This window comes from Amblyomma mixtum, chromosome 1 (assembly GCF_055824585.1).
Source record: "Amblyomma mixtum isolate Tamu chromosome 1, ASM5582458v1, whole genome shotgun sequence".
NCBI lineage: Eukaryota > Metazoa > Arthropoda > Arachnida > Ixodida > Ixodidae > Amblyomma > Amblyomma mixtum.
The window spans coordinates 193,098,403-193,166,460 of NC_143012.1; the positions used below are offsets into that span (position 1 = coordinate 193,098,403).

The 68,058-nt window shown below is 50.1% G+C and overlaps 1 protein-coding gene and 3 pseudogenes across 3 annotated transcripts in view; 1 reads left to right on the plus strand and 3 right to left on the minus strand.

The window, feature by feature from the left end:
• The first annotated feature begins 23,696 nt into the window (after positions 1–23,696).
• LOC149370370 (MIF4G domain-containing protein A-like) lies at positions 23,697–28,379 on the plus strand. The gene is made up of 2 exons (XM_089583185.1): positions 23,697–23,831; positions 27,973–28,379. Exons 1-2 carry the CDS (start codon positions 23,742–23,744, stop codon positions 28,147–28,149), a joined length of 267 nt encoding a protein of 88 aa, XP_089439311.1. The 5' UTR covers positions 23,697–23,741; the 3' UTR covers positions 28,150–28,379.
• Positions 28,380–36,295: 7,916 nt separating this feature from the next.
• LOC149370371 (MIF4G domain-containing protein A-like) lies at positions 36,296–39,625 on the minus strand (annotated as a pseudogene).
• A 13,784-nt stretch (positions 39,626–53,409) lies between these two features.
• LOC149370372 (MIF4G domain-containing protein A-like) lies at positions 53,410–57,177 on the minus strand (annotated as a pseudogene). The gene is made up of 3 exons (XR_016291244.1): positions 56,678–57,177; positions 55,768–56,041; positions 53,410–53,627 (listed from the first exon to the last, which is right to left on the minus strand). The product of XR_016291244.1 is annotated as an MIF4G domain-containing protein A-like (transcript).
• A 7,677-nt stretch (positions 57,178–64,854) lies between these two features.
• LOC149370373 (MIF4G domain-containing protein A-like) overlaps positions 64,855–68,058 on the minus strand; it is a 7,830-nt pseudogene continuing 4,626 nt past the window's right edge. Inside the window, exons 4-5 of the transcript XR_016291248.1 lie at positions 67,550–67,823; positions 64,855–65,294 (exon numbers count right to left, since the gene is read on the minus strand). The product of XR_016291248.1 is annotated as an MIF4G domain-containing protein A-like (transcript). The remainder of the gene's footprint in view (positions 65,295–67,549; positions 67,824–68,058) is intronic.

Genomic DNA, 68,058 nt, shown 5'->3' on the forward strand with positions numbered 1-68,058 from the left:
CTTCTTTCACTCCAATTAATAATGCAGAGGAATGGGAGACCATACTCGGAAGTGCTGACCTTAGCATACAACGATACGCTACCCGCCTGGCAGCAGAAGCTGCGCGACTATATCGTTGGTATTCTTCCAGCTGCGACGCTGCCCCTCCCCGGACGCCTGCGTGCGGACCCGGAGGGGCACGGGTCTTCTTCTGGCGGAAATAAAGTTTCTTCACTGACTCACTCCCTTCCAGTACAGTGCAGTTCAGTGTCCACCGAGGTGACAGAGTTACAGCGCCATTTCCTTTGCTCAAAAATTCACGGGGCACTTTGTTGGCCTAAAGTGCGGTGAGGCGAAAGCCTTAAGCGCGATGTTGCTGCTTGCGTGACTGATGCGTTTTTAAGATGTTAGGCTTCGCCGCTAAAAGTGAAACCTGACAGCGTCTTGCAACGCTGCCAGAGAGTCCATAGAACGCCATCGCCTGTTCAGTTGTACGCCTTGCTCATCGGTAAATTGGTTTTTAAGGAAAGGAAATGTATCTGTCTCGCATACTTTGGGGGACACCTGAATTCGCCGTAACGGGAAGGGAGGAAGATGGGAGAGAACGAGGGCACCGGATTCACTAGACGCGCCTTTGTTCATTCCAAACCATCGAGTAGCATGGCGGAGTGGTTAGCATGCTAGTCTCGCACCCCGACGAGCGTGCCCGACGAGCGCGTCTCGACTCCCGAAATCGGCCAATTTCCTACACGGTTGTATTTATTCATGTGGTCTGATTAGAAGGGTTAATTAGGCTAATTGGCTAATTAAGCAATTACTATACTCAGTCTCACTTACTTGGAGCGTCATTATACGATCCCTTTAATTGGTTGCATGGTTACTAGCCAAAGTACAATTGGGCCTGTCTGAAATTCGCGCACTTTGACGTCACGACCGTTTCGAACAATTGAAAAGCGTGACAATTCTGTCGAACGCTCCTGCTTACTACGATGAGGCAATAAAGGCTTCCGCCTTAAAAAACGTTGCGTTCAAATGGCAACCAAACACGCGATAATTTGGGTGCCGGGACATACCGACATTACGGGAAATCAGGAGGCGGATACGATAGCTCGAGTGTACGCACAGCGCGCCATTCTTAATTTTACTCATGGCCGTATTTAAGTCGAAGCGTTTCGCGTACTCATATCAAATCCTCCTAAACACCTGACCCTACTGATATTGGCTCCAGCCCACATGGGCTTGAAGGGTAATGAGGGAGCACATGAGCTAGCTCGAGGGCTCACTTTCCGAGCAGCTTATCACCCCGCCCCCAACATGCCCGCCTTGGTCAGGAAGGACACCATAATCACTTCACGCGATCTGCTCCAGCACTGTCGTGTTTCTCGCCAACTCTATCCAGGTCCGCACCAAGAACTTACAAAGACAGAGGCCGTCACATGGCGCCACCTCCAGACGGACACTTTCCCCAATCCTAAAAGATTGCATAAAAATTCAGGGGGCACTTTGACTGTCTAATGTGCGTAGAGGCGAAAGCGTTTTCTGCACCACTTTCAGTGCTTCTGTGGCACTGGTGGCGTCACATGTAATTGAGTACTAATTACTAAGTGATGACAAATCACTAATTAATGGTTAATTACTGATTAATGCCTGAATACTAATTAACTGCTAATTAAGTTTACGCTTAAGCTTCGCCTTTAGGAGTGGAAAGCGACAGCGTGTTGTAGCGCTGCCAGGGAGTCCACGGAACGCCACCACCCGTTCGGCGCGATGCCTTGCCGTTTCAACGCAACGGTTTTTGCGGAAAGGAAATGGCGCAGTAAATCTCTGTCATCTCGGTGGACACCTGAACCGCACCGTAGTGCAACGGAGGAAGTGGGAGTGAAAGAAGAAAGACGAAGATGGCCCGTAATGAAGAAAATGAAAATTGTATTTGAGGAAAGAAAATTACGCAGTAACTGTCTCACATATCTCGGTGGACACCCGACAAAATTCAGGGGGGGGGGGTGCACTTTTTTGACCTAAAGTGTGGTCACTGATGTGTGGTTACGATGTTAAGCTTCGCCTCTAAGAGTGGAACGCGAGAGTGTCTTGCAACGCTGCCAGGGAGTCCATAGGACGCCATCGCCCATTCGGTTCTATGCCTCGCTCGTCGGTAAATTGGTTTTTGAGGAAAGTAAATGTATTTCTCTCTCATATCTCGGTGGAAACCTAAACCTCGCCGGAACAGAAGGGAGGAGGATGGCAGTGAGCGAAGACACCGTATTCACTAGACGTGCCTTTGTTCATTCCAAGCCATCGAGCTGGCATGGCGGAGTCGATAGCATGCTCGTCTCGCACTCCGAAGACCGGGGTTCGATTCCCGAGCTCGACCAATTTCTTACTAGGTTTTATTTATTTATATAGCCTGACTAGAGAAGTTAATTAGGCTAATTGGGCAATTAAGCAATTAACTAAGCTCAGTCCCACTTACTTGGAGCATCACTATAAGGTCCCTTCAATTGGTTGCATGGTTACTAGCCAAAGTACAATTGGCCCCGTTTGAAATTGGCGCACTGTGACGTCACGACCGTTTCGACCAACTGAAAAGCGTGACATTCTCTGTCGACAACTGCTGCTTACAACGATGAGACATTAAAGGCTTTCCCCTTAATATATTTCCTGAACGGTATATGCCGATGTGTAAACATTGCAATATCCCAGCAGACCTCCTTCCTATGGTCTGGACTTGTCCACGGCAACACATGCCAACACCCACACAACATACCTGGGAGGCTCGTCTACGCAGCTCTACCCTAGACGACCAACAAACGCTTATCGGTCTCGCTCTAGAGGCTGCCAGATTCCAAGGAGTCTTGGCCGACCCCTAGATCTGGGCCTTCGGCCCCTTGACTGTTTTAATAAACGTTTACCAACCAACCAACCAACAACAAACCGAGCATCCAACATTCCCGACCCCGCTGAGGAACCCGAGTCGGTAGCCCAAAGCTATACAATCATTCTCAACTATTACAGAGCGATCAGACGAAAATACCCGCCCCGACACAAACAACTCAATAAACGGGAACATTCCCGTGCCTAAACATCCTAAGTAAAATCTACCCCACACAGTACAAGAGCGAGGGCCCGTGGTGTGGACAGAAACCAACATTATACCATATCACATGGGCATGCCAGAAAACAGACAAGCTATCCATAATTGAAAACCCGAGTGCAGAACAGTGGGAGAGCATGCTATCCAGCGACATCCTGAAAGTCCAACCAGGACTAGTAAGGCATGCAAGCAGGGCAGCTACCCTCAGCGGTTCCCTGGACAAGGGGAACCGACCCTGATGATACGATGGAAGACTCCACCTGAAGCGGAAAAAAAAATATTGTAAAATAGAGCAAAAAAAGTTGGAGGCTTATCAAGGTTAAGCCCAGTGGATGCGAAGCAGCCTTCGTTTTGCATTCTTATTATTAACGTCCTTAGCGCGTGGAGGCATCTTGACCGCATAAACGCCCGGCGCAAAGACGCTGGCGCGGTTGCGGGCACAGAGACTGACGCGACGGCGGGCGCGCGCCGCTTGGACGGACGGACGGACGGATGGACGGATGGACGGATGGATGGATGGATGGATGGATGGATGGATGGATGGATGGATGGATGGATGGATGGATGGATGGATGGATGGATGGATGGATGGATGGATGGATGGATGGATGGATGGATGGATGGATGGATGGATGGATGGATGGATGGATGGATGGATGGATGGATGGATGGATGGATGGATGGATGGATGGATGGATGGATGGATGGATGGATGGATGGATGGATGGATGGATGGACGGACGGACGGACGGACGGACGGACGGACGGACGGACGGACGGACGGACGGACGGACGGACGGACGGACGGACGGACGGACGGACGGACGGACGGACGGACGGACGGACGGACGGACGGACGGACGGACGGACGGACGGACGGACGGACGGACGGACGGACGGACGGACGGACGGACGGACGGACGGACGGACGGACGGACGGACGGACGGACGGACGGACGGACGGACGGACGGACGGACGGACGGACGGACGGACGGACGGACGGACGGACGGACGGACGGACGGACGGACGGACGGACGGACGGACGGACGGACGGACGGACGGACGGACGGACGGACGGACGGACGGACGGACGGACGGACGGACGGACGGACGGACGGACGGACGGACGGACGGACGGACGGACGGACGGACGGACGGACGGACGGACGGACGGACGGACGGACGGACGGACGGACGGACGGACGGACGGACGGACGGACGGACGGACGGACGGACGGACGGACGGACGGACGGACGGACGGACGGACGGACGGACGGACGGACGGACGGACGGACGGACGGACGGACGGACGGACGGACGGACGGACGGACGGACGGACGGACGGACGGACGGACGGACGGACGGACGGACGGACGGACGGACGGACGGACGGACGGACGGACGGACGGACGGACGGAAGGACGGAAGGACGGATGGACGGATGGACGGATGGACGGATGGACGGATGGACGGATGGATGGATGGATGGATGGATGGATGGATGGATGGATGGATGGATGGATGGATGGATGGATGGATGGATGGATGGATGGATGGATGGATGGATGGATGGATGGATGGATGGATGGATGGATGGATGGATGGATGGATGGATGGATGGATGGATGGATGGATGGATGGATGGATGGATGGATGGATGGATGGATGGATGGATGGATGGATGGATGGATGGATGGATGGATGGATGGATGGATGGATGGATGGATGGATGGATGGATGGATGGATGGATGGATGGATGGATGGATGGATGGATGGATGGATGGATGGATGGATGGATGGATGGATGGATGGATGGATGGATGGATGGATGGATGGATGGATGGATGGATGGATGGATGGATGGATGGATGGATGGATGGATGGATGGATGGATGGATGGATGGATGGATGGATGGATGGATGGATGGATGGATGGATGGATGGATGGATGGATGGATGGATGGATGGATGGATGGATGGATGGATGGATGGATGGATGGATGGATGGATGGATGGATGGATGGATGGATGGATGGATGGATGGATGGATGGATGGATGGATGGATGGATGGATGGATGGATGGATGGATGGATGGATGGATGGATGGATGGATGGATGGATGGATGGATGGATGGATGGATGGATGGATGGATGGATGGATGGATGGATGGATGGATGGATGGATGGATGGATGGATGGATGGATGGATGGATGGATGGATGGATGGATGGATGGATGGATGGATGGATGGATGGATGGATGGATGGATGGATGGATGGATGGATGGATGGATGGATGGATGGATGGATGGATGGATGGATGGATGGATGGATGGATGGATGGATGGATGGATGGATGGATGGATGGATGGATGGATGGATGGATGGATGGATGGATGGATGGATGGATGGATGGATGGATGGATGGATGGATGGATGGATGGATGGATGGATGGATGGATGGATGGATGGATGGATGGATGGATGGATGGATGGATGGATGGATGGATGGATGGATGGATGGATGGATGGATGGATGGATGGATGGATGGATGGATGGATGGATGGATGGATGGATGGATGGATGGATGGATGGATGGATGGATGGATGGATGGATGGATGGATGGATGGATGGATGGATGGATGGATGGATGGATGGATGGATGGATGGATGGATGGATGGATGGATGGATGGATGGATGGATGGATGGATGGATGGATGGATGGATGGATGGATGGATGGATGGATGGATGGATGGATGGATGGATGGATGGATGGATGGATGGATGGATGGATGGATGGATGGATGGATGGATGGATGGATGGATGGATGGATGGATGGATGGATGGATGGATGGATGGATGGATGGATGGATGGATGGATGGATGGATGGATGGATGGATGGATGGATGGATGGATGGATGGATGGATGGATGGATGGATGGATGGATGGATGGATGGATGGATGGATGGATGGATGGATGGATGGATGGATGGATGGATGGATGGATGGATGGATGGATGGATGGATGGATGGATGGATGGATGGATGGATGGATGGATGGATGGATGGATGGATGGATGGATGGATGGATGGATGGATGGATGGATGGATGGATGGATGGATGGATGGATGGATGGATGGATGGATGGATGGATGGATGGATGGATGGATGGATGGATGGATGGATGGATGGATGGATGGATGGATGGATGGATGGATGGATGGATGGATGGATGGATGGATGGATGGATGGATGGATGGATGGATGGATGGATGGATGGATGGATGGATGGATGGATGGATGGATGGATGGATGGATGGATGGATGGATGGATGGATGGATGGATGGATGGATGGATGGATGGATGGATGGATGGATGGATGGATGGATGGATGGATGGATGGATGGATGGATGGATGGATGGATGGATGGATGGATGGATGGATGGATGGATGGATGGATGGATGGATGGATGGATGGATGGATGGATGGATGGATGGATGGATGGATGGATGGATGGATGGATGGATGGATGGATGGATGGATGGATGGATGGATGGATGGATGGATGGATGGATGGATGGATGGATGGATGGATGGATGGATGGATGGATGGATGGATGGATGGATGGATGGATGGATGGATGGATGGATGGATGGATGGATGGATGGATGGATGGATGGATGGATGGATGGATGGATGGATGGATGGATGGATGGATGGATGGATGGATGGATGGATGGATGGATGGATGGATGGATGGATGGATGGATGGATGGATGGATGGATGGATGGATGGATGGATGGATGGATGGATGGATGGATGGATGGATGGATGGATGGATGGATGGATGGATGGATGGATGGATGGATGGATGGATGGATGGATGGATGGATGGATGGATGGATGGATGGATGGATGGATGGATGGATGGATGGATGGATGGATGGATGGATGGATGGATGGATGGATGGATGGATGGATGGATGGATGGATGGATGGATGGATGGATGGATGGATGGATGGATGGATGGATGGATGGATGGATGGATGGATGGATGGATGGATGGATGGATGGATGGATGGATGGATGGATGGATGGATGGATGGATGGATGGATGGATGGATGGATGGATGGATGGATGGATGGATGGATGGATGGATGGATGGATGGATGGATGGATGGATGGATGGATGGATGGATGGATGGATGGATGGATGGATGGATGGATGGATGGATGGATGGATGGATGGATGGATGGATGGATGGATGGATGGATGGATGGATGGATGGATGGATGGATGGATGGATGGATGGATGGATGGATGGATGGATGGATGGATGGATGGATGGATGGATGGATGGATGGATGGATGGATGGATGGATGGATGGATGGATGGATGGATGGATGGATGGATGGATGGATGGATGGATGGATGGATGGATGGATGGATGGATGGATGGATGGATGGATGGATGGATGGATGGATGGATGGATGGATGGATGGATGGATGGATGGATGGATGGATGGATGGATGGATGGATGGATGGATGGATGGATGGATGGATGGATGGATGGATGGATGGATGGATGGATGGATGGATGGATGGATGGATGGATGGATGGATGGATGGATGGATGGATGGATGGATGGATGGATGGATGGATGGATGGATGGATGGATGGATGGATGGATGGATGGATGGATGGATGGATGGATGGATGGATGGATGGATGGATGGATGGATGGATGGATGGATGGATGGATGGATGGATGGATGGATGGATGGATGGATGGATGGATGGATGGATGGATGGATGGATGGATGGATGGATGGATGGATGGATGGATGGATGGATGGATGGATGGATGGATGGATGGATGGATGGATGGATGGATGGATGGATGGATGGATGGATGGATGGATGGATGGATGGATGGATGGATGGATGGATGGATGGATGGATGGATGGATGGATGGATGGATGGATGGATGGATGGATGGATGGATGGATGGATGGATGGATGGATGGATGGATGGATGGATGGATGGATGGATGGATGGATGGATGGATGGATGGATGGATGGATGGATGGATGGATGGATGGATGGATGGATGGATGGATGGATGGATGGATGGATGGATGGATGGATGGATGGATGGATGGATGGATGGATGGATGGATGGATGGATGGATGGATGGATGGATGGATGGATGGATGGATGGATGGATGGATGGATGGATGGATGGATGGATGGATGGATGGATGGATGGATGGATGGATGGATGGATGGATGGATGGATGGATGGATGGATGGATGGATGGATGGATGGATGGATGGATGGATGGATGGATGGATGGATGGATGGATGGATGGATGGAAAAAACTTCATTGTCAATAAATTGGTGTTCTTGACCCGTACGGGTCACTGGGCGCCGTGGTCGCTCCTTGGTCCAGGATGCCGCACTTGACTGCTGCCATCGTGGCTCGGCGCACAAGGAATCGTTGCGCTTCCATAGCAATGATTGGATTAACTAGGAGACGTAAAAACATCAAAGATGTAGAACATTCTGTTTATGCGGACGACATCACAGTGTGGACGACAAAAGGATCGACGGGAAACAAGCAAGAAATACTGCAAAGAGAGGCGGATGAGATCGGTCAATTTGCTTTATTTAGCGGGATGCAGTGCTCCCCAGAAAAATCAGAATTTATTAGACTTCACAAAAATAAAGAGGACAGGGGAACGATAGAATTAGAGATAGATGGACAACCCGTAAGAAGGACAAATAAGCTTCGCATCTTGGGAATGTGGCTGCAGGAGAAAGGCAAACGGGACCATACCATCCAGCTCTTGGAACACTCCACGAAACAGATATGCAGGATGTTAAGCCGGATTACGAGCAATAGAAAAGGGGTGAAGGAGCGAGATGCGTTACGGATCACTTCTGCGCTCATCATACCGAGGATGACGTACGCGCTTTCGTACCTACAACCTAACAAAGGGGAAAAGAACAAAATGGAAACATGCATCAGAAGGGCGTATAAGCAAGCCTTAGGCGTCATGACCTGCGCCTCGACAGAGAAGCTGATGAACATGGGGGTGTACGGCACCTATGAGGAGCACAGCGAAACCATGCTCAGATTTCAAATGGAAAGACTTAAAAGAACAGCCGCTGGCCGCGCACTACTGATCAAGCTAGGATACCCGGCAGAAGACGAGGGCGAAGACAAGACAGGCATTGACAGCCAAATTAGGAGCACTTTCTTGGTTAAACCAGTGCCCAGAAACATGGACCCGAAGAACCACGAAGGAAGACGGGCGGCGAGATCATTGGAGTTGGACAGGTTCCTAAAGAAGAAACAGATGGTTCTGTATGTTGACGCGTCCAAGTACAGAACGAAGGAAAACGCTAGGGCGGTAGCAGTAGTGAACGCCAATGGAAATATAGTTACTGGTGCATCAGTGCGCACAAGGACAACACAAGCAGCGGAAGAGATCGCCATAGCTCCAGCCCTGACTGAAGCCAATCGGCAGGGACAGAGTTACTGTATAGCCACGGATTCTCAGGCTGCAGCAAGGGCGTACAGAGATGGAAGGATCGGCCGAAAAACCGCGAGTATCCTCTTCGAACAAAAACAACACAGACATGGATCAAACAACACAAACATTCAACACACCATCATTTGGGTCCCTGACACTGGGGTTGAGGGAAATCTCATGGCAGACACCGTTGTCCGAGGGTTCACGAACCGGAGGGCGGGTTTGCCGGTGGAACCCTTCAGCACGCCAGAATCTTACGGGGAGGCAATGAAGGCGTTGTTGGGAGCGCGCAAGAAGTACTCGGCTCCGGCGGATATCCTCGACAGAGAGCAGGCCACCACGCTCAGACGACTACAAACAGACACCTACCCAAGCAGAGCCATGTATCACAAAATGTTGCCGAACAGATACGCGAAAGAGTGCGTGTGGTGTGGGGGCTACGCCACAACGTACCACGCCACCTGGGGCTGCGAAAAAAGCCCTTTACTACCAAAGGTAAATAGCCCTAGTCTAGAGCAGTGGGAGGCCCTCCTGGCTGACTCCGACCCGAGCACTCAGCTTATGCTGGTGACGAGGGCCAAGGCAGCGGCGGAGGCCAACGGTATCCTGGACTAGGGAAGACCGACCACTGTAGCTCTACATCTATCTATCCCCATCCCCCTACTCCCTAACTCTTCCTTTTGAAAAAAAATGTTTTTACTACTACTACTACTCCTCGTCCTCGCTGGCCAGCAAGTGCTCCCACTGCATCACACTCGGGTTTATTCTTGGCTCTAAGTCTGCCTTAGGGCAGGTCCATGTGATATGTTCTAGTGTAGGTTTACCCTGACGCCACGGACATTCGTCTGCATATTGTGTAGGGAAAATCTTGTGTAGTTTGTGCAGGTGTGGGTGAGTACCGGTTTGTAGTCTGCGCCAGTCTGCCGCCTCCTCTTTGGTGAGCCTTTTGTGTGGGGCTGGGTAGCGTTTCCGCTGACCCCTGTAATGATCGAGTATATCTGAGTACGTGGGGGTAACTGGGTCAAAGGTGCCTGTGATGCAAAGTGCTGAGTCTGCTCGGTTCACGTATCCTCGAGCTAACTCGTCTGCTGCCACGTTGACCCTCATCCCCTCATGTCCCGGAACCCACACTATACTATGTTTAGTGTTTTTGTGTCTTCTCGTCGTGTGTAGAATATGATTGGCGATGCTGTCGATCCTGCCTCGTGTAGTTTCTACATGCTTGTTTGGAGTCCGTCACTATAGTGAGGTTGTGTCCTGTTGCGTTGAGGTGCGATATTGCCAGAGCAATGGCGGCTTCTTCAGCTGCTTCTATGTTTGGGTTGTTTATCGTTGCGCTGGTTATTTCTTGTCCTCCTTCGTCTGTTACAACGGCGATCGTTTTGCGTTGGTATCGGTACTTTGCTGCGTCCGTGTAGACTACGTTGGGATTGTCGCTGAGTTCCCTGGTGAGTGCTCGGACTCTGGCTTGTCGTCTTTCATGATGTCAATTCGGATCCATGTGTCTTGGTATTGGTCTTACCCGGATGTTCTTTCTGTCTTCATTATTAATCTGTTCCTTGTCTCTTTGTGTACCTAGAGGTAGCCGTAATTTCTCCAGTATGTGTCTTCCCGTTCTGGATTGAGTGAGTCTGTCTAATTGCGCACTACGTTGCGCTTCTCGTAGTTCGTCGAAGGTGTTCGACACTCCCAGGGCCATTAGTTTTTCGGTTGGTGTGGACATTGGAAGTTTGAGCGCCGTTTTGTACGTTTTGCGTAGTATGGTGTCGATTTGTAGAGTCTCTTGCTTGTTTAGTTCGTGGTAGGGGAGGCTGTACGTAGCCCTGCTCGTGACGAGGCTGTCTATGAGTCTTAGGGTGTCCTGTTCTCTCATCCCCCTCTTTCTACTGCTGATTCTTCGCATGATTCTGGCGACTTGCTCTGTTGTATTCTTAATAGAGGCAATGGTTTTGCTACATCGTCCTGTATTTTGCAGCCACATTCCAAGTACCCTGACTTCCCTTTTCTCAGGTATTGTCTCGTTTCCGAGTTTCAGGGTGATTTGGGAGTCGTATTTTCGTGTACCTTTTTTCATTCTTACGTATTCTGATTTTTCTGCTGAGCACAATATTCCTCTGGCCCTGGCGTATTGTTCAGTATGGTCGATCGCTTTTTGTAGCCGCTCTTGTTTAGCTGCAAGGGAGCCTGTGGTTGTCCATCTTGTTATGTCATCTGCATACATTGCGTAGCTGATGTTTTCTATTTCGACCAGTACTTTCGTGAGTCCTATCATCGCTATGTTGAATAGTAGCGGTGATATTATTGAGCTTTGCGGGGTACCCTTGTTTGGCACCGTGAAGCTCTCCGATCTTGTATCTCCGATGCCTATCGTAGCTGTTCGTTCCGTGAGAAAGGCTTTGACATAACGGAAGGCTCTGCTTCCTCAGTTTATGCAATTGAGACCTTCCATGATGGCCGCATGTCCCACGTTATCGAAGGCTCCCTTTATGTCGAGTGCTAGCACTATGTGTTCGCCGCTTCTTGGTATTTCAGTGAGGACATCCTCCTTTAATTGTAGGAGTACGTATTGCGTGGACAGTCCCCTTCTGAAGCCAAACATGGCATCAGGGTAATATCCGTTGTCCTCCATGTAGTTTGTGATCCTTTCATTAATCACCCTCTCGTATATCTTCCCTAGACAGGAGGCTAGGGAGATTGTTCTTAGGTTTTCAATTTGGAGTATTTTACCCGGCTTGGGTATCATAATTACCTCTGCATGTTTCCATTCCGCCGGCACGATTCCTTTTTCCCAGATAGCGTTTAGGTACTTCGTAAGCTCGGCGATGGCCGTGTCTCCCATGTTTCTAATGGTAGCGTTATTTATATTTTGTCCTTTCCGGCTGCCGTATTCTTTTTTGGTTCCCCTATGGCTGCCCTTACTTCCTCCTCGGTGATTTTCCTATACATCTCGGGGTTGTTTTCGCCGGTGTATACTTGATCTTGCTTTGGGTGCATGATTGTGCCGTAGCATTTTTCCCTCAGTGCTTGTGTTAGTTGGTCTTCCGTTCCAGGGAAGGTGTGGAGTAGTCTTTTCATGGACTTGCCGCTTTCCGTTTTGGTTTTTGTGGGGTCTATCAAAGCTCTTGGTAAATTCCAAATTCGGGCCATACCTAGTGTTCCTCTCAGTGTTTCCGTGAACTGTTGCCAGTTTTGCGTGGCGATGTTGTCTGCGTGTTCTGATGCCTTCTTAGTCAGTTCTGCGATCTTCAGCTTGAGTTTCCAGTTGTGTTTTTGCCGCCTCCATCTCCTGATAAGGCTCCTTCGTGCTTCCCATAGGTGAAGAAGGTGGCTGTCTACGTCTGGGTGTTGTTCCATGCGAACGATCATCTTCGTGTATTTTGTCTGACCTTCATGAGCTCCGTGCACCACTCTTCTATGTTGGTTATCGGTTTTATTATTTCGTCGCTGTGGTTTCTGAAGGCTTCCCAGTCTGTGACTTTGGCAGTCCGTAGGCATCTCTTCATTTCTCCTGCGGCTATTTCTAAGTTAAGGATGAAGTGGTCGCTCTCTAAGGTCTCCATTGTATTTTCCCATTGGATATTCTCGTTGTTTTTTGAGAAGGCTAGGTCAGGCGTGGTGTCTTTGCAGACGCTGTTTCCTATCCTCGTCGTAGTTGTGGGGTCGTTAGCTAGCTCCATGCAGTATTTTTCTGGGCTTTCTGCTATGCTTTTACCTTTGGCATTGAGTTTTTGGTACCCCCACATGGGGCTTGCCGCATTAAAGTCTCCTAGGATCAACAGTGGGCTCTGGCCTGCCATATCGCTGGCGTTTTTGAACAGTTCGTGCATTCTGGGGTTCTTTTGTTTTGGGGGGCTGTATACGTTTATGATGAAAGCGCTGTCATCCGCTGTTTTTTCTGGTACAATTTCTATTACAGTGTGGTGCACGTCCGTATCCGTTATGTAGGTTTTGCAGATTGTCGTAATTGACTTATGTACTAAGGTGACGGCCTTGCAGGAAGCGTCTCCGTCATACATCTCGTATCCTGTTATCCTTGTTTTAGCCCTGGCCCCGTATTCTTGGATGGCAATGATGTCCGGCGGTTTTTCTCGGTTCTTTATGAGATGGATTAACTGAGTTTGTTTTCCTTTTATTCCTCTACAGTTCCATTGCCAAATTTTCAAGCTTCCTTTCTTGTTCAGCCTTGTGTGTTTGCCGTTAGACATTTTGTATTCTTGCTTCCTGCTCGTCGGAATGGATGGGCCTATTGCTCATGTGTTCTCTCATGCGTTTGCTGTGTGCTTCCTTCGTTGTAGTCGCTACTTTCCCTTTAATGTAGTTGTATTTTCCGTCCATTTTCTCCAGGTGTTCACTGACTTTGACATGGTGTTTCATTATTGCTAGCAAAGTTGCTCTCACCATCTCCTGATCGAGTTCTTAGATTTCTAGTAGTTGGTGTTGTGCTGCCTTTATGGCGACCACCTCTGCGGATTCTGTCCTACGTTGGTACGTTTCTACTTGATCGGCCTCCGCGATGGACATGGGCTGTCTGGCGAGTGCGAGGTTTTTTAGTGCATTCATGTATTGTGCTTTTTGTCTTTGGAGTTCTATTTTAGGATGTGTGTTTTGTTCTTCTAGCTCTTTGGCCCTTTGATCGCTTTGAGCAAGTCGCTGTTCTAGTTTTACTATTCTGTCCTCAAGTTTCATTGTCTTAGAGTGTGACACAGTGGTTGCACAATTATGTCCAATTGGCCAGCTCACCTTCTTCTCCGGTCTCTGCTGTGGCTGGTTGAGATCTTGCTTCTTGTTTTCGCTCGCCAGGCCTGGGAAGTCCCCTTTGCGTTCCTGGAACCCGCTGTTTTCTTTGCGCGTTGTCGACCTGGATCTGGATCGCATCGCTGATCTTGACCTGGATCTCGTGCGCTTGTCGGCGTTGCTCCTGAGTGTTGCGTTGTTGTCTGAACGAAGCAGTTGCTTCGTTGCGTCTGCCCCTTGTTTTTCTCTGGATCTGCTCGTTCGTGTAGCAGCGTCCCCGTTGTCTTGCGTTCGCTGTGCCGGTGATCCAGCGTCCCCGTTGCCTTGCGTTCGTTACCCTGGCGGGGTCTTGCCTTTCGGTTGCCCCGTTTGGTACTTGGCTTTTTTATACCGCATCTCGCAGTCCTTGTCTCCAGTAGCGTGGTCACCACCACAGAGCGCACATTTTCTTTCTTCGCAGTGATGGTTTTCCTGGGGGTCGCGGGTTCCACATGACTTGCATACCTTCACCTGTGGGGTGGGGCACACGTCTGTTCTGTGTCCAGGCTGCATGCATGTGTGGCACACCTGCATTCGGACTCGGTACGGGTAGCATTGGTACTCTGCCCCTGCAAAAATCACTTGCTTGGGAAGGAATTTGCCGTCGAAGAGTAGCATTGCTGAGGAGGATTTACCCAGCGTTCTCGCCCCGACGATTTCTACTCCATGCGTTCGGACTCTAAGTTCCGCCAGTAGGTCTTCGGTCTTGAGGCCCGGCTCGACTCCGTGGATGACTCTTCGGATCACATCATCCGGCGCCGCAATGTACCTGTTGACTTCGTAGTTGACGCCCTTGATGCTGAGTTGTCTTATCTGCTTGATTTGTCTTGCCGTCTCTTCAGATGCCGTGCTTGTGATGATTATGTTGCATCCAGGTCGGATTCTGGTATTGAAGTTCTCTCCTCCGCATGCTGAGTGGTGGCCGGTAGCCGCCTGGATTGCTTTCGAGATGAGAAACTGTGGAAACTGTTTCAGTTGCAGCCCTTGCTTAGGTCTTATAATGACTTTCACGTCGGTCTTAGGTAGCGGTAGTATCCTCCGCGATGGCGCCTTGCCGCCTGTCTTCTCCAAATTGGTCGCTGCGTCCCGTCCGACTGGCGTCTGTAGACTCATGGCTTCCGCTCTGGCTTGATTGATTGTAAAACATTTTATTCGGAAAGAGCTTGGCAAGAGGTCGAGTGAAGTGGTCGAGAGTACATGGCCCTCGACGACTTTGTCAGCCCATTCCACCGCCAAAACTTGCGTTCTGGGGTCAGAGCTAGCCAGCACGGTCTCCCACCGCTCGAGAGAAGGAGCTGTAACTAGATCACCCGGAGGTGGCTCTATTTTGCAGTCCCACAGGATGTGATCGTAGGTAGCACGTTGGCCACAGTGTTTGCAGTTTGGGTTGTAAAGATCTGGATAAATGTGCGCGAGGAGTGATGGGGTGCGTATCGATCTCGTCTGTAGACGACGCCACGTAACCTCTTGTTCTTTAGTAAGTCTTTTGTCTGGAGGGGGGAAAATTCTCCTCTCTAGTTTAAAATGATTGGTGAGATCATGATATGTGATCATGGAGTCCTTCGTGAAATTCAGGGAGCCAGACTCATCCACTGCCCGGTCGACGAAACCTCGGGCTTTATTGTGGGCTGCTTCGTTCCCCGGATTCCTCGAATGGGCTGGGACCCATATCAATTCGGAATAATTTGGTGAGAATTTGGTTGCGTTAAGGATTCTGAGGGAGGTGTTTGTAATTCGCCCTTTAGCGAAATTATTGATACCCATTTTGGAATCGCTGAGGATGATGCTCCCTTGGGCATGCGCTAGGGCGAGGGCTATAGCCGCTTCCTCTGCCGTTTCAGAGGATTTCGTTTTGATTGTTGCCGAGACGATGTGGTCACCATTCTCGTTCACAACCACAATTGCAAAGGCATTGGTATGTTTGTAATCTGCCGCATCTACATAAAGTGTTCCAGCGCGCTGTCTGTACTTGTTATGTAAGGCTTTGGCTCGTGCTTGTCTTCTACCCTCATGGTGTAAGGGGTTCATGTTTTTGGGGAGTGGTTTGATTAGTAGGGCCGTCCTATAGTAGCGGGGTAAGTCTACTTTAGCATCGTTATTCGTAGGTTTAAAGTTAATTCCGAGCCTGGTAAGAATACTCCTGCCAGTTCCGGAATTGGCTAATCGATCTGTTTGAGCCATTAAATGGGCTTCTTTCAGTTCATTGCAGGTGTTATGTATTCCTAGCCTCATAAGCCTTTCGGTTGAGGCATTTAGTGGGAGTCCTAACGCAGCCTGATAGGCCTACCGTATCGTGCTATCCAATTTTTCCTGTTCTGCTTTCAAAAATTTGAGATAAGGGGTGGCATAGAGCATCCTGCTTAGCGCAAAAGCCTGCACTAGCTGGCATAAATCTCTTTCCCTCACCCCTTGTCTGCGGTTAGCTATGCGGCGGATTAATCTCGTCGTCGCTTCTACCGTGCGTTTTAGCTTAGTGAGTGTGTCAGTATTCTTTCCATTTGTTTGTAAAAACAACCCCAGTATTCTCATGGTTTGTACCTCTTTGACAGATCGTCCATTAACATAGACGTTTATTTGCGGGGGGGATGTCGTGGTACGCCTACCTCTTTGTTTACGACGTATCACGAAGAGTTCAGATTTTTGCTCAGAACAAGTGAGGCCGGATTCCCATGCGCATGCCTCAATGATGTCCACTGCTGCTTGGAGTGTGTCTTCTATGTAGCCTTCGCATCCTTTGGTTACCCAAAGTGTGATGTGATCTGCATAGAACGTGTGAGCAGCAACAAGCCATCCGCCTGGCGGCTGAGGCCGTGAAGAGACAATGTGTCTTCACCAGACCTTAGTTTGCGAGGCTCCTAAGTAGGGCTCCCTTAGGCCTGCGTGCCGGGGGGTCCAAAAAGGAGTCTCATTTCGGTGGAAATAAACGTTCATTTTGATGATGATGATGTGATGTAGGTCTGGTATTTGTGCCAGTTTGGGGGGAATTTTGATGAGGGAGAGGTTAAAAAGGAAAGGGGACAGGACGGAGCCCTGTGGCGTTCCTTTCCTTCCCAGTGTGATTGGGGCAGACTCTATTGTTCCGACTGTTATCAGTGCTGTTCTGTTAGTGAGGAAGGATCGGATGTAGTTGTACGTCCTTACTCCGGGGTTTATTTCTGACAAGTTTGTCAAAATGGCTTTGTGGGTGACGTTGTCGAAAGCTTTAACAAGGTCTAAACCCAATATTGCTTTCTTTTCTTCTTTTGCTCGTTTGAGCTTTTCGCGCTGCTTCATCCCTGGCGTGACGTCACATATCACGTGATGCAGCGATGGTGGCGCCGCCGCCGCGTCGCGCGCGACGGCGCGAACCGAAGCGTGGAGGCCTCCGCCGGGCGACGTCCGACGGCGCGATATGAGGCCCCATCCAAATAGTAACGTTGGCCCCATCTGCAGCCGGTGTGACGTCATCACGTGACGTCACATCATGTGATCTCACTTCAAGGTCAATGGTGGCCACTGCCGGGCGTCGCGCGAAGGCCCGAAACCTACGTTAATATGCTTCGCATAATAAACGTTTTCCACCACCACCAACGCATCGCGCCGAACGGGTGGTGACGTTCCGTGGACTCCCTGGCAGCGTAACAACACGGTGTCGCGTTCCACTCCTAAAGGCAAAGATTAATGAATGCACAAACAGAATAAAGTGAGCAATCGAGTTGCTTCTTTCACAAAGGGGAATAATGCCACCTAGTATTGCCAGGTGGCGCATAGCCTGGAGACATCATCATCATTATCACCAAACCGTCGCTCGGTGCGGAAACCGAGATGTGCCACGACACTCCTGCAGCGGTGGTGCCCGTGCCTGGACCCCACAAGGACCAGAGCTCCCTGCGAAAGATAGAAAGGACCAGACCTAGCGGCACAACCAGGTATGGACCTTTGTCCTTTATGCGGCTGGCTTTGCACAGTAATTATTGGGATGTTTAGGCTTAGGTGAATAAAGAGCCGCTGTACGTTTGAAAGTGTTAAGGGTAGCACATACATGCTGAAGTTACCACCGCGGTACTCCAGAATGAGCAACTGCTCGGTCTCAGTCTGCTAGCCAGTGTACTGACAAGAGGACCTGTATTCCTCTGGGCAAAGCGTTCGTCATTGGGAGGGAATCATTTGTTTTTAAGCATGAAATGCTTTTAGCTCCCATTATCGGCAGTGTGTTGACGCCACGCCGAGACCGAGAGCCAACATCCAGGCACTGAATTCCATTCATACGCGCATTGAAACGAGAGCATCAGGGCACCGTACGAGATTTAACGAGACTCTCTAAGCCCTTCTACAGGATCGGCATAAAAGCGGCGAAAGCTTCGCGCCGAACGGGTGGTAGCGTTCCTCCCTTCCTGTACGGTTCGGTTCTGGTGTCCACCGAGATAAGGGAGAATTACTGCGTAATTTCATTTTCCCGACAGGCGTCGCGTTCGAAGGGCAAGAAATCGCACCGAATGGCTGGTGGCGTTCCGTGGGCCGCCTGACAGCGCTACAACACGCTGTCGCGTTCCACTCCTGAAAGCGAAGCTTAAGCATTTTTAATTAGCAGTTAATTAGTATTTAGTCATTAATCAGTATTTAGCCACTAATTAGTAATTTGTCACAACTTCGTCATCAATTATGTGTGACGCAATCCAGTGGTGACGCTTCTGCATCGTCCTGCATTTCATGCTTACTCTACTCTCGGTTACGGGAGAGGCAGAGATTTTTAAGTGGTGTGGAAAACGCCTTCGCCTCTACGCACTTTAGACAGTTCGAACACGCTGCATATACATTCTTGCCAGGCCTGCGCCTCGTCGTGTCCGCGTACGCTTCGTGTTATGCCCGTAAACATTTCATGCTTACTCTACTCTTGGTTATGGGAGAGGTAGAGTTTTTTTCCGCTCTGAGGAGGAAGCCCCGGTGAGGTGGAGGGGGATGTGAAGTGTGGTGGGATGCACAGCGTGAATTTGAATTTTTTGTGTCTAGGCATGCTGTTTTCTAGAGAGGATTACACAGAATAATCTGCGCAGCTGTAATTAAACATCATCCTAGCTAGCAGAACAGTATCCGCGTTCTTGATGATCAAGCGGCACGGACGGTGTGCTGCGGGATGCTAGGCACAAGTTTGGGTTTCAGGGATAAAGCGTCTGACCAGCGGAGCAGGACGAAGTCCGCACACAAACAGAAAAGGGGGAAGAGCTGTTAGGAGAGTGGGCCTCTTCGTGTTTTGGGCCCCTATAAGCTATGACGTCAATATAGCTTAGGATGAAATTAATATAAAATAGAAGCGGGGGGGGGGGCAGTATGACAAAAAGGGTAAAGTCCCCAGCAGAACAGGTAATTGACCCAATATATGCCGAAGGTCGGTCGTACAAAGGGCCAGAGTAAAGAAATTCATTTGCAATATCGGGCCGATTACCTGTGCTTATCATTACCAGTTTGTGTGATTGTTGAAGAAATCCATGGAAGACTGGTCTTGGGGAAGTATCTTTAAGTCAGCTTTTGTGAGGATTATGGGGGCGTTTTTTTTTTTTTTGCACGGGTATGCTCAGGTGGATGCCAGAAACACTCACTACCTTAAACACCCTCGCAGCGATGTGGATATTTGCACAATCCCCAGTACCACGTCGTGTGCCAAAGTCAGCGTGGAAAGTAAAAAACCTTCAGAGGGGCACTTTGTTGACCTAAAGGGCGGTGAAGCGAAAGACTTAAGCGCGATGTTACTGCTTGTGTCACTGATGTGTTGTTAAGATATTAAGGCGAAAGCCTTTAATGTCTCATCGTTGTAAGCAGCAGTTGTCGACAGAGAATGTCACGCTTTTCAGTTGGTCGAAACGGTCGTGACGTCACAGTGCGCCAATTTCAAACGGGGCCAATTGTACTTTGGCTAGTAACCATGCAACCAATTGAAGGGACCATGTAGTGATGCTCTAAGTAAGTGCGACTGAGCTTAGTTAATTGCTTATTACCTAATTAGCCTAATTAACTTCTCTAGTCAGGCTATATAAATAAATAAAACCTAGTAAGAAATTGGTTGAGCTCGGGAATCGAACCCCGGTCTTCGGAGTGCGAGACGAGCATGCTATCGACTCCGCCATGCCTGCTCGATGGCTTGGAATGAACAAAGGCACGTCTAGTGAATACGGTGTCTTCGCTCACTGCCATCCTCCTCCCTTCTCTTCCGGCGAGGTTTAGGTGTCCACCGAGATATGAGAGAGAAATACATTTCCTTTCCTCAAAAACCAATTTACCGACGAGCGAGGCATAGAACCGAATGGGCGATGGCGTTCTATGGACTCCCTGGCAGCGTTGCAAGACGCTCTCGCGTTCCACTCTTAGAGGCGAAGCTTAAACATCGTAACCACACATCAGTGACCCCACTTTAGGTCAAAAAAGTGCACCCCCCCCCCCCCCTGAATTTTGACGGGTGTCCACCGAGATATGTGAGACAGTTACTGCGTAATTTTCTTTCCTCAAATACAATTTTCATTTTCTTCATTACGGGCCATCTTCGTCTTTCTTCTTTCACTCCCACTTCCTCCGTTCCTCTACGGTGCGGTTCAGGTGTCCACCGAGATGACAGAGATTTACTGCGCCATTTCCTTTCCGCAAAAACCGTTGCGTTGAAACGGCAAGGCAACGCGCCGAACGGGTGGTGGCATTCCGTGGACTCCCTGGCAGCGCTACAACACGCTGTCGCTTTCCACTCCTAAAGGCGAAGCTTAAGCTTAAACTTAATTAGCAGTTAATTAGTATTCAGACATTAATCAGTAATTAACCATTAATTAGTGATTTGTCATCACTTAGTAATTAGTACTCAATTACATGTGACGCCACCAGTGCCACAGAAGCACTGAAAGTGGTGCACAAAACGCTTTCGCCTCTACGCACTTTAGACAGTCAAAGTGCCCCCTGAATTTTTAAGCTTCGCCTCTAGAGTGAAACGCGACGGCGTCATGCAATGCTGCCAGGGAGTCCATAGAACTCCATCGCCCGTTTGGTTCTATGCCTTGCTCGTCGGTAAATTCGTTTTTGAGGAAAGGAAATGTTTCCGTCTCGCATACCTCGGGGGACACCTCAACGTCGCCGTAACGGGAAAGGAGGAAGATGCGAGTGAACAAAGACACCGTATTCACTAGACGCGTCTTTGTTCATTGTGGACCATCGAGCGGGCATTGCGGAGTGGTTAGCATTCTCGTCTCGCACTCCGGAGACCGGGGTTCGATTACCGCACTCGACCAATTTCCTACTCGGTTTTAATTATTTATGTGGTCTGACTAGAAAGTTTTAATTAGGTTAATTCGGTAATTATGAATTAACTAAACTCATTCCCACTTGCTTGAAGAATCACTTTACGATCCCTTTAATTGGTTGCATGCTTACTAGTCAAAGTACGATTGGCCTATCGACAACTCCTGCTTACAACGATGCAGCAATTAGGACTTCCGCCTTAATATGTATGGCAATTGAAGGGAAGAGCTTTCTTCTACGAGGCCAGGACTGGAATTTTTCGGACCAAAACATAGTCAGCTGCCACGAGGACACGTTATGCGGAGCGTGTGGAGAGGAGGAGTAAACGTCTGAGCAGTGACTCTTCTCTGCAAAGGGCTTCAACCTCCAGTTAAAAGCAGCGGGACTGGTTTATTGACAGCACTGGTTTTTAAAGACTTGGAGGGCATGACATGACAAAACGGCATGACATACCGCACGCACCGGATCTGACAGTCGTTTCTTAATGTAGTGCTCTGCTGTCTTCTTCAAGGTATTCTATTCGATGGCGTGGTCTGCGAAAGACATGCGCAGCTTCCCTCTACTTCGGCAGCTGAAATTCGCCTTGGGCGACGAGCCGGAGTCTGCGAGTGCTCCCTCGCACGCCCAGGGCCTCATCAAGAGGGCGCTGCAAGGTGAGAAAGCGTTAGGCCGTGTTTATCCAGCATGGAGTGGAGTTCACCGCCCGTGAGCTCACATCAAGGGCACCGTTTTGAATATTTATATCTGGTCGCATAGCGCATAGAGTGCAGCGAGTAGCAAACGCTACCGCCTAGTTTACTTAGGTCCAACGCACTATAATCCTATCTGAAAACAACTTATCTCATAGAGTTGGAGGCCGGTTTCTAGGGAAGAGAAGAATTTAATGGAGCTTGGCAAAGGCACGTGGGGATCGTAGATAACGATATTTGCTTGCATGGATGGCTATAACTGCCGTATAACGGCTATAACTGTCTTGGTTGTGTTGAATGCATGCCATGTCTTAGCGACCGGCCGTAAAGCGCGGCTGCTACAGCGCTTGTGATTTCGGTGCGAGAGCAGCTTATGGCGGCGAGAGCGAGTGGACAAACGAGTTTTGCGGGTTTATTCCACTTGGTTCCTTACACGTTTATTTGCACGCAGATCTGAACGCCCTTACCACCCAAAAGTTGACGGAGCTGGTTGAGGCTCTATTCCAAAGATCTACACAGGGCACTCAGAATGACAAGCCAGCTTTTCAACTGTGCACCTTCCTCATCGCGGTAAGCCGGCTTCTCCCTCCTGTTCATTGTTCGTGCCGTGTGACCGATGCAGTCCGCATTCTGGGCGATTTTCTTGCGCTATCCTTACAGCAGCACATACCAAGGTATAATGATGCTGAGAATGCGTAAGATTACGAGGTACCTGTATGATTGTCTTTACCTATGACGGTTGTACTTGGTGTCCTTCCCGTCCGTAGCAGAATTCATATTTTGACTACTGCTTTGCTCTCGTTACTTCTGTGTTGCTTATTATTTAGAGTGGGCTTAATCTATAAGCAACTGCACCAAACAAAAGCACACTTTATCGACCACCAGTAAACATGATCAGGAAACCTCTCGGGCTCCGTAGTTGTGGCGTTTCTTCTGCTCGCTGCTGTCCGTAATAAACCTAAGACTCCTGAGCGAGAGTTTTCATCAATTCTATTCATGGCATCAGTTAATTTCAATATGCGCAGCTTGAAACTGGGTTTCGGGGTCCGTGCCTTTATCTTTGTTAGTTATGTGCAATTTTAAGCATATTAAATGTGCTATAACGAAAGCAGGACTGTGTTGGCAGTGTAATACATATGTGTTCTGCTCGTACTCAAGCAATGAAGCTAATTTCCTTTTTGCGCACCATTCTGGCACCCTCAGAAGGAAAGCGGCGAGAAGTTTCCGGACATGCTTCTGGGCACCTGCGCCGATTGGTTCGACAAGCGGCACCAGCTGTTTCGGCCGCTGAACAGGCCCGAGCGGGTGCCGCGCACCTGGACGGCATTCGTGTCCTCCTTTTTCGAAGCTCGTGCTGGGCCTGCAGCGTCGCAGCGGAGAAGGAGACATGGCGAGCAGCACGCTGTTCCGGGCCCAGCTGCTGTGCGACTGCTGCCAGGACATTCTGCAGTCCCCTTCGCTGGACAACGCACAAGAGGTAAAGCTCTAATTGTGTAGTAAGGCGAAAGACTTTAATGCCTCATGCTGTCCTTAGCAATCCGTGTCAGCAGCCGTGTGTTCGTCCGTGTCGGCAGATGTGTCCGCGTTTGGACAGGTGTCCACCGAGATATGCGGGACAGTTACTGCTACTTCTCTTTCCTCAAATGCAATTTTCAGTTTGTTCGTTAAGGCCCCTCTTTCTCTTTCTTCTTTCATTCCCACTTCCTCCCTTCCTGTATGGTACAGTGCGGTTCGGGTGTCCACCGAGATGACAAAGTTTCCTTTCCACAAGAAGAGTTGCGTTCAAAGGGCAAGGCATAGCGCGAATGGGTAGTGGCGTTCCTCCCTTTACTGTGCGGTTCGGGTGTCCATCGAGATGACAGAGATTTACGGCGCCATTTACTTTCCTCAAAAAGCGTTGCGTTCAAAGGCCAAGGCATCGCGCCGAAGGGGTTGTGGCGTTCCTGCCGGCCTTTACTGTGCGGTTCGGGTGTCCACCGAGATGACAGAATTACTGCGTAATTTTCTTTCCTCAAGAAAGCGTCGCGTTCGAAAGGCAAGGCATCGCGCCGAATGGGTGGAGGCGTTCCGTGGACTGCCTGGCAGCGCTACAAAACGCTGTCGCGTTCCACTCCTAAAGGCGAAGGTTAAGCGTCATTAATTAGCAGCTAATTAGCATTTAGTCATTAATCAGTAATTAGTCACTAATTAGTGATTTGTCATTACTTCGCCATCAGCCCCACCGCCGTGGCTCAGTGGTTACGGCGCTCGGCTGCTGACCCGAAAGACGCGAGTTCGATCCCAGCCGCGGCTGCTGAATTTCGATGAAGGCGAAATTCTAGAAGCCCGTGTGCTGTGCGATGTCAGTGCACGTTAAAGAACCCCAGAAGGAGGAAATTTCCGGAGCCCTTCACTACGGCGTCCCTGATAGCCTGAGTTGCTTTGTGACGTAAAACCCCAATAAACCAACCAATTATCTGTGACGTCATCCAGTGGTGACGTCAGAAGTGTCACATAAGCAAAGTTGCTGAAAACGCTTTCGCCTCTACGCTCTTTAGACAGTCAAAGTTCCCCTGAATTTTTTAGAGCGCAGCTCTTTGGCGTCCGTTCCTGGGTTTGGCGTCGTCGTCGGCCTCGTAACCAGCTCCGCCCCCAATGTCACGCTTTTCAATTGGTCGAAATGCTCGTGACGTCACAGTGCGCGAATTTCAAATGGGGCCAATTGTACTTTGGCTAGTAACCATGCAACCAATCAAACGGATCGTATAGTGATCCTGCAACTAAGTTGGACTGAGTTTAGTTAATTGCTTAATTAATCAATTAGCCTAATTAATATAGAGGAGAATGAAGAGGTCAGAAGAAAAGAAAAGAAAGACGCGCGCCGCAGCGACAACAGCGTCCGCGGAAGGAGACGCTGCTGAAAAAAACATAAGTACGAAGCCGCGTTCCCTCCACCACCACGCACTTCCCCACTCGGTAAGACGTTGCTCGTTTCATATACGTTGTGTCGAACATCCTAGACAGTTCCAACAATTGACAGGTTAATGACAGAACACGATGGATTGAAATACAAGAATATAAATATGAAATAGCGTAATTAACCTTTCTAGTTAGACCGCATAAATCAATAAAACCGAGAACGAAATTGGTCGAGTTGGGGAATCGAACCAGGGTCTCCGGAGTGCAATACGAGCACGCTAGCCACTCCGTAATGCCAGCTGAATGGTTTGGAATGAACGAAGGCGCGTCTAGCTAATACGGCGTCTTCGTTCACTCCCATCTTCCCCCTTTCCCTTACGGCGAGGTGCAGGTGTCCACCCAGATATGCGAGAGAGATACATTTCCTTTCCTCAAAAAATAAATTTACCGTCCAGCAAGGCGTACAGCCGAATTGGCGATGGCGTTCTGTGGACTCCCTGGCAGCGTTGCAAGACGCTTTCGCATTCCACTCTTACAGGCGAAGCTTAACATGTTAACCACACATCCGTAACACACGCACACAGCCAATGGACGCGTCATTCGCTGGCAGCACTTGATTCATCATTCACAACCACATTCTTAACGTACGCTCCCTTGCCGCACATGCCAAGGACGTACACCACGATCACATTCTGCGCCATTCCTCTGTACTTTGCTTTGCTGAAACCTGGATGGATCCCGAAGAGCCTCTCGAAATCATAGATTTCCTATACTGCTGTGGTGCTCGCAGAGACCACAACAGAGCGGCGGGAGTCGCTATCTACTTGCGCACAGGTCTCTCTGCAATACCAGTCGAAATGTTTGGCACGTCACATGAAGTTGGCGAACTGTGCGCCGCAAAGTTGCCCAACGGCTTGCTGGTAGTAGCTGCCTACTTCGCCCCTACCGCACTCACGAAAGACGTCGTGCACTCCCTGCAACTCGCATTAACCGTCCATCGATCCACACCGATGTTAGTAGTGGGGGACTTTAATGTTGACATAAAGACAAACAGCAATTTCCTAACACTTATGCGGGAGAACATCCCGTTCCTCTCGCTCGTAACGCGTCCCACGGCTGTGACAACCTCGCGAGGCACTTGTATAGATCTCGTCTTTGCCGCCGCGGTGGCTCAGTGGCTATGGTGCTCGGCTGCTGACCCAAAAGACGCGGGTTCGATCCCGGCCGCGGCGGCTGGAATTTCTTTGGAGGAGAAATTCTAGAGGCCCGTGTACTGTGCGATGTCAGTACACGTTAAAGAACCCCAGGTGGTCGAAATTTCCGGAGCCCTCCACTACGGCGTCTCTCATAGCCTTAGTCGCTTTGGGACGTTAAACCCCATAAACAAACAAACAAACAAGATCTCGTCTTTGAGAATCAAGCATTGGTGTACCAAGTCGAACATATATCAGTCTATTTCTCCGACCACAAAGCTTCCTTCATGACTGTCAAGAACTGTTAGTGGAGTCTTTGTTAAAGGAATACGTGTGAAAAATAAAAAAAAATTCTGTGATAGCGCATACATGTGTTGCTCGATTTCTTTGCCTCAATCTATCGAAAAGGTGAAACAGCTTATTTGCTGCGCTCAAATTTCGCATTAGGAAGTAACGTAATCGTCGGTAATTTTTTCTTCGGCTTCTCACAGCCATTATTAACAACCTGTGTCCTCAACCAGGATACGTGAAACCAAGCAGTTCGAAATTATCACTGCGCTGCGTCGGAATCAAACGAGTCTTAACGATGTATAATAATGTGACGCACATGAATTGTGAGGAGCCCATTGCTCTCGAGGAATTTGCAGGGATCGCATAAAATAATTTGGTCCACTCACGGAAATAGGTGCACGGAAACTAACATGACGGTCAGCAGCGATTTTTGGCGGCACTGCGAGCCCTCAGAACGCAGTCCGGTCCGTACTCCTCAGACAGTTCTTCCAAACAAAGCGCACGAATGGCATACAGAGCAGAAGTAATCGAGAAAAGCAAGCAACGCGACTGCGTCCTATGTACCGCACGTGAGGCTACGTTGAAGAAGTAATGCCCTAAATAGCACACCAGCGAATACCTTAATACGTTAAGGCTCGTATCACATTCAAGTGCCTACTCTTAAAGAAGCCAGCACCAGAAATGAACCTTTCGCTCTTGGATCCTTACTGTAAACCTCGGATGCTCTGCAGAAGTAGGCAACCTTAATCATTATTGTGAAAGCTAATCAAGCCGAATGTATATATTTGATTCAAGATGGTGCCCTCAGCGCCATAATGAATGGTGCATTGGTGAACACAACGCGGCTCGGTCACATCTTCTGATGGGAAAATCGTGCTCTCAGTAAGCTCATATTAACCTACTCGGGAAATTGTATAATCTAGTAAAGTATCAACGACAAGATAAACAGTACGTTTATAGGTCATTACTATTGTTCATCTATAAGGAACTCAGCGACGAGGTTCTCCTGTGGGTATAAATTCAAAACTTTGCTGGCCGCTTTCTGCAAAACACCACAAGCCCCTGTTATATTTTGTGCTATATTGTGCTGTAATTGCTGGCTTTTGTTGCTAACCTTAGTGATTCCGCTCTGCTAAGCGGGTCTTAGCAGTGAGGGCACTAAGGGTCATGCGATATCGTCCACAATGTTGCCCTCCCGTGCTTACCATTAACCAGTGCTGTTTCTTTTTCTCACAGATTGCGTGTTCGCGGTCGGTTCTGAGGAGCACCGGCAAGATCATCGAGCATAACGCTCCCCACCTGATGCAGACCTTGGTGCAGCGGATGCCGGAGGCGTTCTTTCAGCCCGGCCTGTCGGCCATCGCGCGCAAGCATTTGCTGGAACTGATCGAGCTGCGCGCTTCCGGATGGTAGTCCTCGGAAAGAAGGAGTACTACGAGAACACTTCAATTTAAGATGAAGCTTATATGGAAAAATTGTTGATTTGCTTGCAAGCCTGTTCAATTCGGCAGCAATCAGCAGTCAAGGATGACGTGTTATTTCTAGCTGCGCTTCTATCTTAAAGTAAAAATAACATGAGAGCTCTGGAAATCTTTTTCTTCTGTTGTGTTAGCAGTGTCTTGAGCCAATTGTGATTTCGTCGTCAATAAAAGAATGAACGTTTCGATAGAATATAAGATGCTGTGTTGTATTCATTTTTGTTGAAGCATCTGCGGCGCATTTCACTTCGTGTTGAATAGAGCTATGCAAAGCCAAGCAACCGCTAGTGGTCTTCTTTTCGTGCGAGATCTACCGCTGCTTCATGCAGTGGCACATTTGCTGTGATCACTGCGGTTTAAAACATCGATACCAGCGCCATCATGAAGTGAAGGTGGTTGTATCCGGCGCTGAAAATAAATTGGTATGGGCGATGAATAGAAACATCCCGATAGAGCGAAAATGAAGAAAAGCTGTGTTCCGGACTTTTCTTTTCTCGGGCATGACATCCTGAATTGTTTAGATTCCAACTCTACCTTCACCTGCCTCCTTTGAGCGTTTTTTAAGTACAGTTGGTTTTTTGGGACTTGACCACTGATTTTCATCAGTTCTGAATCTAGGTATTGCATTGTATCGAAAGCGTATGTATCAATAAAAATATTTCAGTAAAAAAAAACTACGTCACAAACGAGTCAAGAAACAAACGTTCGGTGGTGGTGACAGATCTTAACTAAGTAAACTTAAGTATAAGGACATGACACACTATAAAATTGAACTTTCCTCACATACTGACGACCCGCTTTCCCTGGAGACCAAATTAGCGGGCCGACCCGTGTTTGCACACAGCTGCAGTTATACGCGAATCCGCAGAGGAATTATGGGTCACGTTATCAAATTGCAGGGAAGAAAAACAGAATTGGCTACAGTGAAAAATGCAGCTGGGGCATTCAACGACCTGCTCAGGTTTACGACTACACGGACGGACGGCGAAGGGAGCGAAGAATAAAATTTTTTCCAAGGGGAACCTTTCCATGAGAAACTGTTGGGCTGCGACCAAATAGGATGCATTATTGAGATCTCGAGAAATTTTCGCCTGGCTGCTTGACTAACCTATACACAAGTCTCTCGAAGAAATCGTCGGGTCGCCGCCTCCTTGCCGGACGACAGATCCAACACACCACTCTCATAGAAGAGCGCGTACGTATTCCATCCCAGTGGAGATGCGCCCTCCACGTGGGCCCTGTTCCCGCGAACCTGGACCGTGAGGCCCATATTGGCCGGCGCCTTGCGCGGACGAAAGCCCTGGCCCGCCACTATGGATCGAAACCCGGCGTATTCTACGTGAATGCCTCAGGCCCCCACTATGGTGGATGGTACACAGCCGCAGTCGTCCACCAATCCAAAACAGTGAACGGCCTCACTTTCCGAGCCCGTGACATAACACACGCGGAGGAGGTCGCCATTGCGTTGCTGCATCTGATTCCAATTCAAAAACAATTATTTCCGACTCGCGAGGGGCATGTCGGAACGTCGAGCAGGGCTGGACACCGTATCTAGCCTACCGCATTCTTCAAAACAGCGTCTACACCGGTGACCCCGCGCACCGGCGTATCGTTTGGGCTCCCGCTCACATAGGCCTTGAGAGAAATGAGGCAGCTGACGCCGGCGCCCGCGCGCTCTCTCAGCGGACATTCCCCTCCGACCCTGACGATCAGGCACTCGAATTTATTCCAGCTTACACCTTCAAAGACATCGTTTTACTCTATCAGTCTGGCCAAGGTCTTTATCCCCGCCCGTGTAAAGGTCTCTCAAAGGCGGAGGAGCGGCTTCTGCTCCGCCTGTATACTAATACTTTGCTGTGCCCGGCAGCTCTGAAACACTTCGACCCTTCTTTCTCGGGCAGGTGTCCGCACTGTGCGGAGAAGTCTTCAGACATCTACGACATGGTGTGGGCCTGCCCCTCCAACCCTGCTATCCCCCCTCACCCCAACCCAACCCGGGAGGACTGGGAGGTGACCCTGCTCGGCTGCTCTGACCTGCAGGCCCAACGGGCCTTGGTCGCGCGAGCCTGGGAGGCGGCCGATGCCACTGGGGTCCCAAACTAGGGACCTCCACCTAGTATTTGTAAGGGCTGGCCCCCTCTGGGTCCGCTCATGCATAACCTACTGTATTATACTTGTACATAAATGTTTTCCACCACTACCACCTCGGGCATTTGACTGAGTGTGTGTGCTGCTCGAAAGGACGAAACAGGACTGGGCTACTGAAGAACGTAAGATATCGAGGGACATAAAGCAATACCGCAACCTTCTCTCTGAATTACGACCACGTGCTGCGATATGAAAAATTAGCACGCAAGCTTTCTGAGTAGTTTGAAGCGCAGCGCACTTTCTATACTTTCTAAATCTTTACCTCCTTTTTCTGTGTACCCTTCATTGTGTATGCTGCAGACGGTCATTTGAAGTATCCCATCTTCGATACTATAATTCAATACATTTTCTCTATCTGTATCAGGTATCCCTTGGCAGAAATGAAATTATCACACGATGTTTGGGTTCAGGGCACACTTGTCCACCCATGATGTGCTTCTGCAAATCAAACGCGAAGTGATTGATCCCGCACCCACATACAGTAACCGAGCGCTTCAAACACTTGACCTCAAGGGAGCGTTTGACAATGTCAAACACTCCACAATCCTCAGAACCTCCACAGCATGAACTGTGGACAGCGAGTTTCCTCGTACATCTGCGATTTCCTTACGGACAGAACCGTCAACATCAGCACCGGCACAAAACACACAACGCAAGTGAAGATGGGCACGAGAGGCACTCCGCAAGGAGCAGTACTATCACCACTTCTCTTCAACATTGCACTCCTAAATCTCCCACCTCTTCTGAATCAGGTACAGGGCATACGACACGCCCTGTACGCTGATGATATAACCATCTGGACAACCACGGGAAGTATGGGAATGATTGAAGAACAACTACAAACAGCGGCGAAAACTGTTCAAAATTGTGCCCGGGCGTGTGGACTAACGTGCTCACCAGAAAAATCCGAACTCATATTCTTCCCTCAACGCAAGAATCAAGACACGATCAACATCCGTGTAGACAACTTACCCACCAAGGAAGTTCAGACCCTGAAGATCCTGGGTCTGTACATAAATAACAACGGCAACAACCTACTTACCCTCCAGAAACTACGGCCCGTGAGTGTGCAAGTCGCCAGGATGATCGCCAGGATAACGACGCGCAAATCAGGGATGCGAAAAGACGATACTCTGCGACTGGTGCAGACTTTCGTTGTAAGCAGCGTCGTCTACGTAGCGCCCTACCTCCGCCTTAAAAAGCGTGACATTAAAAACCTGGACATAAAAATCAGAACAGCCTACAAGAAGGCTCGACATCGACGGAAAACCTCGACATCGACGGACCGGTTCTTGCGACTGGATGTGCACAACACGATCGATGAGCTAATAGAGGCACACCTTATGGCGCAGGTGGTATGGCTCTCCACAACTCGAACTGGCCGACAAGTCTTGAGTGATTTAAATCATCAATGGCCCCCGACAGCTAGACACCAAAACCGACATCCCAGCCTCATGGAGAGGACAACTCAAGGCAGCTCCACTACCCAGGAATATGCGCCTCAATTTTCACCAGTCAAGACGACAAGCACGAGCCGAACCCATGAAAAGACAGTACGGCGGGCGCGAGGGCGTGTTCTATGGCGATGCTGGGGGTCCCGAGCAGGGAATGACGGCCGTCGCGGTAGTGCACCAAATACAACAGTCGATGGACTAGTCTAGCCAGGACATACCGGCTGCGGAAGAAGTGGCGATTGCTCTATCTGCAACTACTATTTTTACTGTATTTTACTAGCTCAGAATACATTCTCACGATTCACAGACAGCGTATCGCAGTTACCTCAGGGACAGGGTCACACCGCTAGCAGCTAAAATCCTGCAAGATAGCTACATCCGTGGCTACCAACCCACACAAACACTTAATATGGGTACCAGGTCACCAGGGCCTCCCATGGAACGAGAGCGCACATGCCTCAGCCCGAGCTTTTCTCCCCCGGGCACCCAGCGCAGATGCCGTGGAACCTCCTACCCCACTACTAACTTACAATGACATACTTCAGCACTTAACATTATCCCCTCGGGTCTACCCCCCGCCGGCTAAGACACTACATAAAGGGGAGCAACAACACCTCCTAAAGCTACAGACCAACACTTACAACAACCCACGAAGACTACATGCCATAGACACGGAGTCATTTGACTTACAATGCAAATTCTCCGTGGAGAAGGCGGACCTGTACCATATGGTATGGGCCTGCCAACGAAATCAGGCGATCACTGTTAATAACCAGCCAACGCAGGAGGGGTGGGAGGCAGCTCTGTCCAGCTCGGACGAAAAGAGTCAAAAGCAACTCATCGAAAGAGCCCGGACAGCAGCCTATGCCAATGGGGTTCAGGACTGAGAGCTCCAATCACCGCTACAACCTCCTAAACCATTTCATTAAAACATTTTCACCACCAAAGCATGATAGGTGTTCATTGTTCCAAGAGGGCAGTTATTCGCACCTCGTTTGCTTTCCAAGCTCCCGCTCGGTTGATTTCGTAGCTTAAAGCGCGACTAAGGTGTCCACTGCCCCAGGCGGCCAGTTATGCGCCATTCCTTTGCCCTTCCCTTCATTGGCGTGAATGCTTTGCTATGCAGTGCACTTCTCTAAGGAGAACTGGATGATGATGATGATGAAAAGCCTTTATTTAATAAAAGAGGTGAGGCTCTCTTAAAGAGCCCTGCAATGGGTGGAGTCCCTATTCCGGGACCCCATCGGTCGAAGCCGCCAGCTTAGCCCTCTTGACCAAAGCCTTTTGCTGAGTAGCGCTGGCAAGCCCAAACCATGTGGTAGGTGTCACCCACCTCGCCACAGTGTTTGCACCTGCCAGTGAACGCGGGATCGAAGTGTTTTAATACTGCCGGGCACAGCATTGTATTAGTGAATAGTCTAAGTAGAACGCGTTCGTTTGCTTTCCCCAGTCCCTTTGCAGCGGCTGGGTACACGCGGTGCCTATCCTTATAATAAGATGTTATGTCTTTGAACGAGAGTAAAGAGCCACCTTCAGGTTTCAGATGCTCAGGACCCAATGGGAACGCCCGGTGAGTGAGTTCTCGGGCCGCCGCGTCTGCAGCTTCGTTTCCTGCTAGGCCCTGATGGCCCGGAGTCGAAACTATGCAGCGGGGAGTCGGATCGGTGTCTCGGCTGCTGTTCCGAAGCGAGAAACCGACAACGTGCACAAGAGACGCCAGAACAGCGTGAAGAACGTCTTGCAAAGCGTCGTGCTAAGGATGCAGCTCGGCGACAACGTTCCACCTCGCGGAGTGGTTCCACGTCATCGATCGCCGATGAATCTCAACACCTGACTGCTCGGGAACGCCGCTATGCTACCAGGCGAACGCAACGCGCCGAAGAATCCCCAGAAGAACTCGTGCACCATTGCTAACGCAATTTATCCGGCTTAACCTGACCTAAACCACTGCCGATTTTTTTTCGATACTGATACTCTGATAATTTCATTTCTGCCAAGGGATACTTGATACAGATAGAGAAAATGTATTGAATTATAGTATCGAAGATGGGATACTTCAAATGACCGTCTGCAGCATGCACAATGAAGGGTACACAGAAAAAGGAGGTAAAGATTTAGAAAGTATAGAAAGTGCGCTCCGCTTCAAGCTACTCAGAAAGCTTGCGTGCTAATTTTTCATATCGCAGCACGTGGTCGTAATTCAGAGAGAAGGGTGCGGTATTGCTTTATGTCCCTCGATATCTTACGTTCTTCAGTAGCCCAGCCCTGTTTCGTCCTTTCGAGCAGCACACACACTCAGTCAAATGTCCAAGGTGGTGGTGGTGGAAAACATTTATGTACAAGTATAATACAGGAGGTTATGCATGAGCTGACCCAGAGGGGGCCAGCCCTTACAAATACTAGGTGGAGATCCCTAGTTCGGGACCCCAGTGGCATCGGCCGCCTCCCAGGCTCGCGCGACGAAGGCCCGTTGCACCTGCAGGTCAGAGCAGCCGAGCAGGGTCGCCTCCCAGTCCTCCCGGGTTGGGTTGGGGTGAGGGGGGATACCAGGGTTGGAGGGACAGGCCCACACCATGTGGTAGATGTCCGAAGACTTCTACGCACAGTGCGGACAGCTGCCAGGGAAAGAAGGGTCGAAGTGTTTCAGAGCTGCCGGGCACAGCAAAGTATTAGTATACAGGCTGAGCAGAAGCCGCTCCTCCGCTTTTGACAGAGCTTTACACGGGCGGGGATAAAGACCATGGCCAGACTGATAGAGTAAAACGATGTCTGTGAAGGTGTAAGCTGGAATAAATTCGAGTGCCTGATCGTCAGGGTCGGAGGGGAATGTCCGCTGAGAGAGCGCGCGGGCGCCGGCGTCAGCTGCCTAATTTCTCTCAAGGCCTATGTGAGCGGGAGCCCAAACGATACGCCGCTGCGCGGGGTCACCGGTGTAGACGCTGTTTTGAAGAATGCGGTAGGCTAGATACGGTGTCCAGCCCTGCTCGACGTTCCGACATGCCCCTCGCGAGTCGGAAATAATTGTTTTTAAATTGGAATCAGATGCAGCCAATGCAATGGCGACCTCCTCCGCGGCTCGGAAAGTAAGGCCGTTCACTGTTTTGGATTAGTGGGCGACTGCGGCTGTGTACCATTCCCCATGGTGGGGGCCTGAGGCATCCACGTAGAATACGCCGGGTTTCGATCCATAGTGGCGGGCCAGGGCTTCCGCCCGCGCCAGGCACCGGCCATTATGTGCCTCACGGTCCATGTTCGCGGGAAGAGGGCCCACGTACGCACTCTTCCATGAGAGTGGTGTGTTCGATGCGTAGTCCGGCAAGGAGGCGGCGACCCGACGATGTCTTCGAGAGATGTGTGTATAGGTTAGTCAAGCAGCCGGACGAAAATTGCTCGAGATCTCAATAATGCATCCTATTTGGTCGCAGCCCAACAGTTTCTCATGGAAAGGTATCCCTTGGAAAACGTTTTATTCACTCCCTTCGCCGTCCGTCTAGACGTAAACCTGAGCAGGTCGTTGAATGCCCCAGCTGTATTTTTCACTGTAGCCATTTCTGTTTTTCTTCCCTGCAATTTGATAACGTGACCCATAATTCCTCTGCGGAGCCGCGTATAGATGCAGCTGTGTGCAAACACGGCTCGGCCCGCTAACTTGGTCTCCAGGGAAAGCGGGTCGTCAGTATGTGAGGAAAGTTCAATATTACAGTGTGTCATAGACTCAAGTTTACTTAGTTAAGATCTGTCACCACCACCGAACGTTTGTTTCTTGACTCTTTTGTCACGTAGTTTTTTTTTTTTACTGAAATATTTTATTGCTTCATACGCTTTCGATACAATGCAATACCTAGATCCGGAACTGATGAAAATCAGTGGTCAAGTCCCAAAAAACCAACTGTACTTAAAAAACGCTCAAAGGAGGCAGGTGAAGGTAGAGTTGAAATCTAAACAATTCAGGATGTCATGCCCGAGAAGATAAAAATCCGGCACACAGCTTTTCTTCATTTTCGCACTATCGGGATGTTTCTATTAATCACCCATACCAATTTTTTTTCAGCGCCGGATACAATCACCTTCACTTCACGATGGCGCTGGTATCGATGTTTTAAACCGCAGTGATCACAGCAAATGTGTCACTGCATCAACCAGCGGTAGATCTCGCACGAAAAGACCACTAGCGTTTGCTTGGCTTTGCATAGCTCTATTCAACACGAAGTGAAATGCGCCGCAGATGTTTCAACAAAAATGAAGACAACACAGCATCTTATATTCTATCGAAACGTTCATTCTTTTATTGACGACGAAATCACAATTGGCTCAAGACACTGCTAACACAACAGAAGAAAAAGATTTCCAGAGCTGTCATGTTATTTTTACTTTAAAATAGAAGCGCAGCTAGAAATAACACGTCATCATAGACTGCTGATTCTGCCGAATTAAACAGGCTTGCAAGCGAATCAACAATTTTTCCATATAAGCTTCATCTTAAATTGACGTGTTCTCGTAGTACTCCTCCTTTCCGAGGACTACCATCCGAAAGCGCGCATCTCGATCAGTTCCAGCAAATGCTTGCGCGCGATGGCCGACAGGCCAGGCTGAAGGAACGCCTCCGGCATCCGCTGCACCAAGGTCTGCATCAGATGGGGAGCGTTATGCTCGATGATCTTGCCGGTGCTCCTCAGAACCAACCGTGAACACGCAATCTGTGGGAAAAAAAAAACAGCACTGGTTAGTGGTAAGCACGCGAGGGCAACATTGAGGTCAATATCGCATGACTCTTAGTGCCCTCACTGCTAAGACCAGCTTAGCAGAGCGGAATCACTAAGGTTAGCAACAAAAGTCTGCAATTACAGCACAATATAGCACAAAATATAACAGGGGCTTGTGGTGTTTTGCAGAAACCGGCCAGCAAAGTTTTGAATTTATACCCACAGGAGAACCTCGTCGCTGAGTTCCTTATAGATGAACAATAGTAATGACGTATAAACGTACTGTTTATCTTGTCGTTGATACTTTACTAGATTATACAATTTCCCGAGTACGTTAATATGAGCTTACTGAGAGCACGATTTTCCCATCAGAAGATGTGAGCGAGCCGCGTTGCGTTCACCAATGCACCATTCATTATGGCGCTGAGGGCACCATCTTGAATCAAATATATACATTCGGCTTGATTAGCTTTCACAATAATGATTAAAGTTGCCTACTTCTGCAGAGCATCCGAGGTTTACAGTAAGGATCCCAGAGCGAAAGGTGCATTTCTGGTGCCGGCTTCTTCAAGAGTAGGCACTTGAATGTGATACGAGCCCTAACGTATTAAGGTATTCGCTGGTGTGCTATTTAGGGCATTACTTCTTCAACGTAGCCTCACGTGCGGTACATAGGACGCAGTCGCGTTGCTTGCTTTTCTCGGTTACTTCTGCTGTGTATGCCATTCGTGCGCTTTGTTTGTAAGAACTGTCTGAGGAGTACGGACCGGACTGCGTTCTGAGGGCTCGCAGTGCCGCCAAAAATCACTGCTGACCGTCATGTTAGTTTCCGTGCACCTATTTCCGTGAGTGGACCAAATTATTTTATGCGATCCCTGCAAATTCCTCGAGAGCAATGGGCTCCTCACAATTCGTGTGCGTCACATTTTTATACATCGTTAAGACTCGTTTGATTCCTACGGAGCGCAGTGATAATTTCGAACTGCTTGGTTTCACGTATCCTGCTTGAGGACACAGGTGGTTAATAATGGCTCTGAGAAGCCGAAGAAAAAAATTCAGGAGAACTTTCACTATCTAAAGAGCGTAGAGGCGAAAGCGTTTTCAGCAACAGTTTGCTTATGTGACACTTCTGACGTCACCACTGGATGACGTCACAGATAATTGGTTGGTTTATTGGGGTTTGACGTCACAAAGCAACTCAGGCTATGAGGGACGCCGTAGTGAAGGGCTCTGGAAATTTCCTCCTTCTGGGGTTCTTTAACGTGCACTGACATCGCACAGCACACGGGCTTCTAGAATTTCGCCTTCATCGAAATTCAGCCGCCGCGGCCGGGATCGAACTCGCGTCTTTCGGGTCAGCAGCCGAGTGCCGTAACCACTGAGCCACCGCGGTGGGGCTGATGGCGAAGTAATGACAAATTACTAATTAGTGGCTAATTACTGATTAATGACTAAATGTTAATTAACTGCTAATTAATGACGCTTAACCTTCGCCTTTAGGAGTAGAACGCGACAGCGTGTTGTAGCGCTGCCAGGCAGTCCACGGAACGCCACCACCCATTCGGCGCGATGCCTTGCCTTTTGAACGCGACGCTTTCTTGAGGAAAGGAAATTACGCAGTAATTCTGTCATCTCGGTGGACACCCGAACCGCACAGTAAAGGAAGGCAGGAACGCCACAACCCTTTCGTCGCGATGCCTTTGCCTTTGAACGCAACGCTTGTTGAGGAAAGTAAATGGCGCCGTAATTCTCTGTCATCTCGATGGACACCCGAACCGCACAGTAAAGGGAGGAACGCCACTACCCATTCGCGCTATGCCTTGCCCTTTGAACGCAACTCTTCTTGTGGAAAGGAAACTTTGTCATCTCGGTGGACACCCGAACCGCACTGTACCATACAGGAAGGGAGTAAGTGGTAATGAAAGAAGAAAGAGAACGAGGGGCCTTAATGAAGAAACTGAAAATTGCATTTGAGGAAAGAGAAGTAGCAGTAACTGTCCCGCATATCTCGGTGGACACCCGTCCAAACGCGGACACATCTGCCGACACGGACGAACACACGGCTGCTGACACGGATTGCTAAGGACAGCATGAGGCATTAAAGTCTTTCGCCTTACTACACAATTAGAGCTTTACCTCTTGTGCGTTGTCCAGCGAAGGGGACTGCAGAATGTCGTGGCAGCAGTCGCACAGCAGCTGGGCCAGGAACAGCGTGCTGCTCGCCATGTCTCCTTCTCCGCTGCGACGCTGCAGGCCCAGCACGAGCTTCGAAAAAGACACGAAAGCCGTCCAGCTGCGCGGCACCCGCTCGGGCCCGTTCAGCGGCCGAAGCAGCTGGTGCCGCTTGTCGAACCAATCGGCGCAGGTGCCCAGAAGCATGTCCGGAAACTTTTCGCCGCTTTCCTTCTGAGGGTGACAGAATGGTGCGCAAAAAGGAAATTAGCTTCATTGCTTGAGTTCGAGCAGAACACATATGTATTAATTACACTGCCAACACAGTCCTGCTTTCGTTATAGTACATTTAACATGCTTAAAATTGCACATAACTAACAAAGATAAAGGCACGGACCCCGAAACCCAGTTTCAAGCTGCGCATATTGAAATTAACTGATGCCGTGAATAGAATTGATGAAAAATCTCGCTCAGGAGTCTTAGGTTTATTACAGACAGCAGCGAGCAGAAGAAACGCCACAACTACGGAGCCCGAGAGGTTTCCTCATCATGTTTACTGGTGGTCGATAAAGTGTGCTTTTGTTTGGTGCAGTTGCTTATAGATTAAGCCCACTCTAAATAATATGCAACACAGAAGTAACGAGAGCAAAGCAGTAGTCAAAATATGAATTCTGCTACGGACGGCAAGGACACCAAGTACAACCGTCATAGGTAAAGACAATCATACAGGTACCTCGTAATCTTACGCATTCTCAGCATCATTATACCTTGCTATGTGCTGCTGTAAGGATAGCGCAAGAAAATCGCCCAGAATGCGGACTGCATCGGTCACACGGCACGAACAATGAACAGGAGGGAAAAGCCGGCTTACCGCGATTAGGAAGGTGCAGAGTTGAAAAGCTGGCTTGTCATTCTGAGTGCCCTGTGTGGCTCTTTGACACAGAGCCTCAACCAGCTCCGTCAGCTGCTGGGTGGAAAGGGCGTTCAGATCTGCGTGAAAATAAACGTGTAAGGAACCAAGCGGAATCAACCCGCAACTCTCGTTTGTCCACTCGCTCTCGCCGCCATAAGCTGCTCTCGCACCGAAATCACAAGCGCTGTAGCAGCCGCGCTTTAGGCCCGGTCGCTAACACATGGCATGCATTAAACACAACCAAGGCATCTCCCTCTGGTCTTCTAATACGGCAGTTATAGCCGTCCATGCAAGCAAATATCGTTATCTACGATCCCCACGTGCCTTTGCCAAGCTCCATGGAATTCCTCCCTTCCCTAGAAACCGGCCTCCAACTCTATGAGATAAGTTGTTTTCAGATAGGATTATAGTGCGTTGGACCTAAGTAAACTAGGCGGTAGCGTTTGCTACTCGCTGCACTCTCCTAAAACCAACTGCACTCTATGCGCTATGCGACCAGATATAAATATTCAAAACGGTGCCCTTCATGTGGGCTCACGGGCGGTGAACTCCACTCCATGCTGGATGAACACGGCCAAACGCTTTCTCACCTTGCAGCGCCCTCTTGATGAGGCCCTGGCCGTGCGAGGGAGCACTCGCAGACTCCGGCTCGTCGCCCAAGGCGCATTTCAGCTGCCGAAGTGGAGGGAAGCTGCGCAAGTCTTTCGCAGACCACGCCATCGAATAGAATACCTTGAAGAAGACAGCAGAGCACTACATTAAGAAACGACTGTCAGATCCGGTGCGTGCGGTATGTCATGCCTTTTTGTCATGTCATGCCCTCCACGTCTTTAAAAACCAGTGCTGTCAATAAACCAGCCCCGCTCCTTTTAACTGTAGGTTGAAGCCCTTTGCAGAGAAGAGTCACTGCTCAGACGTTTACTCCTCCTCTCCACACGCTCCGCATAACGTGTCCTTCTCGTGGGAGCTGACTGAGTATGTTTTGGTCCAAAAAATTCCAGTCCTGGCCTCGTGGAAGAAAGCTCTTCCCTTCAATTGTCATACATATTAAGGCGGAAGCCCTAATTGCTTCATCGTTGTAAACAGGAGTTGTCGACAGGCCAATCGTACTTTGACTAGTAAGCAGGCAACCAATTAAAGAGATCGTAAAGTGATGAATTAAGTGGGAATGAGTTTAGTTATTTCATAATTACCCAATTAACCTAATTAAAACTTTCTAGTCAGACCAGATAAATAAATAAAACCGAGTAGGAAATTGGTCGAGTGCGGGAATCGAACCGCGGTCTCCGGAGTGCGAGACGAGAATGCTAACCACTCCGCAATGCCCGCTCGATGGTCCACAATGAACAAAGACGCGTCTAGTGAATACGTTGTCTTTGTTCACTCGCATCTTCCTCCTTTCGTCGTTACGGCGACGTTCAGATGTCCCCCAAGGTATGCCAGACGGACACATTTCCTTTCCTCAAAAACCAATTTACCGACGAGCAAGGCATAGAACCAAACGGGCGATGGCTTTCTATGGACTCCCTGGCAGCGTTGCAAGACGCCTTCGCGTTTCACTCTAGAGGCGAAGCTTAATATCTTAACAACACATCAGTGACACAAGCAGTAACATCGCGCTTAAGGCTTTCGCTTGACCGCCCTTTAGGTCAAGAAAGTGCCACTCTGAATTTTTTTTTACTTTCCACGCTGACGTAGGCACACGACGTGGTACAGGGGATTGTGCAAATATCCACATCGCTGCGAGGGTGTTTAAGGTAGTGAGTGTTTCTGGCATCCTCCTGAGCATACCCGTGCAAAACAAAACGCCCCCATAATCCTCACAAAAGCTGACTTAAAGATACTTCCCCAAGACCAGCCTTCCATGGATCTCTTCAACAATCACACAAACTTGTAATGATAAGCACAGGTAATCGGCCCGATATTGCAAATGAATATCTTTACTCTGGCCCTTTGTACGACCGACCTTCGGCATATATTGGGCCAATTACCTGTTCTGCTGGGGACTTTACCCTTTCTGTCATATTGCCCCCCCCCCCCCCCCCCCCGCTGCTATTCTATATTAATTTCATCCTAAGCTATATTGCCACGTATCATTGTAGTGTTTGTTCGTTCACGCTCAAGGCTGCAGGAAAGGGTTGTTATCACTTTTGTTCGTGGCGCGAGAAGCGACCAGACTAATCTCGATTGATCGCAGCCATGAAGGGCTGCATCTAGGTTTTTCTAGATTACTGTAGATGATCTTGTCCTGTTATCTGGAAGTTTCCTTGCCGCCTTTAAATTGAGCGATGCCGCGAGCGGCGGACATTCGTAGTTCGACGACCGCCGAGCACGCCTGTTGCTTACGCCGCCGCCGAGTGATTCAGTTCTTTTGAGGGCGCAAGTCAGCCCAAATAAAGAGCTTCGTTTGCAAGTATTTCTGGTGTCTTCCTGACCGCTGGACTGCCGTCACTACAACGTGACATCTGGTGGAGGTGCGGGGTAGCCTCCCATGTTCCGGACACTCCCTACAAGTCGAGACGCCAGCCCTTTGAGTCATCTACCGCAGGACCTGAGTCCAGTCCACCGCGCAAGCCGACGCCTGCAAGGGGACGCACCTGAGTTCGGGACCCTGCCGGACCCTACCCGGAAGCGAAAGCAAGTACCAACGTCCATCATGACCTTGCCCCAGACGACCACTCCAATCATTCTGCAGCAGCCCCGGGTGCCACCAACCTTCGACGCTTCGCCTGGCGCCGACCCCGAGGAATGGCTGGAGCAGTTCGACCGTGTGGCTGTCTTCAACAACTGGGACGACGCCATGAAATTTAGGTACGTCTTCTTCGCCCTGGAGGGACCAGCAAGAGTCTGGTTCGAGAATGAGGAAGCCAGCCTTGCCAACTGGGAAACCTTCAAGGAACAGCTTCTGAAGACCTTCACAAACGTCGTGCGAAAGGAGAGAGCCCAGCAGCTGCTACAGTCTCGCATACAACACCCAAACGAGACCGTTGCAGTGTATACTGAGGAGATGAAGCGTCTCTTCCGGCGTGCCGACATGAACATGAAGGAAGAAGAGAAGGTGAAGTTGCTTATGCGAGGAGTTAAAGAGCAACTATTTGCCGGCCTCGTTCGCAACCCACCGAAAACCGTCCCTGAATTCGTAGAAGAGGCATCCACAATGGAGAAAACTCTCGACGCCCGAGCCCGCCAGTATGACCGCCAGCAGCGCTTTTTGTCAGCAAGCTGCATGGACACCGCTAACAATGATAACCTGCGGGAGGTTATACGTGAAGTTGTGCGAGATGAGCTCCGACGGTTGCTGCCAACGGGAACGCAGCCGCAACTTTCATCGCTCACTGACGTCATCCGGGACGAGGTTCAACAGGCCTTGGGTGTGACGCCGACACCCACGCAGCCTCTGCAGCCCCCAGCCATGACTTACGCCGCAGCTGTGCGCCGTCCTGCACCTCGACGACGGGACCCAAGCCCCTATCGCCCTCAGCCAGCTGCGTTGGACCGCCGCCCACTCGCCCCAACCCGCCCGTCCTACGAGCGACGCGCGCAGCCGAGGAAATGCGACGAGTGGAGAACTCCCGACCAGCGCCGCCCACTATGCTTCCACTGTGGCGAAGCCGGTCACGTCCTCCGGCACTGCCCATACAGAAGACTGGGCATCCGAGGGTTCTCTTACGACGCTCCACGACCCCGACCCGGCCAGCGACCAGCCGAAATCGAGGAGTTTTTACGTCGGGAAGAATACTCATCGCCGAGCCGCCTATCACGTTCCCCGTCGCCATCGTCCCCGCGCTTTGTTTCTCCTAGCCGAGGTTACGCCGTGCGTGGACGCTCCCCCAGCCCACGAAGGTTAAACTAAATAAAGCAGCCTCTGGAGGTGAGGTTGCTTCTAAGCGCAATGACAAAGATCCTCCATCGACGAGTACTCAAGACCATGCCTCAACTACGACGACAACACCGACGACGACAACACCGACGACGACAACACCGACGAGGACAACACCGACGAGGACAACACCGACGACGACAACACCGACGACGACAACGCCGACGACGACGACACCGACGACGACGCGGCCAGACTTGAAGCTTTTACCGCTGCCAAGTGAAATAACGTCGCAGTACGCCCACCGCAGCCTCACTACTCGACGAAGCCGAGATCGGACACCGAAGACAACGTACAATACCAGAACGCGAACAAGTGACCTTGAAGTTACGGTCGACGGTCACGCGGTTACTGCCTTGGTGGACACGGGAGCTGACTACTCTGTCATGAGTGGCCCACTCGCTGTCCGACTCAGGAAGGTGACAACAACCTGGGATGCCCGCTGATCCGCACCGCAGGTGGCAACCTGATTACGCCGTCAGGACGCTGCACCGCGAGAGTTACTGTAAATGGGAGAACCTATGCGACAACCTTCCTGATCCTACAGCAATGCTCGAGAGACGTGATTTTGGGAATGGACTTCCTGAACGAACATCGGGCGATCATCGACCTTCGATCTAAGTCGATCAAGCTTTCCACGGAAAAAGCCATACCTGTTGCGACGAGCGCGACTCATCACGTTGCCTTAAACGTCCTCGATGAAGCATTGAGCGTGCCGCCCCGATCAAGTGTTCTCGTCGGCATAGGTACTGGAGACATCGAAAATGCCGAAGGTGTTATCGAGGGGAACACCCAGTTACTCCTGGATCGAGGATTGGGCGTCGCGAGGGGAGTCGCCGAAATCCGAAATGGCCGAGCCCAGGTGTTGCTAACCAACTTCACCGAAGAATACCGGCATCTAAACAAAGGTACGACGATCGCTTTCCTCGACGAGCTGGCAAACATCAGAGACGTATTTGCCCTACCCGACCAACCTGCAGAACTATCTGAACAAGGCCATCAACCCACGTTCGACATCAACCCAGCATTACCCCGGAGCAGACAAGACCAAATACGCAGTCTTCTTCAAAGGTACGCCGATTGCTTCTCATCAGCATCGAATGTGCGACGAACCCGGCTTGCCAAGCACCGCATTGTCACAGATGAACACGCACGACCACTGCGACAGAGCCCCTACCGCGTATCGCCGTTAGAACGCCAAGCTATCCGCAAGCAAGTTGAGGAAATGCTTCGTGACGACGTCATCCAGCCATCGAGGAGCCCCTGGGCAGCACCGGTCGTCCTAGTGAAAAAGAAAGACGGCACCCTTCGCTTTTGCGTCGATTACCGCCGCCTGAACAACATTACGAAGAAGGATGTCTACCCCCTCCCCCGCATCGACGATACACTGGACCGGCTGTGCAACGCTAAGTACTTCTCATCGATGGACCTGAAGAGCGGCTACTGGCAAATTGAAGTCGACGAAAGAGATCGCGAGAAGACTGCGTTCATCACGCCAGACGGACTCTTCGAGTTCAAGGTGATGCCATTCGGCCTCTGCTCTGCCCCAGCGACGTTCCAGCGAGTAATGGATACGGTGCTCGCAGGCTTGAAATGGCAGATTTGCCTAGTCTACTTAGATGACGTTGTTGTCTTCTCCTCAAGCTTTGAAGACCACCTCAGAAGGCTTCGGATAGTGCTGGAAACGATCAAGTCTTCAGGCCTGACACTGAAACGAGAGAAGTGCCACTTCGCTTACGAGGAGCTGCTGTTCCTTGGTCACGTCGTAAGCAAGGATGGAGTTCGCCCAGACCCCAAGAAGACTGCTGCGATCGCAGAGTTTCCACAGCCTAATGACAAGAAGGCTATACGCAGATTCCTTGGATTATGCGCTTATTACCGGCGATTCGTCAAGAACTTTTCGCGCATCGCTGAACCTTTGACCCAACTTACCAAGGCTGACGTGCCTTTTAAATGGGAAAGGCCGCAAGAGGAAGCTTTCAACGAACTGAAGCGCCGCTTACAGTCCCCTCCTGTGCTCGGGCACTTTGATGAAAACGCCGAAACCGAAGTTCATACCGATGCAAGCAGTGTGGGCTTAGGAGCGGTCCTCGTTCAGAAAAATGGCAGACAAGAGAAGGTTATCGCGTACGCTAGCCGTTCACTGTCGAAAGCCGAGGCCAACTACTCGACCACCGAGAAAGAATGTCTCGCCATTATTTGGGCCACGTCGAAATTTCGCCCCTACCTGTACGGACGACCATTCAAGGTTGTGAGCGATCACCATGCTCTGTGCTGGCTAGCCAATTTGAAAGATCCCTCCGGCCGCCTTGCTCGTTGGAGCCTGCGCCTTCAAGAATTCGACATAACTGTAGTCTACAAATCTGGCCGCAAGCATTCCGACGCAGACTGCTTGTCGCGAGCCCCCGTCGACGCAGCACCGGAAGAGGAAGACGACGACGCTTTCTTAGGACCGCTAAGCGCGAGCAGTTTCGCGCAGCAGCAGCGCTCGGATCCTGAGTTGCAAAGCCTGGTTGATTATCTGCAAGGCAAGACCGCATCGCCTCCCCGAGGGTTCAAGCGCCAACTGTCGTCCTTCGTCCTTCACAATAATGTCCTTCTGAAGAAGAACTTCGCGCCCAACAGGACAGTGCATCTTCTTGTCGTGCCCAAAAATCTCAGGCAAGAAATTATGCAGGCATGTCATGATGAGCCGACTGCACGGCATCTCGGGATTGCTCGCACGTTGCACCGCATCCAGGAGAAGTACTATTGGCCGCGGCTAGCTACCGACGTTTCGCATTACGTGAAAACGTGCCGTGAGTGTTAAAGACGCAAAACGCCTCCGACTAGACCAGCCGGACTCCTGAACCCCATACCACCGCCAACTAAACCCTTTCAGCAAATTGGGATGGACCTACTCGGCCCCTTTCCTACTTCATCATCAGGTAACAAGTGGATCATCGTGGCCACCGACTACATGACCCGCTACGCCGAAGCAAAAGCGTTGCCTAGTGGTACCGCAACAGAAGTTGCCAAATTTTTTGTCGAACAAATTCTCCTCCGACACGGCGCACCCGAAGTACTAATCACAGACAGAGGAACAGCATTTACAGCGGAACTGACGCAAGCCATTTTAAAGTACAGCCAGACAAGTCATCGGAGGACAACTGCCTATCATCCGCAAACCAACGGACTCACAGAGCGTCTGAACAAGACCATCGCAGACATGCTCTCCATGTTCATCGACGCCGAACACAAGACGTGGGACTCTATTCTGCCCTACGTGATCTTCGCCTATAATATTGCCACCCAGGAGACAACCAGGTTTACTCCATTCCAGCTGGTATACGGCAGGAAGCCCACAACAACACTCGACGCAATGCTCCCGCACGTTTCCGACGAAGACAACCTCGACGTCGCCGCCTACCTTCATCGCGCCGAGGAAGCCCGAAGACTTGCACGGCTTCGCATTCAAGACCAGCAGCACACCGACGCCCGACGCTACAATCTGCGCCGACGAGACACGCATTACAAGCCAGGTGATCGGGTTTGGATATGGACGCCAGTTCGGCGCCGCGGATTGAGCGAAAAGTTGCTGCGACGCTACTTTGGCCCGTACAGGGTTCTCCGTCGCATCGGTGGCCTCGACTATGAAGTCATCCCCGACGGCACGACAGCATCTCAGCGACGCCGCCCACGCCCGGAAGTCGTACATGTCGTACGCCTGAAGCCATATTATGAACGCTGAAGGACTCGAAGTTTCATTCTCCGTGTTTATTTTCATTTTAAAGCATCGAGACGATGCTTCTTTGGAAGGGGGGTAATGCCACGTATCATTGTAGTGTTTGTTCGTTCACGCTCAAGGCTGCAGGAAAGGGTTGTTATCACTTTTGTTCGTGGCGCGAGAAGCGACCAGACTAATCTCGATTGATCGCAGCCATGAAGGGCTGCATCTAGGTTTTTCTAGATTACTGTAGATGATCTTGTCCTGTTATCTGGAAGTTTCCTTGCCGCCTTTAAATTGAGCGATGCCGCGAGCGGCGGACATTCGTAGTTCGACGACCGCCGAGCACGCCTGTTGCTTACGCCGCCGCCGAGTGATTCAGTTCTTTTGAGGGCGCAAGTCAGCCCAAATAAAGAGCTTCGTTTGCAAGTATTTCTGGTGTCTTCCTGACCGCTGGACTGCCGTCACTACAACGTGACAATATTAACGTCATAGCTTATAGGGGCCCAAAACACGAAGAGGCCCCATCTCCTAACAGCTCTTCCCCCCTTTCTGTTTGTGTGCGGACTTCGTCCTGCTCCGCTGGTCAGACGCTTTATCCCTGAAACCCAAACTTGTGCCTAGCATCCCGCAGCACACCGTCCGTGCCGTTTGATCATCAAGAACGCGGATACTGTTCTGCTAGCTTGGGTGATGTTTAATTACAGCTGCGCAGATTATTCCGTGTAATCCTCTCTAGAAAACACCCTGCCTAGAAAAAAAAATTCAAATTCACGCTGTGCATCCCACCACACTTCACACCCCTCTCCACCTCACCGGGGCTTCCTCCTCAGAGCGAAAAAAAACTCTGCCTCTCCCATAACCAAGAGTACAGTAAGCATGAAATGTTTACAGGCATAACACGAAGCGTACGCGGACACGACGAGGCGCAGGCCTGACAAGAATGTATATGCAGGCGTTCGAACTCTCTAAAGTACGTAGAGGCGAAAGCGTTTTCCACACCACTTTAAAATCTAAGCATGAAATGCAGGACGATGCAGAAGCGTCACCACTGTATTACGTCACACATAATTGATGACGAAGTTGTGACAAATTACTAATTAGTGGCTAAATAATGATTAATAAATAAATACTAATTAACTGCTAATTAAAAATGCTTAAGCTTCGCCTTTAGGAGTGGAACGCGACAGCGTGTTGTAGCGCTGCCAGGCGGCCCACGGAACGCCACCAGACATTCGGTGCGATTCCTTGCCCTTCGAACGCGACGCCTATCGAGAAAAGGAAATTACGCAGTAATTCTCTCTTATCTCGGTGGACACCCGAACCGAACCGTACAGGAAGGGAGGAACGCTACCACCCGTTCGGCGCGTAGCTATCGCCGCTTTTATGCCGATCCTGTAGAAGGGCTTAGAGAGTCTCGTTAAATCTCATTAAATCTCGTACGGTGCCCGGATTCTCTTATTTCAATGCCCGGATGAGTGGAATTCAGTGCCCGAAAGTTGGCTTTCGGTCTCGGCGTGACGTCACCACACTGCCGATAATGGGAGCTAAAAGCATTTCATGCTTAAAAACAAATGATCCCCTCCCAATGATGAACGCTTTGCCCAGAGAAATACAGGTCCTCTTGTCAGTACACTGGCTAGCAGACTGAGACCGAGCAGTTGCTCATTCTGGAGTACCGCGGTGGTAACTTCAGCATGTATGTGCTAACCTTAACACTTTCAAACGTACAGCGGCCCTTTATTCACCTAAGCCTAAACATCCCAATAATTACTGATCAAAGCCAGCCGCATAAAGGACAAAGGTAGATACCTGGTTGTGCCGCTAGGTCTGGTCCTTTCTATCTTTCGCAGGGAGCGCTGGTCCTTGTGGGGTCCAGGCACGGGCACCACCTCCGCAGGAGTGTCGTGGCACTTCTCGGTTTCCGCACCGAGCGACGGTTTGATGATGATGATGATGATGTCCCCAGGCTATGCGCCACCTGGCAATACTAGGTGGCATTATTCACCTTTGAGAAAGAAGCAACTCGATTGCTCACTTTATTCTATTTGTGCATTCATTAATCTTTGCCTTTAGGAGTGGAACGCGACACCGTGTTGTTACGCTGCCAGGGAGTCCACGGAACGTCACCAACCGTTCGGCGCGATGCGTTGGTGGTGGTGGAAAACGTTTATTATGCGAAGCATATTAACGTAGGTTTCGGGCCTTCGCGCGACGCCCGGCGGTGGCCACCTTTGACCTTGAAGTGAGATCACATGATGTGACGTCACGTGATGACGTCACATCACGTGATGACGGATAAGACACTAGATAAAGGGGAGGAACACCACCTCCTAAAGCTACAGACCAACACTTACAACAACCCACGAAGACTACATGCCATAGACACGGAGTCATTTGACTTACAATGCATATTCTGCGTGGAGAAGGCGGACCTGTACCATATGGTATGGGCCTGCCAACGAAATCAGGCGATCACTGTTAATAACCAGCCAACGCAGGAGGTGTGGGAGGCAGCTCTGTCCAGCTCGGACGAAAAGAGTCAAAAGCAACTCATCGAAAGAGCCCGGACAGCAGCCTATGCCAATGGGGTTCCGGACTGAGAGCTCCAACCACCGCTACAACCTCCTAAACCATTTCATTAAAACATTTTCACCACCAAAGCATGATAGGTGTTCATTGTTCCAAGAGGGCAGTTATTCGCACCTCGTGTGCTTTCCAAGCTCCCGCTCGGTTGATTTCGTAGCTTAAAGCGCGACTAAGGTGTCCACTGCCCCAGGCGGCCAGTTATGCGCCCTTCCTTTGCCCTTCCCTCCATTGGCGTGAATGCTTTGCTATGCAGTGCACTTCTCTAAGGAGAACTGGATGATGATGATGATGATGAAAAGCCTTTATTGAATAAAAGAGGTGAGGCTCTCTTAAAGAGCCCTGCAATGGGTGGAATCCCTATTCCGGGACCCCATCGGTCGAAGCCGCCAGCTTAGCCCTCTTGACCAAAGCCTTTTGCTGAGTTGCGCTGGCAAGCCCAAACCATGTGGTAGGTGTCACCCACCTCGCCACAGTGTTTGCACCTGCCAGTGAACGCGGGATCGAAGTGTTTTAATACTGCCGGGCACAGCATTGTATTAGTGAATAGTCTAAGTAGAACGCGTTCGTTTGCTTTCCCCAGTCTCTTTGCAGGGGCTGGGTACACGCGGTGCCTATCCTTATAATAAGATGTTATGTCTTTGAACGAGAGTAAAGAGCCACCTTCAGGTTTCAGATGCTCAGGACCCAATGGTAACGCCCGGTGAGTGAGTGCTCGGGCCGCCGCGTCTGCAGCTTCGTTTCCTGCTAGGCCCTGATGGCCCGGAGTCGAAACTGTGCAGCGGGGAGTCGGATCGGTGTCTCGGCTGCTGTTCCGAAGCGAGAAACCGACAACGTGCACAAGAGACGCCAGAACAGCGTGAAGGACGTCTTACAAAGCGTCGTGCTAAGGATGCAGCTCGGCGACAACGTTCCACCTCGCGGAGTGGTTCCACGTCATCGATCGCCGATGAATCTCAACACCTGACTGCTCGGGAACGCCGCAATGCTACCAGGCGAACGCAACGCGCCGAATAATCCCCAGAAGAACTCATGCACCATTGCTAACGCAATTTATCCGGCTTAACCTGACCTAAACAACTGCCGATTTTTTTTCGATACTGATACTCTGATAATTTCATTTCTGCCAAGGGATACTTGATACAGATAGAGAAAATGTATTGAATTATAGTATCGAAGATGGGATACTTCAAATGACCGTCTGCAGCATGCACAATGAAGGGTACACAGAAAAAGGAGGTAAAGATTTAGAAAATATAGAAAGTGCGCTCCGCTTCAAGCTACTCAGAAAGCTTGCGTGCTAATTTTTCATATCGCAGCACGTGGTCGTAATTCAGAGAGAAGGGTGCGGTATTGCTTTATGTCCCTCGATATCTTACGTTCTTCAGTAGCCCAGCCCTGTTTCGTCCTTTCGAGCAGCACACACACTCAGTCAAATGTCCAAGGTGGTGGTGGTGGAAAACATTTATGTACAAGTATAATACAGGAGGTTATGCATGAGCTGACCCAGAGGGGGCCAGCCCTTACAAATACTAGGTGGAGATCCCTAGTTCGGGACCCCAGTGGCATCGGCCGCCTCCCAGGCTCGCGCGACCAAGGCCCGTTGCACCTGCAGGTCAGAGCAGCCGAGCAGGGTCGCCTCCCAGTCCTCCCGGGTTGGGTTGGGGTGAGGGGGGATACCAGGGTTGGAGGGACAGGCCCACACCATGTGGTAGATGTCCGAAGACTTCTACGCACAGTGCGGACAGCTGCCAGGGAAAGAAGGGTCGAAGTGTTTCAGAGCTGCCGGGCACAGCAAAGTATTAGTATACAGGCTGAGCAGAAGCCGCTCCTCCGCTTTTGACAGAGCTTTACACGGGCGGGGATAAAGACCATGGCCAGACTGATAGAGTAAAACGATGTCTTTGAAGGTGTAAGCTGGAATAAATTCGAGTGCCTGATCGTCAGGGTCGGAGGGGAATGTCCGCTGAGAGAGCGCGCGGGCGCCGGCGTCAGCTGCCTCATTTCTCTCAAGGCCTATGTGAGCGGGAGCCCAAACGATACGCCGCTGCGCGGGGTCACCGGTGTAGACGCTGTTTTGAAGAATGCGGTAGGCTAGATACGGTGTCCAGCCCTGCTCGACGTTCCGACATGCCCCTCGCGAGTCGGAAATAATTGTTTTTAAATTGGAATCAGATGCAGCCAATGCAATGGCGACCTCCTCCGCGTGTGTTATGGCACGGGCTCGGAAAGTAAGGCCGTTCACTGTTTTGGATTAGTGGGCGACTGCGGCTGTGTACCATTCCCCATGGTGGGGGCCTGAGGCATCCACGTAGAATACGCCGGGTTTCGATCCATAGTGGCGGGCCAGGGCTTCCGCCCGCGCCAGGCACCGGCCATTATGTGCCTCACGGTCCATGTTCGCGGGAAGAGGGCCCACGTACGCACTTTTCCATGAGAGTGGTGTGTTTGATGCGTAGTCCGGCAAGGAGGCGGCGACCCGACGATGTCTTCGAGAGATGTGTGTATAGGTTAGTCAAGCAGCCGGACGAAAATTGCTCGAGATCTCAATAATGCATCCTATTTGGTCGCAGCCCAACAGTTTCTCATGGAAAGGTATCCCTTGGAAAACGTTTTATTCACTCCCTTCGCCGTCCGTCTAGACGTAAACCTGAGCAGGTCGTTGAATGCCCCAGCTGTATTTTTCACTGTAGCCATTTCTGTTTTTCTTCCCTGCAATTTGATAACGTGACCCATAATTCCTCTGCGGAGCCGCGTATAGATGCAGCTGTGTGCAAACACGGCTCGGCCCGCTAACTTGGTCTCCAGGGAAAGCGGGTCGTCAGTATGTGAGGAAAGTTCAATATTACAGTGTGTCATATCCTTACACTCAAGTTTACTTAGTTAAGTTCTGTCACCACCACCGAACGTTTGTTTCTTGACTCTTTTGTCACGTAGTTTTTTTTTTTACTGAAATATTTGATTGCTCCATACGCTTTCGATACAATGCAATACCTAGATCCCGAACTGATGAAAATCAGTGGTCAAGTCCCAAAAAACCAACTGTACTTAAAAAACGCTCAAAGGAGACAGGTGAAGGTAGAGTTGAAATCTAAACAATTCAGTATGTCATGCCCGAGAAGAGAAAAATCCGGCACACAGCATTTCTTCATTTTCGCACTATCGGGATGTTTCTATTAATCACCCATACCAATTTTTTTTCAGCGCCGGATACAATCACCTTCACTTCACGATGGCGCTGGTATCGATGTTTTAAACCGCAGTGATCACAGCAAATGTGTCACTGCATGAACCAGCGGTAGATCTCGCACGAAAAGAAGACCACTAGCGTTTGCTTGGCTTTGCATAGCTCTATTCAACACGAAGTGAAATGCGCCGCAGATGTTTCAACAAAAATGAAGACAACACAGCATCTTATATTCTATCGAAACGTTCATTCTTTTATTGACGACAAAATCACAATTGGCTCAAGACACTGCTAACACAACAAGAAAAAGATTTCCAGAGCTGTCATGTTATTTTTACTTTAAAATAGAAGCGCAGCTAGAAATAACACGTCATCATTGACTGCTGATTCTGCCGAATTAAACAGGCTTGCAAGCGAATCAACAATTTTTCCATATAAGCTTCATCTTAAATTGACGTGTTCTCGTAGTACTCCTCCTTTCCGAGGACTACCATCCGAAAGCGCGCATCTCGATCAGTTCCAGCAAATGCTTGCGCGCGATGGCCGACAGGCCAGGCTGAAGGAACGCCTCCGGCATCCGCTGCACCAAGGTCTGCATCAGATGGGGAGCGTTATGCTCGATGATCTTGCCGGTGCTCCTCAGAACCGACCGTGAACACGCAATCTGTGAGAAAAAAAAAACAGCACTGGTTAGTGGTAAGCACGCGAGGGCAACATTGAGGTCAATATCGCATGACTCTTAGTGCCCTCACTGCTAAGACCAGCTTAGCAGAGCGGAATCACTAAGGTTAGCAACAAAAGTCTGCAATTACAGCACAATATAGCACAAAATATAACAGGGGCTTGTGGTGTTTTGCAGAAAGCGGCCAGCAAAGTTTTGAATTTATACCCACAGGAGAATCTCGTCGCTGAGTTCCTTATAGATGAACAATAGTAATGACGTATAAACGTACTGTTTATCTTGTCGTTGATACTTTACTAGATTATACAATTTCCCGAGTACGTTAATATGAGCTTACTGAGAGCACGATTTTCCCATCAGAAGATGTGAGCGAGCCGCGTTGCGTTCACCAATGCACCATTCATTATGGCGCTGAGGGCACCATCTTGAATCAAATATATACATTCGGCTTGATTAGCTTCCACAATAATGATTAAAGTTGCCTACTTCTGCAGAGCATCCGAGGTTTACAGTAAGGATCCAAGAGCGAAAGGTGCATTTCTGGTGCCGGCTTCATCAAGAGTAGGCACTTGAATGTGATACGAGCCCTAACGTATTAAGGTATTCGCTGGTGTGCTATTTAGGGCATTACTTCTTCAACGTAGCCTCACGTGCGGTACATAGGACGCAGTCGCGTTGCTTGCTTTTCTCGGTTACTTCTGCTGTGTATGCCATTCGTGCGCTTTGTTTGGAAGAACTGTCTGAGGAGTACGGACCGGACTGCGTTCTGAGGGCTCGCAGTGCCGCCAAAAATCACTGCTGACCGTCATGTTAGTTTCCGTGCACCTATTTCCGTGAGTGGACCAAATTATTTTATGCGATCCCTGCAAATTCCTCGAGAGCAATGGGCTCCTCACTATTCGTGTGCGTCACATTTTTATACATCGTTAAGACTCGTTTGATTCCTACGGAGCGCAGTGATAATTTCGAACTGCTTGGTTTCACGTATCCTGCTTGAGGACACAGGTGGTTAATAATGGCTCTGAGAAGCCGAAGAAAAAAATTCAGGAGAACTTTGACTATCTAAAGAGCGTAGAGGCGAAAGCGTTTTCAGCAACAGTTTGCTTATGTGACACTTCTGACGTCACCACTGGATGACGTCACAGATAATTGGTTGGTTTATTGCGGTTTGACGTCACAAAGCAACTCAGGCTATGAGGGACGCCGTAGTGAAGGGCTCTGGAAATTTCCTCCTTCTGGGGTTCTTTAACGTGCACTGACATCGCACAGCACACGGGCTTCTAGAATTTCGCCTTCATCGAAATTCAGCCGCCGCGGCCGGGATCGAACTCGCGTCTTTCGGGTCAGCAGCCGAGTGCCGTAACCACTGAGCCACCGCGGTGGGGCTGATGGCGAAGTAATGACAAATTACTAATTAGTGACTAATTACTGATTAATGACTAAATGCTAATTAACTGCTAATTAATGACGCTTAACCTTCGCCTTTAGGAGTAGAACGCGACAGCGTGTTGTAGCGCTGCCAGGCAGTCCACGGAACGCCACCACCCATTCGGCGCGATGCCTTGCCTTTTGAACGCGACGCTTTCTTGAGGAAAGGAAATTACGCAGTAATTCTGTCATCTCAGTGGACACCCGAACCGCACAGTAAAGGAAGGCAGGAACGCCACAACCCTTTCGTCGCGATGCCTTTGCCTTTGAACGCAACGCTTTTTGAGGAAAGTAAATGGCGCCGTAATTCTGTCATCTCGATGGACACCCGACCCGCACAGTAAAGGGAGGAACGCCACTACCCATTCGCGCTATGCCTTGCCCTTTGAACGCAACTCTTCTTGTGGAAAGGAAACTTTGTCATCTCGGTGGACACCCGAACCGCACTGTACCATACAGGAAGGGAGGAAGTGGGAATGAAAGAAGAAAGAGAACGAGGGGCCTTAATGAAGAAACTGAAAATTGCATTTGAGGAAAGAGAAGTAGCAGTAACTGTCCCGCATATCTCGGTGGACACCCGTCCAAACGCGGACACATCTGCCGACACGGACGAACACACGGCTGCTGACACGGATTGCTAAGGACAGCATGAGGCATTAAAGTCTTTCGCCTTACTACAGAATTAGAGCTTTACGTCTTGTGCGTTGTCCAGCGAAGGGGACTGCAGAATGTCGTGGCAGCAGTCGCACAGCAGCTGGGCCAGGAACAGCGTGCTGCTCGCCATGTCTCCTTCTCCGCTGCGACGCTGCAGGCCCAGCACGAGCTTCGAAAAAGAAGGACACGAAAGCCGTCCAGCTGCGCGGCACCCGCTCGGGCCCGTTCAGCGGCCGAAGCAGCTGGTGCCGCTTGTCGAACCAATCGGCGCAGGTGCCCAGAAGCATGTCCGGAAACTTTTCGCCGCTTTCCTTCTGAGCGTGACAGAATGGTGCGCAAAAAGGAAATTAGTTTATTGCTTGAGTTCGAGCAGAACACATATGTATTAATTACACTGCCAACACAGTCCTGCTTTCGTTATAGTACATTTATTATGCTTAAAATTGCACATAACTAACAAAGATAAAGGCACGGACCCCGAAACCCAGTTTCAAGCGGCGCATATTGAAATTAACTGATGCCATGAATAGAATTGATGAAAAATCTCCCTCAGGAGTCTTAGGTTTATTACAGACAGCAGCGAGCAGAAGAAACGCCACAACTACGGAGCCCGAGAGGTTTCCTCATCATGTTTACTGGTGGTCGATAAAGTGTGCTTTTGTTTGGTGCAGTTGCTTATAGATTAAGCCCACTCTAAATAATAAGCAACACAGAAGTAACGAGAGCAAAGCAGTAGTCAAAATATGAATTCTGCTACGGACGGCAAGGACACCAAGTACAACCGTCATAGGTAAAGACAATCATACAGGTACCTCGTAATCTTACGCATTCTCAGCATCATTATACCTTGCTATGTGCTGCTGTAAGGACAGCGCAAGAAAATCGCCCAGAATGCGGACTGCATCGGTCACACGGCACGAACAATGAACAGGAGGGAAAAGCCGGCTTACCGCGATTAGGAAGGTGCAGAGTTGAAAAGCTGGCTTGTCATTCTGAGTGCCCTGTGTGGCTCTTTGACATAGAGCCTCAACCAGCTCCGTCAGCTGCTGGGTTGAAAGGGCGTTCAGATCTGCGTGAAAATAAACGTGTAAGGAACCAAGCGGAATCAACCCGCAACTCTCGTTTGTCCACTCGCTCTCGCCGCCATAAGCTGCTCTCGCACCGAAATCACAAGCGCTGTAGCAGCCGCGCTTTAGGCCCGGTCGCTAACACATGGCATGCATTAAACACAACCAAGGCATCTCCCTCTGGTCTTCTAATACGGCAGTTATAGCCGTCCATGCAAGCAAATATCGTTATCTACGATCCCCACGTGTCTTTGCCAAGCTCCATGGAATTCCTCCCTTCCCTAGAAACCGGCCTCCAACTCTATGAGATAAGTTGTTTTCAGATAGGATTATAGTGCGTTGGACCTAAGTAAACTAGGCGGTAGCGTTTGCTACTCGCTGCACTCTCCTAAAACCAACTGCACTCTATGCGCTATGCGACCAGATATAAATATTCAAAACGGTGCCCTTCATGTGGGCTCACGGGCGGTGAACTCCACTCCATGCTGGATGAACACGGCCGAACGCTTTCTCACCTTGCAGCGCCCTCTTGATGAGGCCCTGGCCGTGCGAGGGAGCACTCGCAGACTCCGGCTCGTCGCCCAAGGCGCATTTCAGCTGCCGAAGTGGAGGGAAGCTGTGCAACTCTTCCGCAGACCACGCCATCGAATAGAATACCTTGAAGAAGACAGCAGAGCACTACATTAAGAAACGACTGTCAGATCCGGTGCGTGCGGTATGTCATGCCTTTTTGTCATGTCATGCCCTCCACGTCTTTAAAAACCAGTGCTGTCAATAAACCAGCCCCGCTCCTTTTAACTGTAGGTTGAAGCCCTTTGCAGAGAAGAGTCACTGCTCAGACGTTTACTCCTCCTCTCCACACGCTCCGCATAACCTGTCCTTCTCGTGGCAGCTGACTGAATATGTTTTGGTCCGAAAAATTCCAGTCCTGGCCTCGTGGAAGAAAGCTCTTCCCTTCAATTGTCATACATATTAAGGCGGAAGCCCTAATTGCTTCATCGTTGTAAGCAGGAGTTGTCGACAGGCCAATCGTACTTTGACTAGTAAGCAGGCAACCAATTAAAGAGATCGTAAAGTGATGAATTAAGTGGGAATGAGTTTAGTTATTTCATAATTACACAATTAACCTAATTAAAACTTTCTAGTCAGACCAGATAAATAAATAAAACCGAGTAGGAAATTGGTCGAGTGCGGGAATCGAACCGCGGTCTCCGCAGTGCGAGACGAGAATGCTAACCACTCCGCAATGCCCGCTCGATGGTCCACAATGAACAAAGACGCGTCTAGTGAATACGTTGTCTTTGTTCACTCGCATCTTCCTCCTTTCGTCGTTACGGCGACGTTCAGATGTCCCCCAAGGTATGCGAGACGGATACATTTCCTTTCCTCAAAAACCAATTTACCGACGAGCAAGGCATAGAACCAAACGGGCGATGGCTTTCTATGGACTCCCTGGCAGCGTTGCAAGACGCCTTCGCGTTTCACTCTAGAGGCGAAGCTTAATATCTTAACAACACATCAGTGACACAAGCAGTAACATCGCGCTTAAGGCTTTCGCTTGACCGCCCTTTAGGTCAACAAAGTGCCACTCTGAATTTTTTTTACTTTCCACGCTGACGTAGGCACACGACGTGGTACAGGGGATTGTGCAAATATCCACATCGCTGCGAGGGTGTTTAAGGTAGTGAGTGTTTCTGGCATCCTCCTGAGCATACCCGTGCAAAACAAAACGCCCCCATAAATCTCACAAAAGCTGACTTAAAGACGCTTCCCCAAGACCAGCCTTCCATGGATTTCTAAACAATCACACAAACTTGTAATGATAAGCACAGGTAATCGGCCCGATATTGCAAATGAATATCTTTACTCTGGCCCTTTGTACGACCGACCTTCGGCATATATTGGGCCAATTACCTGTTCTGCCGGGGACTTTACCCTTTCTGTCATATTGCCCCCCCCCCCCCGCTGCTATTTTATATTAATTTCATCCTAAGCTATATTAACATCATAGCTTATAGGGGCCCAAAACACGAAGAGGCCCCATCTCCTAACAGCTCTTCCCCCCTTTCTGTTTGTGTGCGGACTTCGTCCTGCTCCGCTGGTCAGACGCTTTATCCCTGAAACCCAAACTTGTGCCTAGCATCCCGCAGCACACCGTCCGTGCCGTTTGATCATCAAGAACGCGGATACTGTTCTGCTAGCTTGGGTGATGTTTAATTACAGCTGCGCAGATTATTCCGTGTAATCCTCTCTAGAAAACACCCTGCCTAGAAAAAAAATTCAAATTCACGCTGTGCATCCCACCACACTTCACACCCCCCTCCACCTCACCGGGGCTTCCTCCTCAGAGCGAAAAAAAACTCTGCCTCTCCCATAACCAAGAGTAGAGTAAGCATGAAATGTTTACAGGCATAACACGAAGCGTACGCGGACACGACGAGGCGCAGGCCTGACAAGAATGTATATGCAGCGCGTTCGAACTCTCTAAAGTGCGTAGAGGCGAAAGCGTTTTCCACACCACTTTAAAATCTCTGCCTCTTCCGTAACCGAGAGTAGAGTAAGCATGAAATGCAGGACGATGCAGAAGCGTCACCACTGTATTACGTCACACATAATTGATGACGAAGTTGTGACAAATTACTGATTAGTGGCTAAATACTGATTAATAAATAAATACTAATTAACTGCTAATTAAAAACGCTTAAGCTTCGCCTTTAGGAGTGGAACGCGACAGCGTGTTGTAGCACTGCCAGGCGGCCCACGGAACGCCACCAGCCATTCGGTGCGATTTCTTGCCCTTCGAACGCGATGCCTATCGAGAAAAGGAAATTACGCAGTAATTCTCTCTTATCTCGGTGGACACCCGAACCGAACCGTACAGGAAGGGAGGAACGCTACCACCCGTTCGGCGCGAAGCTATCGCCGCTTTTATGCCGATCCTGTAGACGGGCTTAGAGAGTCTCGTTAAATCTCATTAAATCTCGTACGGTGCCCGGATTCTCTTATTTCAATGCCCGGATGAGTGGAATTCAGTGCCCGAAAGTTGGCTTTCGGTCTCGGCGTGACGTCACCACACTGCCGATAATGGGAGCTAAAAGCATTTCATGCTTAAAAACAAATGATCCCCTCCCAATGATGAACGCTTTGCCCAGAGAATTACAGGTCCTCTTGTCAGTACACTGGCTAGCAGACTGAGACCGAGCAGTTGCTCATTCTGGAGTACCGCGGTGGTAACTTCAGCATGTATGTGCTAACCTTAACACTTTCAAACGTACAGCGGCCCTTTACTCACCTAAGCCTAAACATCCCAATAATTACTGATCAAAGCCAGCCGCATGAAGGACAAAGGTACATACCTGGTTGTGCCGCTAGGTCTGGTCCTTTCTATCTTTCGAAGGGAGCGCTGGTCCTTGTGGGGTCCAGGCACGGGCACCACCTCTGCAGGAGTGTCGTGGCACTTCTCGGTTTCCGCACCGAGCGACGGTTTGATGATGATGATGATGATGATGTCCCCAGGCTATGCGCCACCTGGCAATACTAGGTGGCATTATTCCCCTTTGAGAAAGAAGCAACTCGATTGCTCACTTTATTCTATTTGTGCATTCATTAATCTTTGCCTTTAGGAGTGGAACGCGACACCGTGTTGTTACGCTGCCAGGGAGTCCACGGAACGTCACCAACCGCTCGGCGCGATGCGTTGGTGGTGGTGGAAAACGTTTATTATGCGAAGCATATTAACGTAGGTTTCGGGCCTTCGCGCGACGCCCGGCGGTGGCCACTATTGACCTTGAAGTGAGATCACATGATGTGACGTCACGTGATGACGTCACATCACGTGATGACGGATAAGACACTAGATAAAGGGAAGGAACACCACCTCCTAAAGCTACAGACCAACACTTACAACAACCCACGAAGACTACATGCCATAGACACGGAGTCATTTGACTTACAATGCAAATTCTGCGTGGAGAAGGCGGACCTGTACCATATGGAATGGGCCTGCCAACGAAATCAGGCGATCACTGTTAATAACCAGCCAACGCAGGAGGTGTGGGAGGCAGCTCTGTCCAGCTCGGACGAAAAGAGTCAAAAGCAACTCATCGAAAGAGCCCGGACAGCAGCCTATGCCAATGGGGTTCCGGACTGAGAGCTCCAACCACCGCTACAACCTCCTAAACCATTTCATTAAAACATTTTCACCACCAAAGCATGATAGGTGTTCATTGTTCCAAGAGGGCAGTTATTCGCTCCTCGTGTGCTTTCCAAGCTCCCGCTCGGTTGATTTCGTAGCTTAAAGCGCGACTAAGGTGTCCACTGCCCCAGGCGGCCAGTTATGCGCCCTTCCTTTGCCCTTCCCTTCATTGGCGTGAATGCTTTTCTATGCAGTGCACTTCTCTAAGGAGAACTGGATGATGATGATGATGATGAAAAGCCTTTATTTAATAAAAGAGGTGAGGCTCTCTTAAAGACCCTGCAATGGGTGGAGTCCCTATTCCGGGACCCCATCGGTCGAAGCCGCCAGCTTAGCCCTCTTGACCAAAGCCTTTTGCTGAGTTGCGCTGGCAAGCCCAAACCATGTGGTAGGTGTCACCCACCTCGCCACAGTGTTTGCACCTGCCAGTGAACGCGGGATCGAAGTGTTTTAATACTGCCGGCCACAGCATTGTATTAGTGAATATTCTAAGTAGAACGCGTTCGTTTGCTTTCCCCAGTCCCTTTGCAGGGGCTGGGTACACGCGGTGCCTATCCTTATAATAAGATGTTATGTCTTTGAACGAGAGTAAAGAGCCACCTTCAGGTTTCAGATGCTCAGGACCCAATGGGAACGCCCGGTGAGTGAGTGCTCGGGCCGCCGCGTCTGCAGCTTCGTTTCCTGCTAGGCCCTGATGGCCCGGAGTCGAAACTATGCAGCGGGGAGTCGGATCGGTGTCTCGGCTGCTGTTCCGAAGCGAGAAACCGACAACGTGCACAAGAGACGCCAGAACAGCGTGAAGAACGTCTTGCAAAGCGTCGTGCTAAGGATGCAGCTCGGCGACAACGTTCCACCTCGCGGAGTGGTTCCACGTCATCGATCGCCGATGAATCTCAACACCTGACTGCTCGGGAACGCCGCAATGCTACCAGGCGAACGCAACGCGCCGAAGAATCCCCAGAAGAACTCGTGCACCATTGCTAACGCAATTTATCCGGCTTAACCTGACCTAAACCACTGCCGATTTTTTTTCGATACTGATACTCTGATAATTTCATTTCTGCCAAGGGATACTTGATACAGATAGAGAAAATGTATTGAATTATAGTATCGAAGATGGGATACTTCAAATGATAGTCTGCAGCATGCACAATGAAGGGTACACAGAACAAGGAGGTAAAGATTTAGAAAGTATAGAAAGTGCGCTGCGCTTCAAGCTACTCAGAAAGCTTGCGTGCTAATTTTTCATATCGCAGCACGTGGTCGTAATTCAGAGAGAAGGGTGCGGTATTGCTTTATGTCCCTCGATATCTTACGTTCTTCAGTAGCCCAGCCCTGTTTCGTCCTTTCGAGCAGCACACACACTCAGTCAAATGCCCGAGGTGGTGGTGGTGGAAAACATTTATGAACAAGTATAATACAGGAGGTTATGCATGAGCTGACCCAGAGGGGGCCAGCCCTTACAAATACTAGGTGGAGGTCCCTAGTTCGGGACCCCAGTGGCATCGGCCGCCTCCCAGGCTCGCGCGACCAAGGCCCGTTGGACCTGCAGGTCAGAGCAGCGGAGCAGGGTCGCCTCCCAGTCCTCCCGGGTTGGGTTGGGGTGAGAGGGTATAGCAGGGTTGGAGGGACAGGCCCACACCATGTGGTAGATGTTCGAAGACTTCTCCGCACAGTGCGGACAGCTGCGAGAGAAAGAAGGGTCGAAGTGTTTCAGAGCTGCCGGGCACAGCAAAGTATTAGTATACAGGCTGAGCAGAAGCCGCTCCTCCGCTTTTGACAGAGCTTTACACGGGCGGGGATAAAGACCATGGCCAGACTGATAGAGTAAAACGATGTCTTTGAAGGTGTAAGCTGGAATAAATTCGAGTGCCTGATCGTCAGGGTCGGAGGGGAATGTCCGCTGAGAGATGCGCGGGCGCCGGCGTCAGCTGCCTCATTTCTCTCAAGGCCTATGTGAGCGGGAGCCCAAACGATACGCCGCTGCGCGGGGTCACCGGTGTAGACGCTGTTTTGAAGAATGCGGTAGGCTATATACGGTGTCCAGCCCTGCTCGACGTTCCGAAATGCCCCTCGCGGTCGGCAATAATTGTTTTTAAATTGGAATCAGATGCAGCCAATGCAATGGCGACCTCCTCCGCGTGTGTTATGTCACGGGCTCGGAAAGTAAGGCCGTTCACTGTTTTGGATTAGTGGGCGACTGCGGCTGTGTACCATTCCCCATGGTGGGGGCCTGAGGCATCCACGTAGAATACGCCGGGTTTCGATCCATAGTGGCGGGCCAGGGCTTCCGCCCGCGCCAGGCACCGGCCATTATGTGCCTCACGGTCCATGTTCGCGGGAAGAGGGCCCACGTACGCACTCTTCCATGATAGTGGTGTGTTGGATGCGTAGTCCGGCAAGGAGGCGGCGACCCGACGATGTCTTCGAGAGATGTGTGTATAGGTTAGTCAAGCAGCCGGACGAAAATTGCTCGAGATCTCAATAATGCATCATATTTGGTCGCAGCCCAACAGTTTCTCATGGAAAGGTATCCCTTGGAAAACGTTTTATTCACTCCCTTCGCCGTCCGTCTAGTCGTAAACCTGAGCAGGTCGTTGAATGCCCCAGCTGTATTTTTCACTGTAGCCATTTCTGTTTTTCTTCCCTGCAATTTGATAACGTGACCCATAATTCCTCTGTGGAGCCGCTTATAGATGCAGCTGTGTGCAAACACAGCTCGGCCCGCTAACTTGGTCTCCAGGGAAAGCGGGTCGTCATTATGTGAGGAAAGTTCAATTTTACAGTGTGTCATATCCTTAGACTCAAGTTTACTTAGTTAAGATCTGTCACCACCACCGCACGTTTGTTTCTTGACTCTTTTGTCACGTAGTTTTAGAGCGCAGCTCTTTGGCGTCCGTTCCTGGGTTTCGCGTCGGCGTCGGCCTCGTAACCAGCTCCGCCCCCCTTTCATCTCCCCAGCGCTATCGGCGTGAGCGGCATCAGTCAGTCGCTGCTATCTCTTCCCTCCTCCCTTTATCGTGTTGTCCGCTTGCTGCGCGCGCTTCTGCCCCCATCGTTTGCCGCTGGGTGTACACGCCGCCCCCCTCCCCCCTCTTCCTGCGAGTCTCCGGTTGTCAAAGCGCCGGCTCGAACTTAATTCCTTTCTTCGCTCCTCCTCCAATGCAACCCCTGTGCGGTGGCAATCAGAGAGCCAGATCGGTGGCGGCGGAACTGTATATGTGCACCGCCCGAGCCGAAATTGCGAATACGTGTGAAAAATTAAAAAAAATTCTGTGATAGCGCATACATGTGTTACTCGATTTCTTTGCCTCAATCTATCGAAAAGGTGAAACAGCTTATTTGCTGCGCTCAAATTTCGCATTAGGAAGTAACGTAATCGTCGGTAATTTTTTTTTTACTGAAATATTTTATTGCTTGATACGCTTTCGATACAATGCAATACGTAGATCCGGAACTGATGAAAATCAGTGGTCAAGTCCCAAAAAACCAACTGTACTTAAAAAACGCTCAAAGAAGGCAGGTGAAGGTAGAGTTGAAATCTAAACAATTCAGGATGTCATGCCCGAGAACAGAAAAATCCGGCACACAGCTTTTCTTCATTTTAGCACTATCGGGATGTTTCTATTAATCGCCCATACCAATTTCTTTTCAGCGCCGGATACAATCACCTTCACTTCACGATGGCGCTGGTATCGATGTTTTAAACCGCAGTGATCACAGCAAATGTGTCACTGCATGAACCAGCGGTAGATCTCGCACGAAAAGAACACCACTAGCGTTTGCTTGGCTCTGCATAGCTCTATTCAACACGAAGTGAAATGCGCCGCAGATGCTTCAACAAAAATGAAGACAACACAGCATCTTATATTCTATCGAAACGTTCATTCTTTTATTGACGACGAAATCACAATTGGCTCAAGACACTGCTAACACAACAGAAGAAAAAGATTTCCAGAGCTGTCATGTTATTTTTACTTTAAAATAGAAGCGCAGCTAGAAATAACACGTCATCATTGACTGCTGATTGCTGCCGAATTAAACAGGCTTGCAAGCGAATCAACAATTTTTCCATATAAGCTTCATCTTAAATTGACGTGTTCTCGTAGTACTCCTCCTTTCCGAGGACTACCATCCGAAAGCGCGCAGCTCGATCAGTTCCAGCAAATGCTTGCGCGCGATGGCCGACAGGCCGGGCTGAAGGAACGCCTCCGGCATCTGCTGCACCAAGGTCTGCATCAGGTGGGGAGCGTTATGCTCGATGATCTTGCCGGTGCTCCTCAGAACCGACCGCGAACACGCAATCTGTGAGAAGAAAAAAACAGCACTGGTTAGTGGTAAGCACGGGAGGGCAACATTGAGGACAATATCGCATGACTCTTAGTGCCCTCACTGCTAAGACCAGCTTAGCAGAGCGGAATCACTAAGGTTAGCAACAAAAGTCTGCAATTACAGCACAATATAGCACAAAATATAACAGGGGCTTGTGGTGTTTTGCAGAAAGCGGCCAGCAAAGTTTTGAATTTATACCCACAGGAGAACCTCGTCGCTGAGTTCCTTATAGATGAACAATAGTAATGACCTATAAACGTACTGTTTATCTTGTCGTTGATACTTTACTAGATTATACAATTTCCCGAGTAGGTTAATATGAGCTTACTGAGAGCACGATTTTCCCATCAGAAGATGTGAGCGAGCCGCGTTGCGTTCACCAATGCACCATTCATTATGGCGCTGAGGGCACCATCTTGAATCAAATATATACATTCGGCTTGATTAGCTTCCACAATAATGATTAAAGTTGCCTACTTCTGCAGAGCATCCGAGGTTTACAGTAAGGATCCAAGAGCGAAAGGTGCATTTCTGGTGCCGGCTTCTTCAAGAGTAGGCACTTGAATGTGATACGAGCCCTAACGTATTAAGGAATTCGCTGGTGTGCTATTTAGGGCATTACTTCTTCAACGTAGCCTCACGTGCGGTACATAGGACGCAGTGGCGTTGCTTGCTTTTCTCGGTTACTTCTGCTCTGTATGCCATTCGTGCGCTTTGTTTGGAAGAACTCTCTGAGGAGTACGGACCGGACTGCGTTCTGAGGGCTCGCAGTGCCGCCAAAAATCACTGCTGACCGTCATGTTAGTTTCCGTGCACCTATTTCCGCGAGTGGACCAAATTATTTTATGCGATCCCTGCAATTTCCTCGAGAGCAATGGGCTCCTCACAATTCATATGCGTCACATTTTTATACATCTTTAAGACTCGTTTGATTCCTACGCAGCGCAGTGATAATTTCGAACTGCTTGGTTTCACGTATCCTGCTTGAGGACACAGGTGGTTAATAATGGCTCTGAGAAGCCGAAGAAAAAAATTCAGGAGAACTTTGACTGTCTAAAGAGCGTAGAGGCGAAAGCGTTTTCAGCAACAGTTTGCTTATGGGACACTTCTGACGTCACCACAGGATGACGTCACAGATAATTGGTTGGTTTATTGGCGTTTGACGTCACAAAGCAACTCAGGCTATGAGAGACGCCGTAGTGAAGGGCTCTGGAAATTTCCTCCTTCTGGGGTTCTTTAACGTGCACTGACATCGCACAGCACACGGGCTTCTAGAATTTCGCCTTCATCGAAATTCAGCCGCCGCGGCCGGGATCGAACTCGCGTCTTTCGGGTCAGCAGCCGAGTGCCGTAACCACTGAGCCACCGCGGTAGGGCTGATGGCGAAGTAATGACAAATTACTAAATAGTGACTAATTACTGATTAATGACTAAATGCTAATTAACTGCTAATTAATGACGCTTAACCTTCGCCTTTAGGAGTAGAACGCGACAGCGTGTTGTAGCGCTGCCAGGCAGTCCACGGAACGCCACCACCCATTCGGCGCGATGCCTTGCCTTTTGAACGCGACGCTTTCTTGAGGAAAGGAAATTACGCAGTAATTCTGTCATCTCGGTGGACACCCGAACAGCACAGTAAAGGAAGGCAGGAACGCCACAACCCTTTCGGCGCGATGCCTTTGCCTTTGAACGCAACGCTTTTTGAGGAAAGTAAATGGCGCCGTAATTCTCTAGGGCCATTTCTTTAACCTACACCAGCTACACCAGTGTAGCAAATGTCCAATACCTCCAATGAAGCACCGCTACACTGGTGTAGCTGGTGTAGATTAAAGAAATGACCCTTCTGTCATCTCGATGGACACCCGAACCGCACAGTAAAGGGAGGAACGCCACTACCCATTCGCGCTATGCCTTGCCCTTTGAACGCAACTCTTCTTGTGGAAAGGAAACTTTGTCATCTCGGTGGACACCCGAACCGCACTGTACCATACAGGAAGGGAGGAAGTGGGAATGAAAGAAGAAACAGAAAGAGGGGCCTTAATGAAGAAACTGAAAATTGCATTTGAGGAAAGAGAAGTAGCAGTAACTGTCCTGCATATCTCGGTGGACACCCGTCCAAACGCGGACACATCTTCCGACACGGACGAACACACGGCTGCTGACACGGATTGCTAAGGACAGCATGAAGCATTAAAGTCTTTCGACTTACTACACAATTAGAGCTTTACGTCTTGTGCGTTGTCCAGCGAAGGGGACTGCAGAATGTCGTGGCAGCAGTCGCACAGCAGCTGGGCCAGGAACAGCGTGCTGCTCGCCATGTCTCCTTCTCCGCTGCGACGCTGCAGGCCCAGCAGGAGCTTCGAAAAAGAAGGACACGAAAGCCGTCCAGCTGCGCGGCACCCGCTCGGGCCTGTTCAGCGGCCGAAGCAGCTGGTGCCGCTTGTCGAACCAATCGGCGCAGGTGCCCAGAAGCATGTCCGGAAACTTCTCGCCGCTTTCCTTCTGAGGGTGCCAGAATGGTGCGCAAAAAGGAAATTAGCTTCATTGCTTGAGTTCGAGCAGAACACATATGTATTAATTACACTGCCAACACAGTCCTGCTTTCGTTATAGTACATTTAATATGCTTAAAATTGCACATAACTAACAAAGATAAAGGCACGGACCCCGAAACCCAGTTTCAAGCGGCGCATATTGAAATTAACTGATGCCATGAATAGAATTGATGAAAAATCTCG

What these genes read in the sequence shown, in the direction of transcription:
- LOC149370370 (XM_089583185.1), top strand. Translation starts at nt 23,742, where the DNA reads ATGGCGAGCAGCACGCTGTTCCGGGCCCAGCTGCTGTGCGACTGCTGC. An exon ending in CGCTGGACAACGCACAAGAG is followed by an intron (nt 23,832 to 27,972) that starts GTAAAGCTCTAA and finishes TTTTTCTCACAG; the next exon opens with ATTGCGTGTTCGCGGTCGGT.